The 72,089-nt window shown below is 43.5% G+C and overlaps 2 protein-coding genes across 2 annotated transcripts; one reads left to right on the forward strand and one right to left on the reverse strand.

Annotated features, from left to right (window-relative positions):
* Positions 1-41,651: 41,651 nt before the first annotated feature.
* Positions 41,652-42,952, forward strand: LOC125521528 (probable aquaporin TIP2-2). Its single transcript, XM_048686581.1, has 3 exons — positions 41,652-41,873; positions 41,971-42,218; positions 42,311-42,952. Exons 1-3 carry the CDS (start codon positions 41,744-41,746, stop codon positions 42,677-42,679), a joined length of 747 nt encoding a protein of 248 aa, XP_048542538.1. The 5' UTR covers positions 41,652-41,743; the 3' UTR covers positions 42,680-42,952.
* A 3,451-nt stretch (positions 42,953-46,403) lies between these two features.
* LOC125521708 (neurogenic locus notch homolog protein 1-like) lies at positions 46,404-47,818 on the reverse strand. Its single transcript, XM_048686766.1, has 4 exons — positions 47,454-47,818; positions 47,277-47,375; positions 47,045-47,176; positions 46,404-46,949 (listed from the first exon to the last, which is right to left on the reverse strand). Exons 1-4 carry the CDS (start codon positions 47,692-47,694, stop codon positions 46,744-46,746), a joined length of 678 nt encoding a protein of 225 aa, XP_048542723.1. The 5' UTR covers positions 47,695-47,818; the 3' UTR covers positions 46,404-46,743.
* Between the last annotated feature and the right edge of the window lie 24,271 nt (positions 47,819-72,089).

Here is a 72,089-nt window from a genome sequence, read left to right on the forward strand (position 1 = left end):
CCAACTTGTTGGCCACTTCTCCCATATGCTCCAAAACTCGGTATGGTCCTACAAATCTCGGGGCCAACTGTCTCTTAACTCTAAATTGTTTAACTCCTCGCAGAGGGAACACACGAAGACATGCTCTGTCTCAAATTTCATAGACTACCTCCTTGTGTTTTTGAGTTTACATAACTCTTCTGCCTGGACTGAGCTACCTTAGTCTATCTCGAATCAACTTAACATTCTCTTCTGACTCCTTGATCACATTTGGTCCAAACAACTGACGGTCTCCACTTCATCCCACATACTCTTGGGGCATCACACATATCGAGACAAAACTCGTATTCATTTTGTCCGAAATCCACTCAGTGGAGTATTCTTATCTTTTCCAGGGGTCAAGGGTTCTTACAGGGTACTACCACCCTTAAAATGCACAAATCTTCCATAGACCATATTTCTCTTATCCTCAAAATGGTCAAAATCCTTCTTCATAGAGTAACAACTCATAAAATCCATATCAGTACCAACGATGCTACTTTATTCATTCTCAAATGATTACAATCTCTCGCTTCTCCATTGCATGTCTCAACTCAACACCTCAATATAGAAGAAAAATGTTCTCACTTCTACTACTCCATTTCTTTTGTTGCAAACTCAACTATCTAGCACAAGTTTCCTTCTCCTTAGGGCATTCTCTGGCAAAGTGCCCTGCTCCATTACAACTAAAACATATTACTTCTGACAAGTATCGAGGTTTCCTTTTTGGGCAATTGTTTAGGTAGTGCCCTGACTCCTTGCACCTGTAACAGGTGATATGACTCAGGTTTTTCCTGGAATCCAATCTGCTTCTCTTCCTGGACCTTTCCATGCCAATCATGGCTTCTATTTCTTGTGGGTCATATTCTACTTCCTCTATCGGGAATTCTACTAGATCCCCATTCATACAATTCTGGGAGATGTGTCCTTCTTCTCCACATGAATAGCATGACTTGGTGTAGGGTTTACTCGGGTCTTCTTTAGATGTGTCCTCCATATCTTCCTTCATCACGGGTTCTTCTAAAATTTCCATAAGGGCTCCTTTCTTTACTTCTTTCTTCTGCTGGATGGTTCATTGTATCATGGGGTAAATGTGACACTGAGCAGGATAGTGGGTAGTCCCTTCACACAAGAAACAAGTAATCTACCTAGTTGGGCATTCTTCAACTGGGTGACTTCCTTCACAATTTGGGCATTCATTCTTGTGTTCTTTATGGGTGTGTCCTATTTCTCCACAAATCTTGCATGCACAAGGTTTCCTCATATCCTTTCCATAAGGCTTCAACTTCTGGGACACAAGGTGAGATCTTTGTAGGGTCAACTTAAATTCTTTCCAAGTGGTTACTCCTTGCCATCCATTGATGATTTGGTACATCCTCCACCAAGTAGCAGCACCTCTTTCAAAGCACTGAAGAGCATGCTGGGTCATATCTTTTTCGACTATAGGGTTGTTCTCCATATGATCCTCCATGTTCTGAATCCATCCGTCTGTCTCCAATTGACTCACCGGTCTAGAAAATATAAGCTCATCTTTATTCATCCTCTATAGGGTCCATGGGTTTGGGGTGAGATAAGAGAGGTAGAGAGGGATACACACAATACAAACAAAAGTTTTGAAAAGACAGATTTTATTTGTGGCTGTCGGGAAAAACATCAAACAATTGACAGCTCACAAACATCGCATCTAACGTAGGTATATAACAGGGGTTTGGTCTTCTAAAGGTCAATAAATCTTTAACGTCTCCAAACTTTTCCAACCGTGTTCTTGCCTCCAATGGCTTCTTCCGATCATGCTTGTCTTTCTCGAATCCTTTTGCCAGATCATTTCTGTTGTCGCAAAGTCTATCATGACGTCCTTTAATATTATGGAGTTGCATTCCAAACTTCTGGTTTCAACATCCTTCGCATGAACCATGGTCCTACTGTCCTTCAGTTCCTGACGAATCTCCGGTATCTCGAGGTTTTGCTCCTCCAGCTTGGCTACTTCAGCTTCTTGGACCTAAGTTCTTCACGAAATGCTTCCTTGTCAAAATACAGCTTCCTGCGGGTCCATCTTAAAATTCCTGATGTAATTCTCCAGATCCTGGTGATACACCAGCTAAGGTTAAAATTGCATCCTTTGCTGATAGATGCTCCATCAGCCTTCTTCCATCAAATCCATTCTGAAGAAATGCATCCTTAACTCAGCATGGTGACAATAGCATCAGCGGGCGATGACATCACGGATAACCGTGTTTCTGCTCTTGTCATTCCCATGAGCTATCATTCCATAGTTGATATCTCCTGCCTTAGGGTTTTCTTTGACAAAACTTCAAGTTCTCATGCTCCTTGTTTCAGTCTTTCTCCGATACACCTTGATCTCGGGTATTGACAACTTCCATAGTCTGCCAAGTTCCATAAGGGTAGCCTTCCTAGGTCATACAAATCTAGAAATTGTACAGGGCCTTCAAATTCTCCTAGTCTTTGGAGTCTTCAACCATTGCAGTTTCCATTATTATAATGTATGGCAAAATCCTCTTCATTCTGAATGGTCTCAGTTGTCCAATATCTTATACTTCTTGGAGTGGTCTCATCAGTCAAATCTTCGTGTGGTCAAAAGGGGAAAGGGGTATGGTCTCACTAAGGGAATTTTTGAATAAGCTCAGAAGAGAAGAGAGGTAAAAGATCTTTTTGAAAGGTAAAGTTTTAGAGAAAATCCTTTCTATGGGCTTTCCAGTTTCTAGGGTCACATCCTACAGTCAACATGTGCTCTGATACCATCTTGTAGCGACCCGACCCGAATGGATCAAGTCTCTATGCTTAAGTGTCATCCCTGGATCGGTATGCTGACACACAGTACTCGAGGATTTATAACAGAGGTAAATCACATGTATAAGTAACGCAAATACTATTACCTCGATCCAAATAGCGGAAGTAACAAGGTTGTGGATTCCCATCAAGTCAACGGCAAAGTTGAGTGTAGAAATCGTAACCCTAACGTATCACTTACTCGTGTAAGATTCCTGCAACATGAGACGTTGCAGCCACAAAGGGTTAGTACATTGAATGTACTGGCAAATTCACACTATAGAGAATGATGAACAATGGCTATCACTACATGCATATTTGGCTGGTGAGAAAGCTCTATGGTTATAAGGTTTTTGCGAAAAACCAATTTTTCCCTACTGCAAAGAAATAAATTTTATTTAACTATCATGGTGGTTGTTGAACATTGAGAATGGTCGACAGCATTCCCAATCCCAATTAAGTAACATCATTAAAACCCAACAATATTAATTAAAGTAACATGATGAGATCAACAGGATAATCCAAGTACTAGATACTCAAGATGTCCATAACCGGGGACACGGCTAATCATGATTAGTTTATACACTCTGCAGAGGTTTGCGCACTTTTCCCCACAAGACTCGATCTCCTCCGTTGGATTTCTCGCACTACATGGTGTTTGAGAAACGGATGACCGAGACATAGTCTTTCAGAAGCGTTTGCACCTTACGATGGGTAGACCGTACCACCTACAACCCCTACATGTGCTAGTCTACCACTGTAAGAGTTCACACGACTTAATCAACTATGCTAGAGCCCATAATAGCTTGTGGCTGCACACGGAAGTTTCTAGCATGAATAACCTAATGATCCCTTTGAGCCCGGGGTGGCGAACCATAGGATGATCACACGGTATATCCCCGGGATGTCCTAGGACAACACTGGTATTTCCCCAGGTGTCCGGGCAAGTCCATTGGTATATCCCCAGGGTGCCCCAACCAATCCACCCAGATGTGTATTAAAGTAGCCACCTTAAGTTAAACCTTAGTTAACCATAATCCCTCACATCTGTCATGAAATACTGTCAAAACCCAATCCACGTCTACGAGCATAGCATGGCAATGTAAGCATAACGTAATAGTAACTCCCAAGGGTTTGAAAATAAGTAGGTAATAGGTTCTACCTCGTCATCTACTTTCCAACCCACAAGTTAATGACATCCTAACCATGTAGTGTTTGAGGATTGGAACTAATGCATAAAAACTGGGTGACAAAAGGGATATGATCAAAGTGTGAACTTGCCTGCAATATTGATGAAGATGATTTGCACTCAAAACTCTTGATAGATCTACTCGTCTCACTCCGGTCAATCTATCGTAAGCAAGCAATAGTAACCACACATAAGCAATCACTCAAAAGATCAGAAAGAACGAAGAAGACGATTCGGAAAACTTCAAAACCAAGAAAATAACTCTTGCAACATAAAACAATTTCTAACAGTACCAAAATTATGTGAATTTGTCCTTGTTAGAATGTTTAGGTCAAGAGCTTCGATTTGCAAAAAGAATCAACTCAAACGGAGCTACGAAACTCAAGTTATGATCAAACGAAGTTTGAATTCAAATCTGATCTAATTCAATTTTTAAACTTTTCAAAAACATGTTTGAGTTGGATTACTGGATAGAGGGGATCATAACGAAGACGTGGGCGTTGGTTTCGTCTAATTCCGACTAACGAGCAAAAAGTTACGGTGTCTCGAAGATCAGGGGCTATTATGCAAATAAGTTATTCACAAACGGGTCCCTGGCCGAAATTAAAAAGAAAAGAAAAAACCCTATCTAATGAACGTTCGCTACAGAGGCATATTCGAAGAAAACCCTTCACTAAAGAGGCCTAACTGGTGAACGCTCGCAAAATAAACTAAACTAAATATAGAAAACCGTTCTAAAAGAAAAACCGATATATATATATATATAAAACCGAAGAAAAACCGGGGTAGGTTAACTCGGTTTATACCGGTTCAAGGAAAAAAAGTCCGGCGGCGGCGGCGGTTAACTCCGGCGGGCGGCGCGGCAAGACGGCGGCTCCGGCGAAGTGCAGCAGCGACTTGCGGCGCGCCGGGCGGCGCGGGGCAAGGCGACGGCGCAAGCGGCGGCAGCAGCAGTAGCTGCAGCGGCGGCGAGTGGTGGCGAGGGTGTTGGGCGGCGGCGGCTGACCACGGCGGCGGCGACTGCGGGAGGAGGCGGCGGCGCGAGGAGAGAGGGGCGCCGTGGAGGGGCCGGACTCCGGCGAGTCCCTGTCGGGCACGGCGGGAGCTAGGCGGTGGCGGTAGGGGCTGGCTCTGTCGGGCACGGCGGGAGCTAGGCGGTGGCGGCGCGGGCTGGCTGGGCCGTGGCCTGTTGGGCCGGCCCAGTTCGGCGGCGGAGGAGAATTTTTTTTTACATTTTAACAGACAAAGAAAAATGGTAAAACAATTTAAATAGGGATATCATATAGGCGTATAATATACCAAAATTTTCAGAAAAAGATTTTCTACGACTTGAACATTTTTCTAGAATTAAATAAAATACACACAAATTCTAATAAATCAAAGAGTGCTACTGGTCTATTAAAATCCAACAAAAATCATTTTTAAAATACCAAAATGATTTCAAATTAATTTTTCTCCAATTTTCTATTGTAGGGAATCATTTACCCTAATTTCCATATATTTTATTTTTGGGGAAAAATAATTTGAATAAAACTCAAATAACCCGAATTGAAAAATAATTTCAAATGGATTTTAGATTTGAGTTCTTTGAAACTCCCAACTCATATTTCATATAATTTGAAGAAGTCATTTTATCTTCTCTCGTAAAAATCATTGAGTTGCATAAAGTTTCAGAATTGGAGATATTCTCAAATGAAATTCAAATATTTTCAGCACCCCTTGTCATTTAATAAATGAAAGAAGTCATGTCATCTTCTCTTCAAGGTTTCGTGATGAAAAAGTATTTGAATTCACGGAGAGCATAAAGGCAAAAATGAAAGTTTGGGAAAGTTCTTTTATTCCCTCTCATTTAACTTTCAAAAAGTTTCGAATTTCACTCACTTTCAGTCAATCAATCAAACAGTCAATCAAATCTATCTATTTATTATAACATTCCAAAATTTAGAATTTTGGGATGTTACACTTTTGACCCTGAAGTCGAATTCATATTTCATTTGCATATTCATGTTTGCTATGGCGAGTTCTTTGAAACAATACCACTTTGGAATACCTTCTGAATTTCACCAAGTTTCAAGTGTTAAAACTTGGTAGGAACTTCCAACTCATGAACAAACTTGGTAGAAATGAATGATAAATTCACCAATTTTCAAGTACTACTAAAACTTGATAGGAATGGATGATAAATTCACCAAGTTTCAAAAACTAAAACTTAAATCTTACACCCTAAAACGTAAGACCATAAGCCCTAAACCCTAAACCCTAAAATCAAATAGAACTTGAAAAAACTTAATATTACGTCTAACAAGTTTTAATATTTAAAACTTAGGAAAAAAGTTACGCAATGTATTTGAAATTGGTCTTGTTCGAAAGTACCCATTGAAACGAATACGATATGCAAATGACACTTAATTGGACTTTCAGCTCAAAAGATGTAGTAGATTCAAATTTGAAGAGGAAATGAAAAGTATGGGAGTATCGGCGGGAGGAGCCACCAACAACTAAGAAAAGTTTGCATGCATGGACCCCCGGTACAACAATTAAAATCTAATAGCATAAACGAGTCCATCAATCTTGAACAAATGGGTGGCCCTATGTGTGTGTGCCCCTATGAATTTCCGAGTTTCCAACCACGACAATGGGAAGAACATGTAAAAATTTCTTAGGGTGGGGGGCAACTCGGCAATTTTTTTGTGCTATAGAATTAGCTTGAATCAAAGAAGCCCTAAAACGCGGGCAATGAATGATTTTATGCCAAGCCAAGAGCATGCCCATGAAAGAAAACACAATGTATTTTTTCCTTCAGAAAGTCAAGATACCCCATCCAAGCATCCTTATCATTTATGGCTACAGTAGTTGTACAGGGCACAAGAATATTTGCGCAAAATTTTAATTTCTATGAAGTATCAATATAGCAGTCAGTCGGATATCTACTACTATCTCATCCACTTTTATAGTTCCATCCCTGTCATAATACCACATGATCGCCAGTATTTCTGTCTCCAAAGGACTATCAGGAATTCAGGATAACACTGCTAACTGTTGCTGCACATTCACACAGTCGCGTATAGACACACACAAAATATTTTCTGGTCCCTAATCCCATCCTCTGGCTAGGCTGCTCTCTCATGGACCATCACCCTATTGCCTCCTTGGTTAGCATCGGCAAAGATTCCATCCTATCTGCTGCAGTCTTCACACATGTTGCTGTCTGCTGCCATTGCCATTGCGTCATGGTCATGTTGATGTGGTTCAGTTTCTTCAGATAATTTGCCTCCGTGAACCATGTGCGTTATCATTCCCATATTATCTCAGACGGTTGATAATGTGTTTTGCAAAAGAGTGCAGAGCACAGAGAAACACCCGTTCAAAACTCTGTTGTATAACTGAACTTGAAGGATATGGTGCTACCATCACCTTAATCAGCCGTGGCTCGGTGCTCACCCTGAAATTTGAACGAAGTCAGTTGAAATATTTTTGCAAATATATTCTACAGTATATTCATCAAAGATACAAATTAAGGCCTTCTTTGGTTTGGAGGAATTTTATAGGAATTCTAAAAGATAAGATTCTTATAGGATTTTTTCCTTTAGAGCCCTTTGATTCATAGGAATGGATTCCTATTCCTACATAGAATTGGTTCCTATCCTCTATATTTTATAGGAAAATAAAAATGAGCCTAGATTCAATGAAAAAATTCCTTTGGTGTCAACCAAATGACATCTTGCTTCCTATTTCTACTCATAAGATTTGAGACACATGTCATCTCATTTCCTACAAGATTCCTATTCCTACGATAATCCTATCCTATGAACCAAAAGAGGCTTAACTAGTACTCCATTTCAACTTGTTGATTTGACAGAGAAGTATTTTCATTGATTGTCCTAGCTGTCTGGTAGGAATCAAGTTGTTGGAATCATGCCATGTACCGGGTGTTGAGTGACAAACTACAGGATCCTATTTTCCCGCTCAATCGTAATCATCCACCGCCCCACATCCAAAGAAAGAGTTCCCTGCAGCCCAGTGGATGCACGAAAAGTGAACAATCTCGAAACAAAGAACAACAGCACGGGTTTGGCCTGCAGCTATTCTCATCGCTATAGGCGTGAATAATTCAAAAGAGAAGCTAAGCTAAGCTAAGCTAGCGACGGTAGCATTCCAAGATGCATGTGCACCTATGGTGAAATTTCCAGCTGTTCTCATGTCGACGGAATGGCGCAAACTACAGACATTGGCGTCCTCGGGCCTCCAGGATGCATGTTCAAGAAAACTGTAGTGATTGGCCTGTTCCCATGTCGACCGAATGGCTCAAATGACAGTTTCACACTCTCCGACGTTGGCATCAGTTCGTCCTCGACTGAAATCAAATGCGTTTCCTATCAATCAATGCAGCCACCCCTGGCTGGATCCATCTGTGCGATAACATTCTCTAAAATACGAGAGTGACATGTGATCAGCTAACAACTGATCGCCATTAATCAACCTAATCCCAGGCCAAAAACAATGTGCACTTTTTTTAAAAAAACCTCTCCCGTCTCCTCTTCTTGTCAGCTACAAGAAAGAAAGGAGGAATAAACCCAACGTACGATTCCTGGAGAGAAAAACTGAACCGAGCGTACCGCTGTCACGTTACGCATGCACGGCCCCTGTCCAATCACATCCCCTCCTGCCGCCCGCGGGCCCTGCCCACGATGGGGTCTCGTACCGTGGGCCCCCACGAATGATTGACGGGGGCGTGCTACAACTCTCCAGACGCTTCCGGGTATGGTCTCCGGACGGGACAGCCACAGCTGGCGTGCCGGCATTGGATAAGAACGGGGTGTGTGCGCCACGTCCGCTGTGCGCTGTTTCTGTCATCGTCCGGCTTATGGAAAACTTGGCATGCGACGCGACAGTAACAGTGGTGCAAAAGCACACCGAAAGTTAGCCAGAGATGGAGGAGGTTTGGCCGGCCAAGGCTCCCGAGTTTTCTTTTTCGCGAATGCTCGATGGTTCGGTCGCGTTACCTCGGTGAATCGATGATAGTTCAGTTGCGTCGCTTATCGATGATGTTGGACTTGATGAACATTTTTCGTCTGGAACTGCATATAAAATACAGTAGACCGTAAGAAACATTCCTACCATTTTATTTCAAGTCTTCCGGACTAAACAGTCTCCACAGGGGCAAAGAAATCCTAATACCTTGAGAGCACCACTAGGCATCGATCGACCAGCCCAAATTCTCGTCGGTCGCCCCACAGTCGTGTGATTTAGTTGTATGGAGCCGTTTGATTTGGCCTCGTGCCATCGTCTTCCCTTCCCCTCGTCTTCTATACTAGTCAACACAGTGCCCGCGGAGCACGCCGTCCCCACACCGACGTCTATGGCACCGCTCACTCGCGACGCCAAGGCCACACGTCGTCCCACACCGGTCGATGCCGGCTGCAACACCCCGTGCCCTTCTGTCGTCTCCAACATCTGCTGGTTGCAGGTCCCAACAAAAACCGCTATTGATTGTGGCAAAAATCCCAACGCCAGTCGTGGCAAAACACCACTTTAATCCCGGCGAAAAACAATCGCCGCCGCTGGTAGCAGCACCCATGTTTGTTGGTTCCAGCATCCACGACCATGGTTGCAGCCAAATTGGCGCCTACGCCACCGTCGCAACACGGCCGACGCTGGTGGTAGTTGCTGCTAAGGATGGCAATGGATCGAGTTTGGATCGGGTTGAACAATATCAAATCTATATTCATATTCATGAAGACTGTCTTTGTCCACCTACGAAAAAATCCACGGATGAAAAATTGTGTCCATGTTCAAACCCGATGGATATCCATACCCGTTGGATATCCACTGGGTCCTCTCAATACATATAAATAAGAAATAACACAGTGTTAACATGAGGTCCTCCATTCTTCACCTCGTGGCAGGTGAGGCTTCACTTATGATAAACATCAACTTGTGGCAAATCAACGTCCACTAACAACCTAATATAATTTAGTGTTTTTCTAAAAGATGAGAATGACGAGTCATTTAACAAGGAGATAAAAATAAGGGAAGGTACCATGTAGTATGTTACGACGGGGATTGAATGACAACTAATAGAAGTTACAGCGGGGATTATGTAATTTCGTTTGCATGTTTTAGATAACAAAGTGGAAAATTGCAGTGGGACATGTGACTGTAGGGTAGGGATAGCAGATTTTGGCCCATTAAATCATACTATCGGGTCGGGTTTGGGTATGCCCATGGGCACAAGATTAGATCCATACCCTATCCACGAGCAATCGGGTCGGGTTTGGACGCTGCCCATGGGCACAAAAGCATATCCAAATCCTGTCCATTCGGGTCGGATATCCATGGGTATCCATGTCCATGGGTAAAATTGCCATTCTTAGCTGCTGCTGTGGCCGGTTGAACTAGTGCTTCGGCCGCTTCTAGCACTAGGTTGCCTGGTTGCAACAAAAACCTCGCCGTAGTAGTAAATCTCCTCCCGAGTCTAGCTTTTGCCACCGCCGGCAAACTCCATCGCTGGTTCCAGCAAACTCCACCGTCGGTTCCAGTAAACTCCACCGCCAGTTCAACCATTCTCATAGCAACAATGTATTTTTTGAGAGGCGAGAATCCAAGTGTTGTGCAATCCTTCCTCAGAGTTAAGTAAGGATCACAATCGTTCACACCATCCACTATGCGCAAGAACACATGCTTGCACATTCGGTAGCGACTGCAAAAGAAGCCTTCATCAAAGATCGGGTTGGTTTCGTAGTAGCCGTCCTACAAATCAATATGACCCTTACCCTATTTCGATTCATAGTTATCCTGCCCAGTGCTGACACCAAAACTTTAGAACATGCTGCCCTTCCTTCTCCATTGCTTCGAGGATGCTAGTCATCATCACCGTCGTTCCATGATGACGGATCGAAGAACTTGTTGTAAATGAACACATCATTCGATACAACAAACTTATCATCTAACTCCATTGTGTGTACCTACAAAATAGCAACAACAATAGTTAAAAAGTTTTTCGGACATTTCTTCGAACATGTGGTGGGAGAGGTATATGGCAGTTGCGGCGTCCAGGGGAAGAACAGTGTTCGGGGCGATGTTGATGTCCATGGGTGATGCTCTGGGCGGGACAGGCGATGGTGTCCAACGACGGTGCTCGGGGCGGCGACATGATGGGAAGGACGCATGCGCGTGCACAGACACATGACAGATAAGAGGAGGAAGAGGGCAAGCCAAGGGCGGAGACGGGGATCGATTTGGTCCTTTTGCGACGAAACCAGCTTGTTCGGCCCGATGATGGACATGTTTGGACAACCCGATATTCACCTCACATTTAAGCTGAATTTGGACTGATCTGAACAGGAGGAGGTCATTTAGAGAGGCCTATTGGGACGGTATTTTTTGTCTGAACATTGTTCAAACTTCTCCATCCGAATAAATTGGGCGGACATGGGAGGCGCCTTGGAGATGCTCTAAGGCCAACTCCAACGTGGTGACCCACTTGTTTCCAGTTAGGACCGAGAGTATATTGACCAGAGGGGAGGCCAATGGGAGATTCAAAATTTCTTTCAAAACTTCGAATCTAGACAATTCATAGCAGTGGAATAGATTAAGTATACATAGTACTGAAGAGAAATATTCAGAGCACAACCGAAAGAAAACACAGAGAAACTAAGCGAATCTTCAGTGAAAGATATGATGACCTTCTTGGTATAGTAACACAAAATTTTCAGAATGACGATGGTAAAATAGAAAGATAGCAAGATAAGTAACATGGAAAAACTAACAGAAAGGGATACAACAGTAAGTGCTAACTACAAAAGAAAATACAAAATAATTGATAGCACACACAATAGAGACAACGAACGAAACTATGAACAGATATGCTACATATAGATGATCAGGAAATGCGTTCGGAACACTGAGCACGAAAGGTAAACTAGTGAGGATATTGCAGTACAATAGAATGAACCAGTGGTGCTCGATGACGACATGAGATTTGGTAAACTGGTTCACTCTTCTGCAAAAGAGTTACGTCTGGTTGGAGGGACTTGTGATTGAATGCGGGAGCAAACCTCTCTCCGTCATATTCTCCTTCAACCAGAAACTGATCAGACTTCGGTTGAATTCACTTGTGGTAGATGCTTATCGGTGATCTCCAAACTTTCTATAGACTTCTTCGTGAACCACAATTACTCTTGATTGCTGAAGGCTTTGCTTGGTGAAGACAATTACTCTTCGACACTCAAGCCAACACCTATCCGTCATAAGTGTGCAGCTCTTAAGAGTAATAGGTACAAGAACTCTAACTCAGATTTATTGCGATGCTCAACCATTGTCTAACTTTAGGCTCTTGATTTTTCCTCAGTGGATGTAAACTCAAATCTCTTAAGAGGGGTGTCAATCAATCTTCTCAGAATCTCAAGCGGAGGAGCCAACGATCAACGTTGGAGCTGGGTTGTTATTTATAGCCAAAGCCTTCCCTGCTGGGAAATTACCATTTAAGACACGAAGCCCAACCAATGGCCAACCGACATGTTTTCAACGGTTGGATTTTGAGCATAACGGTAAAATTTCTTGCGGAGCAAGTAATGCTAACTCAGTCTGAAAGATATCTCTTGCAGCACAGAAGAACATTATCTCTGGCTGACAAGTAATCATTCATAGCACAAAGAGATTTCTCTCAGTCTTTCATTGGTTTTGGCTAAGCATCACAGCGGACCTAAGCTTCGAGAACATATACCCCTCTTAATAATACGATGGTCCTATGTCTCAAATAAGAGAAAGAGGAACAATGATACAATGCTACGTCTTAGCTTCGTCTTCAATCTTCTCGACTGCAGTCATTCTTCTTCCGACACACCAAATAGAAATTGCTTTGTGGAGACAAAAATTTTAAGGGGTCAATTTCTTCTCACGATCTTTTCGGTGTCATCTCTTCTCGAAATGTATCCCTTCCTTCTCTGTAACGCAGATGATCTTCGATGAAGTTCTTCGTACTTCAAGATGGAATATAACATTCTTGTCGGATCTCCATGGACTATTTCTCTCAGTGTGCACTAGCAAACAAATCAGTCCATGAGTATTTTGGCAACAATCTCCAAAACACAAGGGGGCAAGCCATTGCACCAACATGTCCGTTTAGGTCCGCGCGGGCAAAAAACATAGCCAAACACGCTGACGCGAACGGGCACTTGTCCATTTTTCTCCGAAAGACCCATTTCGGGCCCAAATTTGGGTCGACTTTGCATCCACGCGGACACGCCGCGGACGCCCGCGACACCCTCCCCTTGTCCTCCCCTAGCCCACCCGTCTGCGACACAACCACGCCCTTCCCCCCAATTCTCTACCGAACCCTCCGGCGCTCTTGCCCTCCAGCTATGGCCGACCCCCAACCCGGTCGCCGCCGTCAATGAGACCGTAGGAGCCAAAGAAGGTCTGCACCCCAGAGGAGACGATGAATAGGGTTGCCCAGAGGAAGAAGGAGGTGGAGAAAAAAAGAAGTCACTGCCGATGCAGCCACTCAGGCCCAGGCCACCGCTGCAGAGAGTGAGGCCCTCATCGCCAAGGCCGCTCAACAGGGCCTCCTCCTGCTAGGGTAGTAAGAGCTGCCCCTTCTCGCCACTGCCGTCACGGCCAGCATGGGTTCATTGACGGCCCGCCCACACCAAGGCATCTGGAGTCGTCATGCTTGTCAACAACGCCGTCGGCGTATGGGTACCTTCCCGAACATGACCCTGCCGCGTCCCGCTTCTCCACTTCGCCTTGGGATGGCTCGCCAAAAATGGGAGACTTCATGCCAGTCATCCCTGTAGTGCACATTGGCTGACGTGTAGGGGATTAATAGGCTAATCGGCAAGTTAATCAATCATTCAATCAATTAATCAGCTGATGTTTTAATTAGTTTATTGACTACGCATTGAACCTAGGAGTAGGAATTAATCGACAAATTAACTGGTTAATCGGCTGAATTCTTGGACAGGGGACACACAAAAGAAGAAGCTCGTGATCGATGAGATCAATGCCTGGTCATGAGCAAACGAGATAAAGCTTGCCCTAATCATGAACGAAGTGTGGATCATGGCGAGCGACTTCGGTAAGATGTCCCCAAGAAGAAGGGTTTGGTTCCAGAAGAAGCAATAGGAGATGCTCGAGCTACATGCATGATCATGTTTGGCCGAGATGCATGAACTATGAGCAAGACACGATTATTTTGTATACGGCATGAATTCTAGCTTCATTTTGCAAGAGATGCAAAAACTACAACGGAGATGCGATTGTTTTATACGATGATAGAAAATATATTTGTTTTAAAAAAACCTATTCAAACAGACCAAATAGGACGGCCGGTTGGGCGCGGCGGACCCGCACCTACAGCCAACCCAAACGAACAAATTACACGTCCATTTGCATCGGCTCATAGGAGCTGAGTTAAGTACCATCAAGATCATATTTGATGCAGTATATTATTGCTAGTAAAATGCCTATACGTTGCTACAAACTTTTTGTATGTAACAATAGTTCAACATCAGGTATGTATAATATATACTTTACCCTCGTACTAATTATGCTTATGCATAATTGTCGACCTTTTTTAATATAAAAACCCTCTTTCTCACTCTGTCTCTCATCTCCAACACTCTTCTTTCTCTTTCTCCATCCATTTTCTTATTGTGTCCTCATCTTCTCCATCCTCTCAAATTCGCTCAATCAGTTATTTAAGTGTTCGATTATATACAAAATAATATTTTCCAATGTAATATTTTCAGGACTAAGAGCATCTCTAATAGACCGTCCATATGTAAAAATAACCAACTTTTGAATCTTCTCAGGCAAAAAATATCTCTCCAACAGATGGTTCATATGCAATTTTTTTTTACATTTCCGGCTCCACAAGATGTAAAATACAACACCTCGCGGTGCAAATTTACATCTCCGGAGGCAGGAAATGTAAAAATCGCGGCCGCGCACCAACGCCCAACCGCCCTTCAGTTCATTTCCCCCTTTTTTCCTCCCGCCCGCCCGCCGGCGTCCCGCCGCAGCTCCCCAACACCGCCCCACCGCAGATCCAGCCCCGTCCCTACCCCCGCCGCCGATTCCACCCGCCTGGACCGCCGCTCGCCGTCGTATGGGTGGATCGGGCCGTCGCCGCACCACACCACCCCGGCCCCGTCCGCCTCCTCTCCGGTCGCCTCTGCCCCATCCCGGACTCGTCGGCCTTAGCCCCGCCCTGGCCCCACCCGCCTTCGCCCTGCTCCGGCCTCCGCCCGCCCCCGCCTGCACCGCTCACAGCCGCTGCCCGCCCTTGCCGGCACTGCACGCCGCCGCCCCGCTCCGTCCGCCTCCACCCCACACCGCACGCCGCTGCCCGCTCCTCGCTTGGCCGCCACCCCGACTCGCTCCGACCGCCGCTGCCGCCACCCGATGACGCCGAAGAAGACGCCGAAGGGCAAGTCAGTTTTCTTCGACGTGAGGGTGAAGCCCTCCGGGAACTTCGAAGTGGAGTTCTCCGACGCCGGGCGGCGTTGGTGGCTCGGCACGTATCCCACCACCGACGAGGTTGCGCGTGCCTACAACATGGTGGTGTGGCGTGTCAGACGGCCGAAGACGGAACTCAACTTCCCGGCAATCGAGAACTGGGTGGTGGCGGAGTGGCTCATGCTGTAGGGCATACAAATGGAGCAGATGCCGAAGAAGAAGAAGAAGAAGAAGAGACCGGCGGTTGTCATCACTCCCGGTGAGAGCGACGAGGCGGTGATGGCTCGGTTTCCACAGGAGCATCCCGAGTATGCCCAGGCCGAGCAGGAGTTCTACTGGAAGCATGATGCCGAGGAGAAGGAGGAGGAGGAGGTGAAGAAGGAGGACGAGGCCGGCCCATCGATGGTGATCCCCATCCTCCATCATCGTCGGAGGAGGACGAGGAGTCCTGGGGGCTCTCGGATGACTCCGAAGAGTCGTACTGGATGCCCTCAGACAACGAATAGTTCTGCTAGTTTAAATTTATGTCATCTATGTTTGAATTTGATGTTTGAACTATGTTGAGATGAAGTAGTAGTTGGTCGTTTTCAGAATTTTACATCTTCGTTTTGGACCATCTGTTGGAGTTGCTCTTTTACATCTCCGTTTTGGACCATCTGTTGGAGTAAAGCCTTTTTCGGAGATGTTAAAAGCACTTTTTGGTGATGTAAATTCTTACATCACCGGTTTGGATCACCAAAATATACATCATCTATTGGAGATGCTCTAAGCATTATATTTGCCACCACAACAAAAGGAATTTCATGGAAATTGTTTTGGGTGATTCGCTCTGTTCTTAAAAGTTTTCAGGGGTCATGAGAAATATTTTGTGGAGCACTATAACACACTCCACACATGTGGTGGCATAATTTTTCATTTTCTGATAAGAAAACGTATAATTTTTTTATCTATTTGTGTGAAGCATTGTAAGCAGGATAGTTAGGTTTGTGTGGATATCATGATACGCACCGGAATATCTGCAAGTTTAAAATATTTCATGGCAATAATCTATGTACTCTCTTTATAATTCATTTTTCACTATCATAAACCAAGTCATTATGAACACTACTTGCCTTGGTCCATCAAGTATTCTCTTAGCCCATTGAATAACCTTAGCAAGAATTTTTTTACACAGAGCGAAATGCTAATATTTATACATCAAATACATCCAAGCTTAACCAGCCTTTAGATTTTTCCTACATTAAAACCAATTAACTCTTCTATGAGGTAGTTATTTCACCACATGCAAATTTCTTCTGATTACCTCCATCCCCTTATAGCAGCACCCCTCATAAGCACTCCTACTTCCTATGAAGTTGAATCTTCATCAAATGTTAATGTCTTATTTTCTTCCTTGACGTCTTATAGTATTTATTTTCATGGATATAGGGTGCTTTGCTTCCACTGTGGTGATATCCTGCTATGTCATTTGTAAAAACATGTCTACTTTGTAGTATCCAATGTATCATGCACTTGTGTCTTCTCGCCGTATAGTCTCAACTGCAGATAAGGCTTCAAAAACAACAGTTACGTGTAAGATCTGGGCTATTTACTTAAGTGACATTGATGGTAGCTATCTGCAGTTTTTCTTCAGTCAACAGCTCCGACTAGCGTACCCGCTGATAATTCTATCTTGGTTGTAGGCAAGTAGGCTGGTATGTTCATCTATTATCAGGAACTCCTCTTCACATCTGAATTTTGGTGGAACAACAATTCTACTGAGACCTTGGCATTAAAAGCAACGCGGCAAAGACCGGCAAACAAATTTTGTCAGATAATAGAAATTTAGAATCATTGAGGGACATAATACCACTCTGCTATCAAATATAGCATAATTGCATCACAAAATATTTGAGCTAGCATGTCTTCTTTTCCCAGTCAAATATATGCATTTCTTTTCTCAAAGCTAGTCTTTGCTATAAAAATAACTTTATAAATTTTCTTTGCAATTTGAATATGGTTAGCTCTTCTGCCGCTTTTACGGATTATGATGGTTCTATTCTATCTATCTAGCTATGAGATACTGTTGGACTGAAAAGGTCAAGAGTCTTGATGTTGCATAACAACACAGTATGATTAATTGTCAGTCTCACCTAGAAATCTAGCTTCTGTAGGATACAGTAATTCTGATACCCAGAGACTAAAAAGTGGTGCCTGAATAATACTATGAAAATGATGGCCTAAATAAAAATTTTCTCATAAGATTGCATGCGTAGCAGATTCCTGACAAGAAATAAATTACACTAAAAGGATGAACAAATCCAACATTATGGGGAGAGAGTACAACAGTCATGAAGAGTGGAGTATATTATACCTAATATGTGCTGCCAAAGGTAACACCTTCAAGATGAATTGTCAAACTGATATCCAAGGTTGTATTATTGACGTGAAGTACCAATACATGGGAGCAATGAACATGGCGATAGTGGTCGATGACTGCACAAAGGCGACCGCCGTTCAAATAAATAACACACCTGTTACAGAAATCCCGCATCACCATCTAGAGGAGAATCATTTGGAGGGAACATACAGTGGAGGGCCGAAGGGGATGGAGAGGGCCGGTCGTCGCCCGTCGCTAGCTGCCCTCGTTGCCGCACACGGAGGCCTGCCTTCTCACCAGATCGGGTCGGAGCGGCATCCCGAGAGAGAAGATGCACACGGTGTCCGCCCCCTTGATCTACCTCTCCCGGCACGGCCCATCCCGATGAGATGTGGCCGTGATGGATCTGGCCGCCACCCGCTGACTTCCTCGACTCGATCTGGGGCCTTCCCGCTTTAAGAAAATAAGGTGAGTGGAGGGCGGCGTCGGTGGGGAAGAGGGCGGCTTTGGGTGGGGGAGAGGGAATAGGGCGGCTGTGCACAGGCGTCCGAGGGGGCCTCGTTCGCCTGATGAAATTTCTTTGTTATGATTTACACATTAATTTTCTTAAAATCGGTTATTTGTTTCCTAATTAATGTGATTGAGTGATTTTTCTTAAAATCAATTATTTGTTTTCTAATTAATGTGATTGAGCGATTTAAGGTAATGTTAATTAATTTAGATTTGATCTTTAGAGATTGATCATGATTGATTCTACATTACTAAATAATTTGTGCCAACATGGAAAATTCTGATATGTTCAGATTCCTTTCATTGTGTGAGATGGTGACGCGAAAATAAACCGATGAAGTGGGGGAGGGGACGAAAAAAATCTACGAAAAAACCAGCGAAAGTGGGAGGTGGGACGAAAAAAAAATCTGGAACGGAAACTACCAACTGCTCCATTAGGAGTAGAGATTGAGCGATTTAAGGTAATGTTAATTAATTTAGATTTGATCTTTAGAGATTGATCGTGATTGATTCTACATTACTAAATAATTTGCGCCGGCATGAAAAATTCTGATATATTCAGATTTCTTTCATTGTGCGAGAGGGTGACGCAAAAATAAACCGGTGAAATGAGGGAGGGGACCAAAAAAACCTACAAAAAACCAATGAAAGTGGGGGGTAGGACGAAAAAACCCCGGAATGGAGACTATCAACTGCTCCATTCGAAGTAGAGATCGTCAGTCTCATCTACAAATCTAGCTTGTGTAGAATACAGTAATTCTGATACCCAGAGACCAAAAAGTGGTGCCTGAATAATACTATGAAAAGGATGGCCTAAATAAAATTTTGCTCATAAGATTGCATGCGTAGCAGATTGCTGACAGGAAATAAATTGCACCAAAAGGATGAACAAATCTGACTTTATGGGAAAAGAGTACAATAGTCATGAAGAGTGGAGTATATTATACCTAATATGTGCTGCCAAAGGTAACACCTTCAAGATGAATTATCAAACTGATACTCAAGGTTGTATTATTGACGTGAAGTACCAATACATGGGAGCAATGAACATGGCGACAGTGGTCGATGGCTGCACAAAGGCGACCGTCGTTCAAATGAATAACACACCTGTTACAGAGACCCTGCTGATGACCCACAAGTATAGGGGATCTATTATAGTCCTTTCGATAAGTAAGAGTGTCGAACCCAACAAGGAGCAGAAGGAAATGATAAGCGGTTTCCAGCAAGGTATTCTCTGCAAGTACTGAAATAAGTGGTAACAGATAGTTTTGTGATAGGATAATTTGTAACGAGCAACAAGTAACAAAAGTAAATAAAGTGCAGCAAGGTGGCCCAATCCTTTTTGTAGCAAAGGACAAGTCTGGACAAACTCTTATATAGGGAAAAGCGCTCCCGAGGACACATGGGAATATCGTCAAGCTAGTTTTCATCACGTTCATATGATTCACGTTCGGTACTTTGATAATTTGGTATGTGGGTGGCCCGATGCTTGGGTACTGCCCTTATTTGGACAAGCATCCCACTTATGATTAACCTCTATTGCAAGCATTCACAACTACAACAAAAATATTAAGGTAAACCTAACCATAGCATGAAACATATGGATCCAAATCAGCCCCTTACGAAGCAACGCATAAACTAGGGTTTAAGCTTCTGTCACTCTAGCAACCCATCATCTACTTATTACTCCCCAATGCCTTCCTCTAGGCCCAAACAATGGTGAAGTGTCATGTAGTCGACGTTCACATAACACCACTAGAGGAGAGACAACATACATCTCATCAAAATATCGAACGAATACCAAATTCACATGACTACTAATAGCAAGACTTCTCCCATGTCCTCAGGAACAAAAGTAACTACTCACAAAGCATAAACATGTTCATAATCAAAGGGGTATTAATATGCATGTAGGATCTGAACATATGATCTTCCACCAATTAAACCAACTAGCATCAACTACAAGGAGTAATTAACACTACTAGCAACCTACTAGCACCAATCCCGGACTTGGAGACAAGAATTGGGTACAAGAGATGAACTAGGGTTTTGAGAGGAGATGGTGTTGATGAAGATGTTGATGGAGATTGCCCTCTCCCGATGAGAGGAGCGTTGGTGATGATGATGGCGATGATTTCCCCCTCAGGGAGGGAAGTTTCCCCGGCAGAACAGCTCCGCCAGAGCCCTAGATTGGTTCCACCAAGGTTCCGCCTCGTGGCGGCGGAGTTTCGTCCGAGAAGATGGCTTGTTATTTTTTCCCCATCGAAAGACTTCATGTAGTAGAAGATGGCCACCGGAGGGCCACCAGGGGGGCCACGAGGTAGGGGGCGTGCCCATGGGGTAGGGCGCGCCCCCCACCCTTGTGGGCAGGGTGTGGCCCCCCTAGTGAAGTTCTTGCTCTCAGTATTTTTTATATATTTGGAAAACGTCTTCCGTGGAGTTTCAGGACTTTTGGAGCTATGCAGAATAGGTCTCTAATATTTGCTCCTTTTCCAGCCCAGAATCCCAGCTGCCGGCATTCTCCCTCTTTATGTAAACCTTGTAAAATAAGAGAGAACATGCATAAGTATTGTGACATAATGTGTAATAACAGCTCATAATGCAATAAATATCGATATAAAAGCATGATGCAAAATGGACGTATCAACTCCCCCAAGCTTAGACCTCGCTTGTCCTCAAGCGAAAAGCCAAAATCGAAAAATATGTCCACATGTTTAGAGATAGAGGTGTCGATAAAAATAAAATACGAACATGAGGGCATCATGATCATTCTTAGAACATCAACTTATATATAATTCTTGTCATATGATTTCTTATGCTAGAGTAATAATTAAATCACAATTTCAAGTATGAATCGTAAACTTCATTGAAAACTAACAAACTATAATCTCAGTCATTGGAGCAATTGCAATTTATCATAACATAGGAAAGAGTCAACATATAAGAGCTTTTTAGCAAGTCCACATACTCAACTATCATGTAGTCTTTCACAATTGCTGACACTCATGCAATACTTATGGGTATGGAGTTTTAATCGGACACAGAGGAAGATAGGGGCTTATAGTTTTGCCTCCCAACGTTTTACCTCAAGGGTAGTGTCAACAATAATAGTTCATGAAAAACTCACATCCAATTAGCCATATATACCAGGATCTTTTCCAACATACTGTGCTTGCCAAAGGATAAAGTGTTAAAAGGAAGGGTGAAGATCACCATGACTCTTATGCAATGTAGGAGATAAAAGTAAAAGATAAGCCCTTCGCAGAGGGAAGCAGAGGTTGTCATGCGCTTTTATAGTTGGATGCACAAAATCTTAATGCGAAAGAACATCACTTTATATTGCCACCTGTAATATGGACCTTTATTATGCAGTCTGTCGCTTTTATTTCTTCCATATCACACGATCGTATAAAGCTTATTTCTCCCACACTAATAAGTCATACATATTTAGAGAGCAATTTTTAGTGCTTGCACCGATGACAACTTAGTTGGAGGATCTTACTCAATCCATAGGTAGATATGGTGAACTCTCATGGCAAAACTGGTTTAAGGGTATTTGGAAGCACAATTAGTATCTCTACTTGGTGCGATGAATTTGTCTAGCATGAGGGGGACAGGCAAGCTCAACATGTTGGAGGATCCAGGACAATATAATTTATCTCAGATGTAAGAAAACATAACCCATTACGTTGTCTTCCTTGTCCAACGTCAACTCTTTAGCATGTCATATTTTAATGAGTGCTCACAATCATAAAAGACGTCCAAGATAGTATATCTATATGTGAAGACCTCTCTTTCTTTATTACTTCCTATTAATTGCAACGATGACCAAAACTATGTTTGTCAACTCTCAACAACTTTTATTCATCATACTTTTTCTATGTGAGCTCATTACTCTCCATAAGATCCATATGATCTCTTTGTTTCTTTTTATTTCTTTCTCTTTTCTTTTATTGACTTAGGATCATGGCAGATAATCAAGCCCTTGACTCAACACTAATCTTTATTATATAGCTCACGGACTCGATTACATAGAAGGATAGTAAAGCAAAACTCACAACTAGATCATACTAAGAACTTTTATTCTACTAGATCAAGATATTACCAAAAAGGATCAAACTAAGAAAAACGGTAAGGATAAAAGTGATGGTGATACGATACCAGGGCACTCCCCCAAGCTTGGCAGTTGCCAAGGGGGGTGCCCATACAAGATGCTCAATTCTTCTTTGTTGGTGGAGACGGTGGTGATTTTGTTGATGGCGTAGGTTTCTTCCTTAATTTACGCTTGAGGACAGAATTTTGGTCCCTTAGGTCCTCGATCTCCTGCTCCAGGCTCAGTATCTTTTTGCATAGTTCCTGTTTGTTTTCCTACAAGAGGCGAAAAGGGATAAACTCGATCTTAGGTTTCTTCACTCTATCACGGAGGCTTGTCTTTTTGAACTCCACATGCATGTTCCCAGGTTGAGGTAGTGGGACTTCATCTTCATCTGAGCTTGTCTCCTCCTTTCCCTTAGGTTCATAGTCCTCTTCTTCTTCCGTAGTCCAACCACAATGCTCCACATCCCCATAGACTTTAGGATCTGCAAGGTAATCAGCTATATAGCTCTCTCCTTCCGAATCCTGGGACGACATGTTGCTCAAATCTGCAGCAGGACAGCTCGAAGCAAAGAAAGGAGATTTTTGCATGATACGGAGAGTCAAAAACTTCGGGAGATTACATAATGAATTTTTACCAACCAAAATACGTGTCGTGTACGAAAACGGAGTCCGGAGAGCACACGAGGTGCCCACGAGGTAGGGGGCGTGCCCAGTAGGGTAGGGCGCGCCCTCCACCCTCGTGGAGCCCTCGTGTCCTTCCCGGACTGCTACTTACTTTTCTATTTTTCTAAATATTCCAAAACGGAGAAATATTGCCTTAAAAACTGTTTTGGAGTCGGTTTACTTACCGTATCACATACCTATTCCTTTTCGGAGTCTAAAACGTTTCGGAAAGTGTCCCTTATGCATTCCTCTGGGGTTACGGTTTCAATAACATTGATTTCAACATTTATGGGATTACCTGAGATATAATGTTTGATTCTTTGACCGTTCACCACCTTCGGATTTGTGCCTTCGAAGTTGTTGATTTTTATGGCACCAGAACGATAGACCTCCTCGATAACGTAAGGACCTTCCCATTTAGAGAGAAGTTTTCCTGCAAAAAATCTTAAACAAGAGTTGTATAGCAATACATAATCACCTACATTAAACTCACGCTTTTGTATTATTTTGTCATGCCATTTTTTAACTTTTTCTTTAAACAACTTGACATTTTCATAGGCTTGGGTTCTCCATTCATCAAGTGAGCCAATATCAAATAACCTCTTCTCACCGGCAAGTTTGAAATCATAATTGAGTTCTTTAATATCCCAATATGCCTTATGTTCTAGTTCTAGAGGTAAGTGACATGCTTTTCCATAAACCATTTTATACGGAGACATACCCATAGGATTTTTATATGCAGTTCTATAGGCCCATAATGCATCATCAAGTTTCTTGGACCAATTCTTTCTAGATCTATTAACAGTCTTTTGCAAAATTAATTTAAGTTCTCTATTACTCAATTCTACTTGACCACTAGACTGTGGGTGGTAAGGAGATGCAATTCTATGATTAACATCATATTTAGAAAGCATTTTACGGAAAAAGCACCATGAATAAAATGTGAACCACCATCAGTCATTAAATATCTAGGGACTCTGAATCTTGGAAAAATAACTTCTTTAAGCATTTTAATAGAAGTGTTATGATCAGCACTACTAGTTGGAATAGCTTCTACCCACTTAGTAACGTAATCAACATCAACTAAAATATGTGTATATCCATTAGAGGAAGGAAAGGGTCCCATATAGTCAAAGCCCCAAACATCAAATGGTTCAATAACGAGTGAATAATTCATATGCATTTCTTGATGTCTACTAATATTACCAATTCTTTGACATTCATCACAAGATAAGACGAACTTACGGGCATCCTTGAAGAGAGTAGGCCAATAAAAACCAGATTGCAATACCTTATGTGCAGTTCTATCTCCAGCATGGTGTCCTCCATAAGCTTCGGAGTGACACTTGGGTAGGATCTGTTCCTATTCATGCACAGGTACACAACGTCTAATGACACCATCTACTCCTTCTTTATAAAGATGTGGGTCATCCCAAAAGTAATGCCTCAAATCATAGAAGAACTTTTTCTTTTGCTGGTATGTGAAACTAGGTGGTATAAACTTAGCAACAATGTAATTAGCATAATCAGCATATGATACGTCTCCAACGTATCTATAATTTTTGATTGCTCCATGGTATATTATCTACTGTTTTGGACTATATTGGGCTTTATTTTCCACTATTATATTATTTTTGGGACTAACCTATTAACCGGAGGCCCAGCCCAGAATTGCTGTTTTTTTGCCTATTTCAGTGTTTCGAAGAAACGGAATATCAAACAGAGTCCAAACGGAATAAAATCTTCGGGAACGTGATTTTCTCACCGAACGTGATCCAGGAGACTTGGACCCTGCTCCAAGGAAGAAAAGAGGCGGTCACGAGGGTGGGGGGCGCCCCCCTAGGGCGCGCCCCCTGGCTCGTGGGCCCCTCATTGCTCCTCCGGCGTAGTTCTTCCTCCTATATATACACACGTACCCCCAAACGATCATAACAGGAGCCAAAAACCTAATTCCACTGCCACAACATTCTGTATCCATGAGATCCCATCTTGGGGCCTGTTCCAGAGCTCCGCCGGAAGAGGGCCGTCATCACGGAGGGCTTCTACATCATCCTAGCCTCTCCGATGAAGTGTGAGTAGTTTACCTCAGACCTTTGGGTCCATAGTTAGTAGCTAGATGGCTTCTTCTCTCTCTTTGAATCTCAATACAAAGTTCTCCCCCTCTCTTGTGGAGATCTATTCGATGTAATCTTCTTTTTGCGGTGTGTTTGTTGAGACCGATGAATTGTGGGTTTATGATCAAGTCTATCTATGAATAATATTTGAATCTTCTCTGAATTCTTTTATGTATGATTGGTTATCTTTGCAAGTCTCTTCGAATTATCCGTTTGGTTTGGCCAACTAGATTGGTAGTTCTTGCCATGGGAGAAGTGCTTAGCTTTGGGTTCGATCTTGCGGTGTCCTTACCCAGTGACAGAAGGGGCAGCAAGGCACGTATTGCATCGTTGCCATCGAGGATAACAAGATGGGGTTTATTTCATATTGCATGAATTTATCTCTCTACATCAAGTCATCTTGCTTAAGGTGTTACTCTATTTTTAACTTAATACTCTAGATGCATGCTGGATAGCGGTCGATGAGTGGAGTAATAGTAGTAGATGCAGAATCGTTTCGATCTACTTGTCACGGACGTGATGCCTATATACATGATCATGCCTAGATATTCTCATAACTATGCTCAATTCTGTTAATTGCTCAACAGTAATTTGTTCACCCACCGTAGAATACTTATGCTCTTGAGAGAAGCCACTAGTGAAACCTATGGCCCCCGGGTCTGTTCTCATCATATCAATCTCCATCACTTTAATCTTGCTTTTCTTTTTTTACTTTGCGTTTACTTTTTACTTTGCATCTTTATACCAAAAATATTGTATCTATCAGATCTCACTCTCGTAAGCGACCGTGAAGGGATTGACAACCCCTAATCGCGTTGGTTGTGAGTAGCTATCGCTTTGTGCAGGTACGAGGGACTTGAGCGTGGCCTCCTACTGGATTGATACCTTGGTTCTCAAAAACTGAGGGAAATACTTACACTACTCTGCTGCATCATCCCTTCATCTTCAGGAATAACCAACGCAAGCTCAAGACGTAGCAAGAAGGATTTCTGGCGCTGTTGCCGGGGAGTCTACCCAAAAGTCAACATACCAAGTACCCATCACAATCCCTATCTCTCGCATTACATTATTTGCCATTTGCCTCTCGTTTTCCTCTCCCCCCAATTCACCCTTGCCGTTTTATTCGCCCTCTCTCTCTATCCTCCCTCTCTATTTGCCTCTTTTGCCCGTTTGCTCTTGTTTGCTTGTGTGCTAGTTTGCTTGCTTGTCGTTATGTCTGAAATTGGGGAAGTTATCGCCAATATGGGCGATAACAATATCATGGAAAATTCTGATGCTCCTGCTAAAGAACCTACCATCTTTCATACAAAAAAATTCCGTGTTGGTAGTGGTAATATTATTGGAAAAGGAGTTATTCAAGATTTCTTTACTTGTGCATGTGCTTTACCTTCTATGGGTAGTTCTATCCTTCACAGAACTAGTAGTCTTGCGGACGCTATTGCCATGCTTTTAGTTGAACTTGAAAGACAATTCATGCACATGCATCCTTCCATACAAAGGATTTTTCTGGATTTTTCTAATATTGAGCATTCTTCTGTTAAGCGTGCCGCTACTATCTTTTTGGCTCATGAGTTCAGATTCATAATAAGAGAAGCCAAAGAAATCTTTGCCCATTATAGGGTGGATGCTTGCCGTCCTCCCATAGAGTCTATCCTCTTTGATCAAGAAGAAATAATGCGTTTTCAATCTCTAGATTATGTTGCTTTCAATGAAAATCTTAGAAGAAGGGTTCCTACCAATGTTTTAGTTGATAGAATTTCTGAACTTAATGATGATTTGGCTATTCGAAATAATGAGCTAGGATATTCTTTTAAATATAGGCTTACAAAGTTCTGTCAAAAGAATGCTTATAATGATGAATTGGTTGTGCATTATGAAGGACCAAAGGAGGAACCTATACCTCCCAAGGTTGATCTTGGGGACTTTTGTCCCGTTAAATTTAGTCCTTTTGATTACTTTTGCTTTCCTCAAAGAAAACTTGCTGCCGAACGTAGAGAATATGAAATGAGTTTTCATAATCTATCTTACTATTATGGCAATACCTAGATCTATCCTCGCTTTTATGCCTAGCTAGGGGCGTTAAACGATAGCGCTTGTTGGGAGGCAACCCAATTTTATTTTTATTCCTTGCTTTTTTCTCCTGCTTAGTAATAAATAAATTATTTAGCCTATGTTTTGGTTGTGTTTTTTGTGTTTAATTAGTGTTTGTGCCAAGTAGAACCGTTGGGAAGACTTGGGGAAAGTCTTGTTGAACTTGCTGTAAAAAACAGAAACTTTACCGCTCACGAGAACTGCTGTCATTTTTATTTGAAGAGTGATATTTAGTTAATTATTTTTGCAGATGATTAATATATAAATTCCTCATGTCCAGCAATTTATTTTAGAATTTTTGGGGTTCCAGATCTTGCGCTAGCTACAGATTACTACAGACTGTTCTGTTTTTGACAGATTCTGTTTTTCGTGTGTTGTTTGCTTATTTTGATGAATCTATGGCTAGTAAAATATTTTATAATCCATATGGAAGTTGGAATACAGTAGGTTTAAGACCAATATAAATAAATAATGAGTTCATTACAGTACCTTGAAGTGGTCTTTTGTTTTCTTTCGCTAACGGAGCTCACGAGTTTTCTATTTTGAGTTTTGTGTTGTGAAGTTTTCAAGTTTTGGGTGAATTCTTTTGATGGATCATGGAACAAGGAGTGGCAAGAGCCTAATCTTGGGGATGCCCATGGAGCCCCCAAGATAATCAAGGACACCAAAAAGTCAAAGCTTGGGGATGCCCCGGAAGGCATCCCCTCTTTCGTCCACTTCCATCGGTAATTTACTTGGAGCTATATTTTTATTCACCAACATGATATGTGTTTTGCTTGGAGCGTCTTGTATTATTTGTGTATTTGTGTCTTAGTATTCCACAATCATCCTTGCTGTACACACCTTTTGAGAGAGCCATACATGAACTAAAATTTGATAGAATTCTCTATGTGCTTCACTTATATCTTTTGAGCTATGTAGTTTTGCTCTATGTGCTTCACTTATATCTTTTGAGCTAAGTAGTTTTGCTCTATGTGCTTCACTTATATCTTTTGAGCTAAGTAGTTTTGCTCTATGTGCTTCACTTATATCTTTTGAGCGTTATAATTTTGCTCTATGTGCTTCACTTAGATCTTTTAGAGCACGGTGGTGGATTTGTTTTAAAGAAACTATTGATCTCTCATGCTTCACTTAAATTATTTTGAGTCTCTTAATAGCATGGTAATTTTCTTAATAATAATATGCTTGGTATCAAGATTTGAGAAACTTTCTTTTGAGTGTGTTGAATATTAAGAAAAGATTGAAGCATGATAATTGTTTTGAGATATGGAGGTGATAATATTAAAGTCATGCTAGTTGAGTAGTTGTGAATTTAAAGAATACTTGTGTTGAAGTTTGTGATTCCCGTAGCATGCACGTATGGTGAACCGTTATGTGACGAAGTCGGAGCATGATTTATTTATTGATTGTCTTCCTTATGAGTGGCGGTCGGGGACGAGCGATGGTCTTTTCCTACCAATCTATCCCCCTAGGAGCATGCGCGTAATACTTTGCTTTGATAACTTCTAGATTTTTGCAATAAGTATATGAGTTCTTTATGACTAAAGTTGAGTCCATGGATTATACGCACTCTCACCCTTCCACCTTTGCTAGCCTCTCTAATACCGCGCACCTTTCGCCGGTATCATACACCTACCATATACCTTCCTCAAAACAGCCACCATACCTACCTATTATGGCATTTCCATAGCCATTCCGAGATATATTGCCATGCAACTTTCCACCACCTAGTTCATCATGACACATTCATCATTGTCATATTGCTTAGCATGATCATGTAGTTGACATAGTATTTGTGGCAAAGCCACCGTTCATAATTTCTTCATACTTGTCACTCTTGATTCATTGCATATCCCGGTACACCGCCGGAGGCATCCATATAGAGTCACACTTTGTTTTAGAATCGAGTTGTAAATAAATAGAAGTGTGATGATCATCATTCAATAGAGCATTGTCCCAATAAAAAAAGAAAGGCCAAAGAAAAAAAAAGAAGGCCCAAAAAAAGAAAATAAATAAAAAGGGGCAATGCTACTATCTTTTTTTTCCACACTTGTGCTTCAAAGTAGCACCATGATATAGCGAGTCTCATATATTGTGCTTCAAAGTAGCACCATGTTCTTCATATAGAGAGTCTCATATGTTGTCACTTTCATATACTAGTGGGAATTTTACATTATAGAACTTGGCTTGTATATTCCAATGATGGGCTTCCTCAAAATTGCCCTAGGTCTTCGTAAGCAAGCAAGTTGGATGCACACCCACTAGTTTCTTTTGTTGAGTTTTCATACATTTATAGCTCTAGTGCATCCGTTGCATGGCAATCCCTACTCACTCACATTGATATCTATTGATGGTCATCTCCATAGCCGGTTGATACGCCTAGTTGATGTGAGACTATCTTCTCCTTTTTGTCTTCTCCACAACCACCATTCTATTCCACCTATAGTGCTATATCCATGGCTCACGCTCATGTATTGCGTGAAGATTGAAAAAGTTAGAGTATGAAACAATTGCTTGGCTTGTCATCGGGGTTGTGCATGATTTAAATACTTTGTGTGGTGAAGATGGAGCATAGCCAGACTATATGATTTTGTAGGGATAACTTTCTTTGCCCATGTTATTTTGAGAAGACATAATTGCTTTGTTAGTATGCTTGAAGTATTATTATTTTTATGTCAATATAAACCTTTGTCTTGAATCTTTCTAATCTGAATATTCATACCACAATTAAGAAGATTTGCATTGAAATTATGCCAAGTAGCACTCCGCATCAAAAATTCTCTTTTTATCATTTACCTACTCGAGGACGAGCATGAATTAAGCTTGGGGATGCCTGATACGTCTCGAACGTATCTATAATTTTTGATTGCTCCATGCTATATTATCTACTGTTTTGGACTATATTGGGCTTTATTTTCCACTTTTATATTATTTTTGGGACTAACCTATTAACCGGAGGCCCAGCCCAGAATTGCTGTTTTTTTGCCTATTTCAGTGTTTCGAAGAAACGGAGTCCAAACGGAATAAAATCTTCGGGAATGTGATTTTCTCACCGAACGTGATCCAGGAGACTTGGACCCTGCTCCAAGGAACAAAAGAGGCGGTCACGAGGGAGGGGGACGCCCCCCCTAGGGCGCGCCCCCTGCCTCGTGGGCCCCTCGTTGCTCCTCCGGCGTACTTCTTCCTCCTATATATACACACGTACCCCCAAACAATCAGAACAGGAGCCAAAAACCTAATTCCACAGCCGCAACTTTCTGTATCCACGAGATCCCATCCTGGGGCCTGTTCCGGAGCTCCGCCAGAAGAGGGCCGTCATCACGGAGGGCTTCTACATCATCCTAGCCTCTCCAATGAAGTGTGAGTAGTTTACCTCAGACCTTCGGGTCCATAGTTAGTAGCTAGATGGCTTCTTCTCTCTCTTTGAATCTCAATACAAAGTTCTCCCCCTCTCTTGTGGAGATCTATTCGATGTAATCTTCTTTTTGCGGTGTGTTTGTTGAGACCGATGAATTTTGGGTTTATGATCAAGTCTATCTATGAATAATACTTGAATCTTCTCTGAATTCTTTTATGTATGATTGGTTATCTTTGCAAGTCTCTTCGAATTATCCGTTTGGTTTGGCCAACTAGATTGGTAGTTCTTGCCATGGGAGAAGTGCTTAGCTTTGGGTTCGATCTAGCGGTGTCCTTACCCAGTGACAGAAGGGGCAGCAAGGCACGTATTGCATCGTTGCCATCGAGGATAACAAGATGGGGTTTATTTCATATTGCATGAATTTATCTCTCTACATCATGTCATCTTGCTTAAGGCGTTACTCTGTTTTTAACTTAATACTCTAGATGCATGTTGGATAGCGGTCGATGAGTGTTGTAATAGTAGTAGATGCAGAATCGTTTCGATCTACTTGTCACGGACGTGATGCCTATATACATGATCATGCCTAGATATTCTCATAACTATGCTCAATTCTATCAATTGCTCAACAGTAATTCGTTCACCCACCGTAGAATACTTATGCTCTTGAGAGAAGCCACTAGTGAAACCTATGGCCCCCGGGTCTATTCTCATCATATCAATCTCCATCACTTTAATATTGCTTTGCTTTCTTACATTGCTTTTACTTTTTACTTTGCATCTTTATACCAAAAATACCAAAAATATTATATCTATCAGATCTCACTCTCGTAAGTGACCGTGAAGGGATTGACAACCCCTAATCGCGTTGGTTGCGAGTAGCTATCGCTTTGTGCAGGTACGAGGGACTTGAGCGTGGCCTCCTACTAGATTGATACCTTGGTTCTCAAAAACTGTGGGAAATACTTACGCTACTCTGCTGCATCATCCCTTCCTCTTCGGGGAAAACCAATGCAAGCTCAAGACGTAGCAGCATACCATGGAGTAGTATGAGAAGCATTTATGAAATTTAATTGCTCATCCAAAAAGCTATCATCAATAGGAAGTGGGTCATCAAGCACATTTTCTAACCTAGACAAGTTGTCTGCAACGGGGTTCTCAGCTCCTTTTCTATCAACAATATGTAAATCACATTCTTGCAGCAAGAGAACTCATCTAATAAGTCTAGGTTTAGCATCTTTCTTTTCCATGAGATATTTAATAGCAGCGTGATCAGTGTGAATAGTTACTTTAGAATCAACAATATAAGGTCTGAACTTATCACAAACAAATACAACTGCTAAGAATTTGTTTCAGTGGTAGCATAATTTCTTTGAGCATTGTCTAGGGTTTTGCTAGCATATTGAATAACATTTAATTTCTTATCAACTCTTTGTCCTAGAACAACATCTACAGCATAATCACTAGCATCACACATAATTTCAAAGGGTAGATTCCAATCAGGTGGCTGAACAATAGGTGCAGAGATCAATGCTTTCTTAAGTATTTCAAATGCTTCTACACAATCATCATAAAAAACAAATGGTATATATTTTTGTAATAAATTAGTCAGAGGCCGAGAAATTTTTGAGAAGTCCTTAATGAACCTCCTATAAAATCCGGCATGACCAAGGAAACTTCTTATACCTTTGATGTCCTTGGGACATGGCATCTTTTCAATAGCATCAACCTTGGCTTTATCAACTTCAATACCTCTTTCAGAAACTTTGTGCCCCAAGATAATACCTTCATTAACCATAAAGTGGCACTTTTCCCAATTCAAGACAAGATTAGTTTCTTCGCATCCCTGCAAAACTCGATCAAGGTTGCTTAAGCAATCATCAAAAGAAGATCCATAGACGGAGAAATCGTCCATGAAAACCTCTCAAATCTTTTCACAAAAGTCAAAGAATATAGCCATCATGCATCTTTGAAAGGTAGCAGGTGCATTACATAAACCAAAAGGCATACGTCTATAAGCAAAAGTACCAAAAGGGCATGTAAAAGTAGTCTTTGATTGATCTTTGGCTGACACAGGTATTTGAGAGAAAGCAGAATAACCATCTAGAAAGCAAAAATGTGTATGTTTGGATAATCTTTCTAGCATTTGATCGATAAAAGGTAAGGGGTGATCCTTTTTAGTTGCCTTATTTAATTTGCGGAAATCAATTACCATCCTATAACATGTAATAATTCTTTGAGGAATCAATTCATCTTTATCATTAGGAACGACAATAATACCTCCCTTCTTAGGGACACAATGGACAAAACTTACCCACTGACTATCAGCAACGGGATAGATTATACCTGCCTCAAGGAGCTTTAGTATTTCCTTTCTTACCACTTCTTTCATTTTAGGATTCAGCCGGCGTTGATGATCATGAACTGGTTTAGCATCTTCTTCCAAATTAATTTTATGTTGACATAGAGTGGGGCTAATGCCCTTAAGATCATCAAGAGTATACCCAATAGCAACAAGTTGCTTCTTCAGAGTTTTCAATAATCTCTCTTCCTCATGCTCTGAAAGGTTAGCACTAATAATAACAGGATATATCTTTTTCTCATCAAGATAAGCATATTTAAGAGTATCAGGTAACAGTTTAAGCTCAAACACTGGATCACCCTTGGGTGGAGGAGGATCCCCTAAGATTTCAACAGGTAAATTGTTTTTTCAGAATAGGTTCCTGTTTAAAGAATACTTCATCTATTTCCCTTCATTCATTCATAAACATATCATTTTCATGGTCTAGCAAATAATGTTCTAAAGGATCACTAGGAGGCACGACAATAGAAGCAAGACCAATAATTTCATCCTTACTAGGTAATTCTTCTTCACGGTGTTGTCTACTAAATTTAGAGAAATTAAATTCATGAGTCATATCATCTAAATCGATAGTAACAACATCTCTTTTGCAATCTATGGTAGCATTAATAGTGTTCAAGAAGGGTCTACCAAATATAATGGGACAAAAGCTATCTTGTGGGGAACCAAGAACAAGAAAATCAGCAGGATATCTAGTTTTCCCACACAAGACTTCAACATCTCTAACAATTCCCATTGGTGAAATAGTATCTCTATTGGCAAGTTTAATTGCGACATCAATATCTTCCATCTCAGCAGGTGCAATATCATGCATAACTTCTTTGTATAAGGAATAAGGTATTGCACTAGCACTAGCACCCATATCACATAAGCCATGATAACAATGATCTCCTATTTTAACAGAAATAACAGGCATGCCTACCACATGTCTAGGTTTATCTTTAGCACAGGGTTTAGCAATTCTAGCAGTTTCATCACAGAAATAAATAACATGCCCATCAATATTATCAGATAAGAGATCTTTAACAGTAGCAATATTAGGTTCAACTTTAACTTGCTCAGGAGGTGTATATGTTTTAATATTGCTTTTATGAACCACAGTTGAAGCTTTAGCATGATCCTTTATTCTAACAGGGAAAGGTGGTTTCTCAACATAAGAAGTAGGAACAATAGGATCATTATAAGTGACAATATTTTCTTCAACTTTAATAGGTGCGGCTACTTTTACTTCTACGGGAGGATGATATTTAAACCACTTCTCCTTGGGGAGATCAACATAAGTAGCAAAAGATTCACAAAAAGAAGCTACTATCTTAGAGTCAAGTCCATATTTAGTTCTAAATTTACGGAAAATATCGGTATCCATAAAAGATTTAACACAATCAAAACTAGGTGTCATACCTGACTCCTTACCTATGTCGAGGTCTCAATCTTCAGAGTTGCGTTTAATTCTTTCTAATGAATCCCATTTGAATTCAATAGTCTTCATCATAAAAGAGCCAGCACAAGAAGTATCAAGCATGGTGTGATTGTTATCAGAAAGCCAAGCATAGAAATTTTGAATAATCATTTTTCTCGAGAGCTCATGATTGGGGCATGAATATAACATTGATTTAAGCCTCCCCCAAGCTTGAGCGATGCTTTCTCCTTCGCGAGGCCAAAAATTATATATGTAATTGCGATCACGATGAACAAGATGCATAGGATAAAACTTCTGATGAAACTCCAATTTCAATCATTTGTAATTCCAAGACCCCATATCATCACATAGCCTATACCATGTCGATGCATCTCCCTTTAAAGATAAAGGTAAGACCTTCTTCTTAACAACATCTCCGGGTACACCCGCAAGCTTAAATAGTCCACAAACTTCATCCACATATATTAGATGCTCATCAGGATGTTTTGTTCCATCTCCTAAAAAGGGATTAGCTAGCAGCTTTTCTATCATACCCGAAGGAATTTCAAAGCATCCATTTTCATTTTCAGTAGGTTCAGTAGGTTGAGGAGCAACTCTTTGCTCTACTGGTCGGGGTGAAGATACCCCGAACAAGCCCCTCAGAGGATTACTTTCCATAATAACAAGTGACAGTAAATTTCAGCACACTATATAAGTTTTTCCTTACCAAATTCCACCTAACAAAGGCGCTTCACTCCCCGACAACGGCGCCAGAAAAGAGTCTTGATTACCCACAAGTATAGGGGATCTATCGTAGTCCTTTCGATAAGTAAGAGTGTCGAACCCAACGAGGAGCAGAAGGAAATGATAAGCGGTTTCCAGCAAGGTATTCTCTGCAAGTACTGAAATAAGTGGTAACAGATATTTTTGTGATAGGATAATTTGTAACGAGCAACAAGTAACAAAAGTAAATAAAGTGCAGCAAGGTGGCCTAATCCTTTTTGTAGAAAAGGACAAGCCTGGACAAACTCTTATATAGGGAAAAGCGCTCCCAAGGACACATGGGAATATCGTCAAGCTAGTTTTCATCATGTTCATATGATTCGCGTTCGGTACTTTGATAATTTGGTATGTGGGTGGACCGGTGCTTGGGTATTGCCCTTATTTGGACAAGCATCCCACTTATGATTAACCTCTATTGCAAGCATCCGCAACTACAACAAAAGTATTAAGGTAAACCTAACCATAGCATGAAACATATGGATCCAAATCAGCCCCTTACGAAGCAACGCATAAACTAGGGTTTAAACTTCTGTCACTCTAGCAACCCATCATCTACTTATTACTCCCAAATGCATTCCTCTAGGCCCAAACAATGGTGAAGTGTCATGTAGTCGATGTTCACATAACACCACTAGAGGAGAGACAACATACATCTCATCAAAATATCGAACGAATACCAAATTCACATGACTACTAATAGCAAGACTTCTCCCATGTCCTCAGGAACAAAAGTAACTACTCACAAAGCATAAACATGTTCATAATCAGAGGGGTATTAATATGCATATAGGATCTGAACATATGATCTTCCACCAATTAAACCAACTAGCATCAACTATAAGGAGTAATTAACACTACTAGCAACCTACTAGCACCAATCCCGGACTTGGAGACAAGAATTGGATATAAGAGATGAACTAGGGTTTTGAGAGGAGATGGTGCTGATGAAGATGTTGATGGAGATTGCCCTCTCCTGATGAGAGGAGCGTTGGTGATGACGATGGCGGTGATTTCCCCCTCCGGGAGGGAAGTTTCCCCGGCAGAACAGCTCCGCTAGAGCCCTATATTGGTTTCGCCAAGGTTCCGCCTCGTGGCAGCGGAGTTTCGTCCGAGAAGATGGCTTGTTATTTTTTCCCATCGAAAGACTTCATATAGCAGAAGATGGCCACCGGAGGGCCACCAGGGGGCCCACGAGGTAGGGGGGCGCGCCAAGGGGGGTAGGGCACGCCCCCCACCCTCGTGGGCAGGGTGTGCCCCCCCTGGTGAAGTTCTTGCTCTCAGTAATTTTTTATATATTTGGAAAACGTCTTCCGTGGAGTTTCAGGACTTTTGGAGCTATGCAGAATAGGTCTCTAATATTTGATCCTTTTCCAGCCTAGAATCCCAGCTGCCGACATTCTCCCTCTTTATGTAAACCTTGTAAAATAAGAGAGAATAGGCATAAGTATTGTGACATAATGTGTAATAATAGCCCGTAATGCAATAAATATCGATATAAAAGCATGATGAAAAATGGACGTATCACCTGCATCGCCATCTAGAGGAGAATCATTTGAAGGAAACATAGTGTGGAGGGCCGGAGGGGAGGGAGAGGGCTGGCCATCACCCGTCACCAGCTGCCATTATTGCCACCCACGGAGGTCTTCCTTCTCACCGGATCGGGTCGGAGCGGCGTCCCGTGAGAGAAGATGCACACAGTGTCCACCCCGTCGATTTACCTCTCTCGGCGCGGTCCATCTCGACGAGATGTGGCCGTGATGGATCTGGCCGCCGCCCCGCTGACTTCCTTGACTCGACCTGGGGCCTCCCCGCTTTAAGAAAAGAAGGTGAGTGGAGGCGGCACTGGTGGGGAAGAGTGAAACGCCCTCGATGTGGCTATATTTCCCACGTGTCGAAGCACGACTTAGAGGCATAACCGCATTGCAAGCAATGTCGCAAGTGAGGTAATCTTTACACAACCCATGTAAAACATAAGGGAAAGAGATACATAGTTGGCTTACAATCGCCACTTCACACAAATACATGAATAAAGCATTACATCAACCAAATACAATCAAGGTCCGACTACGGAACCAAAAAAAAAGAACCCCAAATGCGACAAAGGTCCCCGATCGACCCCAACTGGGCTCCACTACTGATCAACTAGAACGAAACAACACAAAGGACAAGATCTTCATCGAGCTCCTCCGTGAGCTTAGTTGCGTCATCTGCACGGTTCAACGGCACCTGCAAGCTGGTTTTGGAAGTATCTGTGAGCCACGGGGACTCAGCAATCTCGCACCCTCGCGATCAAGACTATTTAAGCTTATGGGTAAGGTAAAGGTATGAGGTGGAGCTGCAGCAAGCGACTAGCATATATGGTGGCTAACATACGCAAATGAGAGCGAGAAGAGAAGGCAAAGTATGGTCGATAAAAGTATGATCAAGAAGTGATCCTAAAACAACCCACGTCAAGCATAACTCCAACACCGTGTTCACTTCCCGGACTCCGCCGGAAAGAGACCATCACAGTTACACACACGGTTGATGCATTTTAATTAAGGTCAACTTCAGGTTTTCTACAACCGGACGTTAACAAATTTCCATCTGCCCATAACCGCGGGCACGGCTTTCGAAAGTTCAAATCCCTGCAGGGGTGTCCCAACTTAGCCCATGACAAGCTCTCATGGTCAACGAAGGAATAGACCTCCTCCCGAGACATTCCGATCAGACTCGGTATCCCAGTTCTACAAGACATCCTCGACAATGGTAAAACAAGTCCAGCAAGACCATCCGATGCGCCGACATCCCGATAGGAGCTGCACATATCTCGTTCTCAGGGCAACACCGGATAAGCAATCCATACAACTAAAACCAGCCCTCGAGTTTCCCCGAGGTGGCGCTGCAAGGGGCTCTTGTTTGGACCAACGCTTAGACAAGCACTGGCCCGGGGGGGTGGGGTTTAAGATAAAGATGACCCTTGGGCTGGCCTAACCCAAGGGAAAAAGAGGCTAGGTGGCAAATGATAAAACCAAGGTTGGGCCTTGCTGGAGGAGTTTTATTCAAAGCGAACTGTCAAGGGGTTCCCATTATAACCCAACCGCGTAAGGAACGCAAAATCCGGGAACATAACACCGATATGACGGAAACTAGGGCGGCAAGAGTGGAACAAAACACCAGGCATAAGGCCGAGCCTTCCACCCTTTACCAAGTATATAGATGCATTAGTTAAATAAGATATATTGTGATATCCCAAAAAAATTCATGTTCCAACAAGGAACAACATCTCCATGTTCCAACAAGGAACAAACTTGGGTTAGGACAAGGTGGGTTAGGGGCTTGGTTCAACAATATGGAAGGCATGATAAGCAAGTGGTAGGTATCGCAGCATAGGCATAGCAAAAGAGCGAGCATCTAAGCAAGCAAAGATAGAAGTGATTTCAAGGGTATGATCATCTTGCCTGAAATCCCGCAAGGAAGAAGAACGAGTCCATGAAGAAGACAAACGGATGAAGTCGAACGGATCCTCACAAACACGACGTTACCGGAACCAACCCGGAGAAGCAAACACCGGAAAGAAGCACACAACAAAGTAAACAACCAACACATGAACATGGGATGATATGCGGGATGCGGTATGCGATGCATATGCATGATTTGCAAGGGAATGAATGAACCTAGCCTCAACTTGGAAAACCAAGTGTGCCACTGGAAAGATGAGATGAAATGGCTTGAAAACGATATAAAGATCACCGGAAACGGAGTTACGGTTTGGAAATGGCGAGCAATTCAAATATGGCACCGGTCTGCGATATACAGCAAGTAGCCATCTAAATGCAACAAGATGAACATGCTACAGCACTCAAACATGGCAACAAAATACATGGCAGGGATCCATTCATGATGCTTAACAAAAGTCTAGCACTGAGCTACGGCCAATTCATACATTAACAGGTTCAAACAAGCATGGCAAAAATGCATATGGTAAACAGATTTCAGACTTAGTGAAATTAACACTTGTCTGGAATTTTAGATTAGATAGCACTCTTCTAACAGCATTTCGGGCATCAAGATGAACTCAAAAGAAAATGATGCAATGAGATGAAATGATGTACTCTCTGAGTCGAACATTTTGATATGCTATATGCATGAATCGGAGCTACGGATGCAAAGTTACGGCACGGTGAACATGGGCATATGAATCTGGGAATTTCGGGGACTTAGTGAAAATATACCCTCCGCAAAAAGTCAACGGGACGAGGAGAAGCGGGACGGCGAGATCCGGATCGGGAGATGCGCGTTTGGATCGGTGGACCCGTGGATCTCGTCCAACCGGCCGGATCCGGCGACGGGACGGCGACCGGCGATGGAGGAGGCGGCGCGGGAGCTCGCCGGCTATGGCGATGGCGAGGTCGGTGGCGGTGGCCGGAGCCAAAGCGGCGAGGCAGGGGCGCTCCGGCGAGGCACGGGGCGGCGACCTCGGCGCGGGAGGCGGCGCATGGACCGAGCGGCGGCGAACGGCGAGCTGGGTGGCCGGGGAAGCTCAGGCGGCGGAGCGGCGGGATTCCGACCGCCGGAGGTGGGCGCGGGCGGCGTGGAAGGCGAACGCCGGCGAGGAGGCGGGCGGCGGCGCGTCGAACCCACGGGCGGCGGGGACGCTAGGCGGCGGCGCGGCGCGATTGGGCCGCGGGGGCCCTCCTCGGGCCCAGGCGGGCCGCGGCGCGGGAGGTGGCCGGCGGGCCACGTGGTGCGCCAGGAGAGGCTGGAAGCGGCGGCGTGGGGACGAGCGGACATGTCCGTCCGACGAGGATGTGTCCGGCGGCACGGAGGGAGTTGGATCTAGGGTTTGGGGTAGGAAAAATCCGAAAATTTCGGGGAAGACACATATTTATAGGTAGAGGGAGCTAGGAGAGTCCAAATGAGGTGCGGTTTTCGGCCACGCGATCGTGATCGAACGACCAAGATGATGGAGGAGGTTTAGGTGGGTTTTGGGTCACTTTGGAAGGGTGTTGGGCTGCAACACACACGAGGCCTTTTCGGTCCCTCGGTTAACCGTTGGAGCATCAAACGAAGTTCAAATGGTACGAAACTTGACAGGCGGTCTACCGGTAGTAAACCAAGGCCGCATGACAAGTCTCGGTCCAATCCGGAAATGTTTAATCCCCACACATGAAAGAAAGGTAGAAATGACCATCGGAGGAGAACGGAGCGCCGGAATGCAAAACGGACAACGGGAAAAATGCTCGGATGCATGAGACGAACATGTATGCAAATGAAATGCACATGATGACATAATATGCAATGCATGACACGCAAGCAATGACAAGACAACAACAGCAAATAACTGGAGGACACCTGGCACATCGGTCTCGGGGCGTTACAAAGAGGGCGACTTTGGGTAGGGGAAAGGGAACAAGGCGGCTATGCACGGGCGTTCGAGAGGGCCTCGTTCGCCTGATGAGATTTCTTTGCTATGATTTACACATTAATTTTCTTAAAATTGGTTATTTATTTCCTAATTAAGGTGATTGAGCGATTTTTCTTAAAATCAATTATTTATTTTTTAATTAATGTGATTGAGCGATTTAAGGTAATGTTGATTAATTTAGATTTGATCTTTAGAGATTGATCGTGATTGATTCTACATTACTAAATAATCTGCGCCAGCATGGAAAATTCTGATATGTTCAGATTTCTTTCATTGTGTGAGAGGGTGACGCGAAAATAAACCGATGAAGTGGGGGAGGGGATGAAAAAAAATCTACGAAAAAAACGTATAAAAAATCAGCAAAAGTGAGGTGGGACAAAAAAACCCAGAACGGAGACTACCAACTACTCCATTAGGAGTACAGATGATTGAGTGATTTAAGGTAATGTTAATTAATTTAGATTTGATCTTTAGAGATTGATCGTGATTGATTCTACATTACTAAATAATTTGCGCCAGTATGGAAAATTCTGATATGTTCAGATTTCTTTCATTGTGTGAGAGGGTGACGCGAAAATAAACTGGTGAAGTGGAGGTGGGGACGAAAAAAATCTACAAAAAAAATCAGCAAAAGTGGAAGGTGGGACGAAAAAACCCAGAACAGAGACTACCAACTGTTCAATTAGAAGTAGAGATTATTATTGAGCGATTTAAGATAATGTTAATTAATTTAGATTTGATCATTAGAGATTGATCGTGATTGATTTTACATTACTAAATAATTTACGCCAGCATAGAAAATTTTGATATGTTCAGATTTATTTTATTGTATGGGATGATGACGCGAAAATAAACCAATGAAGTGAGGGAGTAAACGATTCTTTTTACAAAAAACAACTTACGAAAACCAGCAAAAATGAGAGGTGGGACAAAAGACCCTAGAACGAAGACTACCAACTATTACATTAGGAATAGAGATACACGAACCTAACACCAAAAATAGGCCTACATTTTTTCTTATTTCAAACTGAAGAGCCGCTCAGCCCATTATAAGAGCACACTGGCCGAGTCTCTGATCCGTATTCTTAGCGACAACATTCCGTCTCATCCTCCCCAGCTCGGTTTTTGGGCCATTCTAAGCCACCATGCCTGCCTCCATCGCCTTCGGTCGGTTCGATGACTCCTTCAGCTTGGCCTCTTTCAAGGCCTACATCGCCGAGTTCATCTCCACCCTCATCTTCGTCTTCGCCGGCGTCGGCTCTGCCATCGCCTACTGTGAGTTCTGTTACAATTACGGCACATGCATGCTCTGCTCGTATGGCTAAAGTGGAAGACGACGAGTGCGTGCTAACGAAAAGTTAAAAAATTGCAGCCAAGGTGAGCGGCGGCGCGCCGCTTGACCCATCCGGGCTGATCGCCGTGGCGATCTGCCACGGGTTCGGGCTGTTCGTCGCGGTCGCCGTCGGCGCCAACATCTCCGGCGGCCATGTGAACCCTGCCGTCACCTTCGGCCTCGCCCTCGGCGGCCAGATCACCATCCTCACCGGCATCTTCTACTGGGTTGCCCAGCTCCTCGGCGCCATCGTCGGCGCCTTCCTCGTCCAGTTCTGCACCGGCGTGGTACGTATCCCCAGCCCATGTACATGTGTGCGCTTTCCGGCCGGTGGAGCACGAAAACGAACGACGCTGATACGGACTGTTTTCTTTCTCAGGCGACCCCTACACACGGGCTTTCCGGCGTGGGCGCCTTCGAGGGCGTCGTGATGGAGATCATCGTCACCTTCGGGCTCGTCTACACCGTGTACGCCACCGCCGCCGACCCCAAGAAGGGGTCCCTCGGCACCATCGCTCCCATCGCCATCGGCTTCATCGTCGGCGCCAACATCCTCGTCGCCGGCCCCTTCTCTGGCGGGTCCATGAACCCTGCACGCTCCTTCGGCCCCGCCGTTGCCAGCGGCGACTTCACCAACATCTGGATCTACTGGGCCGGCCCGCTCATCGGCGGTGGCCTCGCCGGCGTCGTCTACCGGTACCTGTACATGTGCGACGACCACACCGCCGTCGCCGGCAACGACTACTAAGCCAGCCATGGGAAGATCATTCGGTCTTTGGTTTCCATAATGTCTTCGGCAACATAAGAAGTGCGTACGTGGTGGTCACTCTCAGGATTGTCTGGATGATGTGAGGAACGTCATGTTGTTTGGTTCCGATCGAAAGCCCGCGAGGCTGTGGCACTTGGATGATGCATGTTTCTGTATCTGTACTGTGATGGATGTTGTGAAGTTGTTGGGATTTCAAGATTCTTCAGTTGAGTTTCCTTATGCGATTCAATAAGAACATCATTGTTTAGTGCATTCCCATGCCCACTGGCCAAACTTCTGTGGTGTACATGTGTCGTTTAACATACCTCCACTTTCGTTTCTATCAAATTTGTTTGGTACTCCTTTCGGTTCTTTTTATTCCGCATATAAGATTTGTCTAAAGTCAAACTTAGTAAAAATTTAACCAGCTTTATAGAAATAAATATCAACATCCAGTATACGAAACCAACATCATTAGATGCGCCATGAAGTTAAATTTCATATTGTATAACTTTAGTATCGTTGATGTTGATGTTTTTTCAAACAAATATGGTTAGACTTTACAAACTTTGACTTCTAACAAAACATAGTAAAAACGAGCGGAGGGAGTATTTGGTAGGTGATTCATGACTGAGGGCATCGTGGATTGTACCTACGTATGAGGTAGAAGTCGGTAGAGCACAATACAACGGCACAAATCCGTGTGGGAGTTTGTGCATTACTTTGAGCTATATAGAATAGTCAGAACGATTGTGTGTTTAACAAAATAAAAAAATCAAAAAAAATTTACGCAATATGCAAACCGTCTAGATGGATCCATACTCGGTCATCATTATACGATGCATAAGCGGAGAGCTTATGGCTTTTGGGTGCAATCAATGAGGAACAGTAGCACGAGATACGCACTACAACCGGTTTAGATGGCGGTCTAGTAATAGGATACTTGTAGACATTTTGTCCTATTTGTGATGGTTGAGGCCATTTATTTTCTATCCTTTTTTTTACGGAGCTGCTCTGAGACTTTGATACTTGGTTCGTTTTAATAAATAAATAATTGTGTGTATCGCTCAATGTAGAGGCCGATGGTAATCCTCCTTTTCGGAGAAAATAAAACCCAGACCTCAATTTGATCCTTCTCTGTTTGTGTTATGTGTTACTGTATTTGTCATCACCCGTATATTAATTAGATTTACATCTCTTTTTTTACCACGTTACTGCATCTTGGATGTTTTTTTCATCATCTTTCATAATGAATTCTTCAGATGGATTAGAAATCAAAATAATTAGTTCATTCCTAGCTCTTCACAGTCATTCATCATCGAGATGAGAACAACTAGCGCAGTGCGGTGTCACATTATCCAGCAATACAATTGACGACACACAGTTTCAATAACACGAATCCGCACGGAGGAAGGGTGAATTCTTGGGTTTCAAGATAGAGAGGGAGATGACACACACGCCCGCGAGAGGAAAAGCGGTGGTTCTTCATTTCCCTGAATGAAGTCGAAGGCACCGAGAGAAAATAGTTGTTCCCCAGTGGGCCACCGACTGAATTGGCCTTGGATGTTCATGGGCTTTAGTCGAAGATCACCGGCCTGCACCACATTTCATATTTGTCGTGTGGTAAATGCACACCCCCGATAGATAGATGGGCCCGCCTATTGAGTGAGCGAGCCACTGGTTTTGGGAATTTTTAAAAGGTTCCTGACCGGTGTTGGGAACCTTATAGAAGGTTCCTGAACCAGTTTTATTCTTTCTTTCTTTTTTGAACTGGTATTTCAAGTTTTCTTTCGGTTTTTTGTTCATCATGTTTCTTTTTTATAAAAAGTATCATAAATTTCAAAAATATCTAATATATTCAAAAAATGGTTTGGAATTTGAAAACCCCGATAATTTTCAAAAAATTGCTCACGTTTTCAACACTATTTGGGGTTTGATTCATTTAAAGAATGTTTGCGTCTTCAGAAATAAAAACAATTTAAAAAATGTTCAGAATTTTCAAAATTCGTTGGTACTTTTTTCAAAATAAAATTGCATTTTCAAAAATTATTCATAATTTCAAAATATTTAATGTTTAAAAAAGGATTAGCATTTTCAAAATAGTCCACGCCGTCTATTTTTATTTTTTCGTGTTCTTTGGAAAGATAAAAAAATCAATTGCTACAGTAGACACCGAGAGCCGCTACTATGCTAATGGGCCGGCCTGCACTCCCGCTTGTTGATCTAAGCTTTGATCAGGCGGGCCCTTCATGTTAGTTGTTGTGGGATTCGTGACCCACTTCCTCCTCTAAGAATCCTATATTTCTATATCAAAAAGAGTAATCCCCATTACTTGTAATTTATCTCAGCATATGCGTGCTTACACATCATGAAAATTATTGTAGTAGTTAGATTTACTAGCTTGATCCACTAGCATCCGTCCGATCTACACATGATAATCCTCTATCATGCAACATACATTAGTGCATAAATGGGTTCTAAATCACATTGCATTTGATTGTGACATGCCCTACAACCCACTACATAATTTTTCTAACCATGCCAGATCGGCAAGTCATGCATGTAGGTTATAAGTAACATTTTTTTTGCATTATTACATATGCATGCAACACTCCCATGCCATATCATGAGTTCATTCATGCAGGTCATCGGTTAATTTTTTGTATTAAGTTTTATGCTCTCAAGGATACTGTATATGTGTTGGGCACAAGGAGCATACCCATGCAGCTGATCCTTCACTTTTTTTTAAAAAAAATAGACATGCTTTTAGCGGAATCTATTTTTTTCTCATGTATACATCATTTAGTTATATGTTCATAATTTTTTCAATATTTTAAAGTGTGATTCAATAATACTATCACACTTTATTTAAATTAGTTTTAGTTACTTATGTAGCACCTAATTATTTTGAATAGGATTATCGCATCAACGTGCGAGATATCATCTTGTTTGCTTGTTCCTGAGCGAACTATTGTGGGTAACCGTTGCTTCATGTGATGAAAAAATTCTATCAACAGAAAGTGGGTTTTGGCCCCACGCCGTATTCATCACAACCAAGAGCCTAGGCGATATGCACATTTTACCCCACACTTCATTAAGATAAATACTCTACTTTCATACATATTTGATCACCACTCCATCGTTTATACTTTGAGTTCGTATTAATTTGCAAATAATTATTGAAGCGGCCGTTGGAGTGGCATGCGCCCACCATTCGGCCTCCCCGATTCAATGACCTCCTTGCCACGATCGGCCTCACGAGCCAACGACCCCCATCTTGTGCTTGTCTCAGGGTGGCACACCCATGGCAGGGCAAGGAAGCCACCGACCCTCCTGGTTCTGACCATCACACGCCCTGCCGGCAGCCACCCAACAGTACAAAGGGATGACCCCACGACCCGTGTTTGCGCATCAAGGTTTGCCCGGGGTCTAGAGGGAAAGGAGAGATGACAAGGGAGGAGCCCCGCCCCCGCCCCCGCTCCCGCATACCTCGCCTGAAGCTTTGCCTGGCGGCGGTGAAGGGATGGAGAGAAGCCTGGGGCAAGGCTAGCAGAGCGATCGGGATCGCCTCTCGTATCGCCCTAGGAAGGCGATCATGGGGGCGAAGTGTTTTTTCCCCGTCGAGTTGTTTGTGTGTCCAACTGTAGACCATCTGTATAGCGCACTATGATACATTCTATATAGTCCACTTATATGTAGTAGTTTTTTTTGTTTTGAAGAAAAGTTTGAAACTCTCGGCATCTACACCATTATAGATTACATATAGTCTCATTCAAATTATGATACACACACGTAACCATTTTATCAATTATTAAGTAAAGTACATAACAAAGTCAACCACGGAGTACGACTGTACGAGGCGTGCAGATATATCTCATCACCTTTAGTCCTAATCATCGGGTCTAATGGACATCAAGTAGTAACAATTCTGTTGACGCGCTATTCTGCCATGTTGGATTTTATTTCTGCAACCACCGACACCAAATGTATACTCTGATCCTATAGGGAAATTGGGACCGTATGGTTCCCAACCACTCAAACGCCACACCCTTGGTTTAAAATCACTAATTCACAAAACAGTTTGGACTCTGGACCCAGAAGAAGGAAATCACTATCAGGAGCCCCAGCAGCCAGTGCGCCGGTGGTGCTAAACCGCCTGCAGCGCCGCCCTTCTGGACGGTGAAGGAGACGGGTGCTGGCGGTGACGTGCTCGGGTCGGAGCCGTTGAGTATGCCGATCCCGAGGTCGGAGCAGCCTGATCCCAGAGAACCTGCACGGTGGAAACACCAAACCGCCGGCGAGGCAGCGTTAGCCTAGTCAAGTAGTCATACTACCTCGGTCACGACAGGTTGCCGAGTCACTCACACTGGCGGTAGCAGGGGTAGGCGTCGTCGTCGAGGAGGTTCCTGAAGCCGTCGGGGCAGGCGCACCTGTGCGCGAACGCCGAGGACTCCACCTTCTGGCAGGTGCCGCCCCCGCAGTACTGCATCAAGCAGGCTGCGCCATTGGAAGGTACTAGGATTCAGTGACGAATGCTTGAATGAGTAAACTGTAAACAGAAACTCTTTTGCGATCATCTGAGGATGTGATTGATTACGGTCGTAGACTGAGAGGTTTGTCAGCGGTGGCGCTGCTGGCGGCGGCGGTGCCGGAGCCGGAGGAGACGACCCGTCCTGGCACGAGTAGTTGATGGTGCCTGCCCAGACAAATTACGGTGGTCGATTCTTATTGATCCGCCCATCATCAAGAAACCTGGCGGGCAGGGTGTACGTACAGTTTGGCATGACGCAGGGGAGGAAGGGGAAGTCCACGTCGCCGAGATGGTACCGGCGCCAGCCAGGATTGCAGCGGCACGCGAACCCGAACATGTAGTCGCCGGACTCGCCGCAGCTCCCCATGCCGCACTTCACCTTGCCGCACAGATTCCCAGCTGCACGGGCTCCTCGAGGCAGCTGCACTAGCAGCAGGGCGAGCAGGCACGCCAGCGCGAGGGCCGGCCTGTTGGTACGCCCCATTTCGCCGTCCCGGACCGGCCGGATCGAGCTGTACGTGCGTGTGATTTCTTCTTGTGCACGGATCGAGTTTGGTGTACGAGGACGACGAGGGAGACGAACTTATGTATGGAAGCTCATTTAACTAGTACTAGTAAGTCATAGCCGCCGGACGGGCCATTAATTTGGCATGCACTCGCGTGGAGGAACGGAAGCAGTCAGATTTGACGTGAGATTGATCGACGACCTCGGCCTGCCCAGGAAGGTCGCTGGTCCAGGCTCGTCATCTCTTCCAGAACATAGACTATTTGCAGGCCGGAACGGCGAGACCTGAGGTTATTTTCTTCAGTTGATCGAGAAGGGCTGAACTTTCCTTGATAGCGAGTGGACGCATCCGTTGGTCGAGAAGAGATGAACTTTCTTACTCTACTCTAATTTCATCGTGAATGGACGGCGCCTCGGTTCACTCTTAATGGTTGGTGCTGTGCACGCAGAAAGAGTAATGCTACACATACTAAAGGATACAGGCTTTTACACAAAGGTGAGTTTTGATTGAAGATTAAGGGGGAGAAGGGCTCATCCCCCATGAAAATTAGGGGGAAGAGGTTAGTTAGTCTGAAAAGATTCTAGTCAACGTGTAAGAGCATGTAAATCTTTGTATGTTTAGCATGATTGATGCAGAAATAATGCTCTTTAATCTACAAATTTGCAGATTCATTAAGATTTTTTTGAACACTTTCTCTTTTTTTGAACACACCAGTATACCTGTTTGGCCTGCATTCATGTACACTGGTTCGGGCTTGCTGAGTATCATGATTAGTTAAAAAAATACTAAGATAATGCACAATTTATTTTACCTTGTCTTGTACTTATACATGGGCCTACGAGGCTCAAATATTAAAAATCGATGCCATCAATCTCCCTCTATTCTTTCTGCATGGTGTCAGCCTAACCCTGATTCACAACCCTAGCCGCCATCGTCGCTTCCGCACCACGCCACCCCTGGGGCGGTCGATCTCCATGATCGTCACCGGGAGCTGCGCCGCCCGTACTTAGGGTTTATTCGCCGGTCGTCTTGACCGACTGCCCTAGAAAGTTTTTTTTCGGTCCTTGATCCTGATTTTTCTCTCACGCCAGTCATCTTGAACAATGCTTCTTTTTTTGTTTTTCCAATCAAGATAGGTCTGCGTCGCCCACCGCTGCCGTCGACCCTCAGGCAATTCTACTTCGGATTCGGGGTCGATTCCACCGGCCTCTTCTTCGACATGGCGGTCTAGCGCGATACGCAAAGGCCGTCATCCGCACGTCCATCTGCCGTCGCTCTAGCCCGTACGTCATCGCTATGATTGGATCGGGTTCCTCCGTGAACCTTCACCCCGCTCGGCTGCAGCAGGCTGCTGGGCCCTAGCGCCGGCACGCACGTGATGTGTCGGCTGGTTACGTTTGTGTTGCGCCGCTCCGTGCCCCACTCGGGCATGGGCCATGCGCACGCACCAGTAGTTCGCATGTCCGTTCAGGCGCCACCTCCGTGGCTCAGGTCTGTCGTCACCAAGCGGCGTCCTCAACCGCGCGCCCGATAGGATTGATCACCCGTCCTCCTGCAATCCGCCCCATCCACGCCACGCGACCGTCCTGGCCAGTCGCTTGCGCGCACCTCCGTGGGTCCTGTGAAGATCGTTCCCGAGTCCGCGCGCCCCTCCACCGATCGAGCAATGGGCTGCTATTGCATTGCTCCGTCGAGCGTAGCGCCGCCACCCTGCGGGTGCACGATCCGCACACTGATGTTGCGTCGTCCCTTCGGGCTGTAGCGTCGTGGTTCATGCTGCCGCCCCGAGGCTATCCCGCAGTTTCCTAATTCTTGTAGGCCTCTTAATGGGCCATCTTTTTTAACTAAACGGGCCACTCTTGGGTTGTGCCATGTGTCGACGTTTCATAGGAGCATATCTTCTGTTGGATGGGCAGCATCTGTCACAAGAGCTACCGTGTGGCTTCATTGGCGAATGAGAATCCGACACATGCAAAATCCTCATTCGCCAATGAAGCCACACGGTAGCTGTGTTAGGGTCTCATAAGTTGGATTGGGAATGGGTCTAGCACTCATATTTGGAACCAGAATTGGTTGCCAAGGGATGCGCTCATGAGACCATCATTATCTTTAGTGCTAGATCCGCCAACCTTTGTAACCAAACTTATCAATCCACTCACCGCAAGTTGGGACCAAATATTGGTGTAACCAGATTTTCTTGCCTCGGATGCTAAGGTCATATTCAACATTCCTATCTGCACATGTGTACAACAAAATTTCTGATCGTGGAAATTTGAGCGTAATGATAGGGATGGCAGTTTTGCCCATGGGTATGGGTGCATGTGGGTACCCCACCCGAAAAAAGTGGGCATGGGCAAGATTTTCCAAGATTTTGTGCCCACGGGTATGAAATATATGGGTAGAGTATGGGTATGAAATTGTGTCCATGGGTAACCCAATGGATACCCAGAAAAAACTATTGAATGGAAAACAACTCCTATGACATGTGGGTGAACGTCCAACTCATATGGTTTAACCCTGGATCCCGTACTCGATAAACCAGTCAGAGGTCATAGCCCCCCTAGTCACCAGCTCGCCACTCCTCCTACGACATATATGACTCCTCATATGATGAAATATTGACTCATCAACATCACACTCTTGTCCAACTCCCGAACCAGTGACCCCCAGCTCTCACCGCCGCTTCCCACTGCACTGGGCTTCCACCAACCACTGCTCGCACTCCCTTGTCATCTCTAAGAAGCCACCCATCGTAGGAGGTCGCTTAGGTGCTAGAATGGTCACCCACGACCGCATGAATATTAGACCCATTTCTTGAATGTTTTAATTGTAAATGTTATATTGCACCCATTGAATGCCGATTGGGTATAGGATACCCGATGGGTATGGGCATGGGTATCAATTTGTGCCCATGGGTATTGAAGTGGGTGGGTATAAAAAGTTTCTATGGGTATGGGTTTGGGAAAATGAGGGTTGTACCCACCCATACCCTACCCATTTCCATCTGGCTTCCAGTTAGGTCCGCATATCGCATGTTAGTGGTGACAAAATGGTGAAGAGAAACTTGGCTAGAAGACTGCCTTGGATCTTCAAATTTAGCCATCGAGCAATCTAGGTGGTGCAAACTATGGAAGGTTGAAGTGCCTGTAAAACTTTGGATGTTCTTATGGCGCCTTGCTCAAGTTTCTCTCCCATCTGAGGATGTCTGCCATCACAGATGGACGAGCGCAAGCAACTTCTGTTCGTTGTGTGGCGCTGTGGATTTATGGGCAATTCCCTGAGTGCACTGAAGGAAATATGCCCTAGAGGCAATAATAAAGTTATTATTTATTTCCTTATTATCATGATAAATGTTTATTATTCATGCTAGAATTGTATTAACCGGAAACATAATACATGTGTGAATACATAGACAAACAAAGTGTCACTAGTATGCCTCTACTTGACTAGCTCGTTAATCAAAGATGGTTATGTTTCCTGACCATGAACAATGAGTTGTTATTTGATTAACGAGGTCACATCATTAGTTGAATGATCTGATTGACATGACCCATTCCATTAGCTTAGCACCCGATCGTTTAGTATGTTGCTATTGCTTTCTTCATGACTTATACATGTTCCTATGACTATGAGATTATGCAACTCCCGTTTACCGGAGGAACACTTTGGGTGCTACCAAACGTCACAACGTAACTGGGTGATTATAAAGGAGCATTACAGGTGTCTCCTGTTGGGTTGGCGTATTTCGAGATTAGGATTTGTCACTCCGATTGTCGGAGAGGTATCTCTGGGCCCTCTCGGTAATACACATCACATAAGCCTTGCAAGCATTACAACTAATATGTTAGTTGTGAAATGATGTATTACGGAACGAGTAAAGAGACTTGCCGGTAACGAGATTGAACTAGGTATTGGATACCGACGATCGAATCTCGGGCAAGTAACATACCGATGACAAAGGGAACAACGTATGTTGTTATGCGGTCTGACCGATAAAGATCTTCGTAGAATATGTAGGAGCCAATATGGGCATCCAGGTCCCGCTATTGGTTATTGACCGGAGACATGTCTCGGTCATGTCTACATTGTTCTCGAACCCGTAGGGTCCGCACGCTTAAGGTTACGATGACAGTTACATTATGAGTTTATGCATTTTGATGTACCGAAGGTTGTTCGGAGTCCCAGATGTGATCACGGACATGACGAGGAGTCTCGAAATGGTCGAGACGTAAAGATTGATATATTGGAAGCCTATGTTTGGAAATCGGAAGTGTTCCGGGTGAAATCGGGATTTTACCGGGTTACCGGGAGGTTACCGGAACCCCCCGGGAGCCATATGGGCCTTCATGGGCCTTAGTGGAAAGGAGAAAGGGGCAGCCCTAGGTGGCTGCACCACTTCCCCCTCCCCTAGTCCTATTAGGACTAGGAGAAGGTGGCCGGCCCCCCTCTCCCTCTTTCCCCCCCTTGGGAATCCTAGTTGGAATAGGATTGGGGGGGAGTCCTACTCCCGGAAGGAGTAGGACTCCTCCTGCGCCCTCTCCCTTGGCCGGCGCCCCCCTCCCCCCTTGGCTCCTTTATATACTGAGGTAGAGGCACCCTAGAACACACAAGTTGATCCACGTGATCTATTCCTTAGCCGTGTGCGGTGCCCCCTGCCACCATATACCTTAATAATACTGTAGCAGAGTTTAGGCGAAGCCCTGCTGCTGTAGTTCATCAAGATCATCACCACGCCGTCGTGCTGACGAAACTCTGCCCCGACACTTTGCTGGATCGGAGTCCGGGGATCGTCATCGAGCTGAACGTGTGCTCGAACTCGGAGGTGCCGTAGTGTCGGTGCTTGATCGGTTGGATCGTGAAGACGTACAACTACTTCCTCTACGTCGTGTCATCGCTTCCGCAGTCGGTCTGCGTTGGGTACGTAGACAACACTCTCCCCCTCGTTGCTATGCATCACATGATATTGCGTGTGCGTAGGAAAATTTTGAAATTACTACGAAACCCAACAGTGGCATCCGAGCCTAGGTTATTTATGTTGATGTTATATGCACGAGTAGAACACAAGTGAGTTGTGGACGATACAAGTCATACTGCCTACCAGCATGTCATACTTTGGTTCGGCGGTATTGTTGGACGAGACGACCCGGACCAACCTTACGCGTACGCTTACGCGAGACCGGTTCCCTCGACGTGCTTTGCACAGAGATGGCTTGCGGGCGACTGTCTCTCCAACTTTAGTTGAACCAAGTATGGCTACGCCCGGTCCTTGCGAAGGTTAAAACGGAGTCTATTTGACAAACTATCGTTGTGGTTTTGATGCGTAGGTGAGATTGGTTCTTACTTAAGCCCATAGCAGCCACGTAAAACTTACAACAACAAAGTAGAGGACGTCTAACTTGTTTTTGCAGGGCATGTTGTGATGTGATATGGTCAAGGCATGATGCTGAATTTTATTGTATGAGATGATCATGTTTTGTAACCGAGTTATCGGCAACTGGCAGGAGCCATATGGTTGTCGCTTTATTGTATGCAATGCAATCGCGATGTAATGCTTTACTTTATTACTAAACGGTAGTGATAGTCGTGGAAGCATAAGATTGGCGAGACGACAACGATGCTACGATGGAGATCAAGGTGTCGCGCCGGTGACGATGGTGATCATGACGGTGCTTTGGAGATGGAGATCACAAGCACAAGATGATGATGGCCATATCATATCACTTATATTGATTGCATGTGATGTTTATCTTTTTATGCATCTTATCTTGCTTTGATTGATGGTAGCATTATAAGATGATCTCTCACTAAAATTATCAAGAAGTGTTCTCCCTGAGTATGCACCGTTGCCAAAGTTCGTCGTGCCCAGACACCACGTGATGACCGGGTGTGATAAGCTCTACGTCCATCTACAACGGGTGCAAGCCAGTTTTGCACACGCAGAATACTCAGGTTAAACTTGACGAGCCTAGCATATGCAGATATGGCCTCAGAACACGGAGACCGAAAGGTCGAGCGTGAATCATATAGTAGATATGATCAACATAAACGATGTTCACCATTGAAAACTACTCCATCTCACGTGATGATCGGTTATGGTTTAGTCGATTTGGATCACGTAATCACTTAGAAGATTAGAGGGATGTCTATCTAAGTGGGAGTTCTTAAGTAATATGATTAATTGAACTTAAATTTATCATGAACTTAGTACCTGATAGTATCTTGCTTGTTTATGTTGATTGTAGATAGATGGCTCGTGCTGTTGTTCCGTTGAATTTTAATGCGTTCCTTGAGAAAGCAAAGTTGAAAGATGATGGTAGCAATTACACGGACTGGGTCCGTAACTTGAGGATTATCCTCATTGCTGCACAGAAGAATTACGTCCTGGAAGCACCGCTGGGTGCCAGGCCTGCTGCTGGAGCAACACCAGATGTTATGAACGTCTGGCAGAGCAAAGCTGATGACTACTCGATAGTTCAGTGTGCCATGCTTTACGGCTTAGAATCGGGACTTCAACGATGTTTTGAACGTCATGGAGCATATGAGATGTTCCAGGAGTTGAAGTTAATATTTCAAGCAAATGCCCGAATTGAGAGATATGAAGTCTCCAATAAGTTCTATAGCTGCAATATGGAGGAGAACAGTTCTGTTAGTGAGCATATACTCAAAATGTCTGGGTATAATAATCACTTGATTCAATTGGGAGTTAATCTTCCGGATGATTGCGTCATTGACAGAATTCTCCAATCACTGCCACCAAGCTACAAGAGCTTCGTGATGAACTATAATATGCAAGGGATGAACAAGACTATTCCCGAGCTCTTCGCAATGCTGAAAGCTGCGGAGGTAGAAATCAAAAAGGAGCATCAAGTGTTGATGGTTAACAAAACCACTAGTTTCAAGAAAAAGGGCAAAGGGAAGAAAAAGGGGAACTTCAAGAAGAATGGCAAACAAGTTGCTGCTCAGGAGAAGAAACCCAAGTCTGGACCTAAGCCTGAAACTGAGTGCTTCTACTGCAAGCAGACTGGTCACTGGAAGCAGAACTGCCCCAAGTATTTGGCGGATAAGAAGGATGGCAAGGTGAACAAAGGTATATGTGATATACATGTTATTGATGTGTACCTTACTAGAGCTCGCAGTAGCACCTGGGTATTTGATACTGGTTCTGTTGCTAATATTTGCAACTCGAAACAGGGACTACGGAATAAGCGGGCACTGGCAAAGGACGAGGTGACGATGCGCGTGGGAAACGGTTCCAAAGTCGATGTGATCGCGGTCGGCACGCTACCTCTACATCTACCTTCGGGATTAATATTAGACCTAAATAATTGTTATTTGGTGCCAGCGTTGAGCATGAACATTATATCTGGATCTTGTTTAATGCGAGACGGTTATTCATTTAAATCAGAGAATAATGGTTGTTCTATTTATATGAGTAATATCTTTTATGGTCATGCACCCTTGAAGAGTGGTCTATTCTTATTGAATCTCGATAGTAGTTAATACACATATTCATAATGTTGAAGCCAAAAGATGCAGAGTTGATAATGAAAGTGCAACTTATTTGTGGCACTGTCGTTTAGGTCATATCGGTATAAAGCGCATGAAGAAACTCCATACTGATGGACTTTTGGAACCACTTGATTATGAATCACTTGGTACTTGCGAACCGTGCCTCATGGGCAAGATGACTAAAACACCGTTCTCCGGTACTATGGAGAGAGCAACAGATTTGTTGGAAATCATACATACCGATGTATGTGGTCCGATGAATATTGAGGCTCGTGGCGGATATCGTTATTTTCTCACCTTCACAGATGATTTAAGCAGATATGGGTATATCTACTTAATGAAACATAAGTCTGAAACATTTGAAAAGTTCAAAGAATTTCAGAGTGAAGTTGAAAATCATCGTAACAAGAAAATAAAGTTTCTACGATCTGATCGTGGAGGAGAATATTTGAGTTACGAGTTTGGTGTACATTTGAAAAACTGTGGAATAGTTTCGCAACTCACGCCACCCGGAACACCACAGCGTAATGGTGTGTCCGAACGTCGTAATCGTACTTTACTGGATATGGTGCGATCTATGATGTCTCTTACTGATTTACCGCTATCGTTTTGGGGTTATGCTCTAGAGACGGCCGCATTCACGTTAAATAGGGCACCATCAAAATCCGTTGAGACGACGCCTTATGAACTGTGGTTTGGCAAGAAACCAAAGTTGTCGTTTCTTAAAGTTTGGGGCTGCGATGCTTATGTGAAAAAGCTTCAACCTGATAAGCTCGAACCCAAATCGGAGAAATGTGTCTTCATAGGATACCCAAAGGAGACTGTTGGGTACACCTTCTATCACAGATCCGAAGGCAAGACATTCGTTGCTAAGAATGGATCCTTTCTAGAGAAGGAGTTTCTCTCGAAAGAAGTGAGTGGGAGGAAAGTAGAACTTGACGAGGTAACTGTACCTGCTCCCTTACTGGAAAGTAGTTCATCACAGAAAACTGTTTCAGTGACACCTACACCAGTTAGTGAGGAAGCCAATGATAATGATCATGAAACTTCAGATCAAGATACTACTGAACCTCGTAGATCAACCAGAGTAAGATCCGCACCAGAGTGGTACGGTAATCCTGTTCTGGAAGTCATGCTACTAGATCATGATGAACCTACGAACTATGAAGAAGCGATGGTGAGCCCAGATTCCGCAAAGTGGCTTGAAGCCATGAAATCTGAGATGGGATCCATGTATGAGAACAAAGTATGGACTTTGGTTGACTTGCCCGATGATCGGCAAGCAATTGAGAATAAATGGATCTTTAAGAAGAAGACTGACGCTGATGGTAATGTTACTGTCTACAAAGCTCGACTTGTCGCAAAAGGTTTTCGCAAGTTCAAGGGATTGACTACGATGAGACCTTCTCACCCGTAGCGATGCTTAAGTCTGTCCGAATCATGTTAGCAATTGCCGCATTTTATGATTATGAAATTTGGCAGATGGATGTCAAAAACTGCATTCCTGAATGGATTTCTGGAAGAAGAGTTGTATATGATGCAACCGGAAGGTTTTGTCGATCCAAAGGGAGCTAACAAAGTGTGCAAGCTCCAGCGATCCATTTATGGACTGGTGCAAGCCTCTCGGAGTTGGAATAAACGCTTTGATAGTGTGATCAAAGCATTTGGTTTTATACAGACTTTCGGAGAAGCCTGTATTTACAAGAAAGTGAGTGGGAGCTCTGTAGCATTTCTGATATTATATGTGGATGACATATTACTGATTGGAAATGATATAGAATTTCTGGATAGCATAAAGGGATACTTGAATAAGAGTTTTTCAATGAAAGACCTCGGTGAAGCTGCTTACATATTAGGCATAAAGATCTATAGAGATAGATCAAGACGCTTAATTGGACTTTCACAAAGCACATACCTTGACAAGATTTTGAAGAAGTTCAAAATGGATCAAGCAAAGAAAGGGTTCTTGCCTGTGTTACAAGGTGTGAAGTTGAGTCAGACTCAATGCCCGACCACTGCAGAAGATAGAGAGAAAATGAAAGATGTTCCCTATGCTTCAGCCATAGGCTCTATCATGTATGCAATGCTGTGTACCAGACCTGATGTGTGCCTTGCTATAAGTTTAGCAGGGAGGTACCAAAGTAATCCAGGAGTGGATCACTGGACAGCGGTCAAGAACATCCTGAAATACCTGAAAAGGACTAAGGATATGTTTCTCGTATATGGAGGTGACAAAGAGCTCACCGTAAAAGGTTACGTTGATGCAAGCTTTGACACTGATCCGGACGATTCTAAATCGCAAACCGGATACGTGTTTACATTAAACGGTGGAGCTGTCAGTTGGTGCAGTTCTAAACAAAGCGTCGTAGCGGGATCTACATGTGAAGCGGAGTACATAGCTGCTTCGGAAGCAGCGAACGAAGGAGTCTGGATGAAGGAGTTCATATCCGATCTAGGTGTCATACCTAATGCATCGGGTCCAATGAAAATCTTTTGTGACAATACTGGTGCAATTGCCTTGGCAAAGGAATCCAGATTTCACAAAAGGACCAAACACATCAAGAGACGCTTCAACTCCATCCGGGATCTAGTCCAGGTGGGAGACATAGAGATTTGCAAGATACATACGGATCTGAATGTTGCAGACCCGTTGACTAAGCCTCTTCCACGAGCAAAACATGATCAGCACCAAGGCTCCATGGGTGTTAGATTCATTACAGTGTAATCTAGATTATTGACTCTAGTGCAAGTGGGAGACTGAAGGAAATATGCCCTAGAGGCAATAATAAAGTTATTATTTATTTCCTTATAATCATGATAAATGTTTATTATTCATGCTAGAATTGTATTAACCGGAAACATAATACATGTGTGAATACATAGACAAACAAAGTGTCACTAGTATGCCTCTACTTGACTAGATCGTTAATCAAAGATGGTTATGTTTCCTGACCATGAACAATAAGTTGTTATTTGATTAACGAGGTCACATCATTAGTTGAATGATCTGATTGACATGACCCATTCCATTAGCTTAGCACCCGATCGTTTAGTATGTTGCTACTGCTTTCTTCATGACTTATACATGTTCCTATGACTATGAGATTATGCAACTCCCGTTTACCGGAGGAACACTTTGGGTACTACCAAACGTCACAACATAACTGGGTGATTATAAAGGAGTACTACAGGTGTCTCCAAAGGTAGATGTTGGGTTGGCATATTTCGAGATTAGGATTTGTCACTCCGATTGTCGGAGAGGTATCTCTGGGCCCTCTCGGTAATACACATCACATAAGCCTTGCAAGCATTACAACTAATATGTTAGTTGTGAGATGATGTATTACGGAACGAGTAAAGAGACTTGCCGGTAACGAGATTGAACTAGGTATTGGATACCGACGATCGAATCTCGGGCAAGTAACATACCGATGACAAAGGGAACAACGTATGTTGTTATGCGGTCTGACCGATAAAGATCTTCGTAGAATATGTAGGAGCCAATATGGGCATCCAGGTCCCGCTATTGGTTATTGACCGGAGACATGTCTCGGTCATGTCTACATTGTTCTCGAACCCGTAGGGTCCGCACGCTTAAGGTTACGATGACAGTTATATTATGAGTTTATGCATTTTGATGTACCGAAGGTTGTTCGGAGTCCCGGATGTGATCACGGACATGACGAGGAGTCTCGAAATGGTCGAGACGTAAAGATTGATATATTGGAAGCCTATGTTTGGATATCGGAAGTGTTCCGGGTGAAATCGGGATTTTACCGGGTTACCGGGAGGTTACCGGAACCCCCCGGGAGCCATATGGGCCTTCATGGGCCTTAGTGGAAAGGAGAAAGGGGCAGCCCTAGGTGGCTGCACCACTTCCCCCTCCCCTAGTCCTATTAGGACTAGGAGAAGGTGGCCGGCCCCCCTCTCCCTCTTTCCCCCCCTTGGGAATCCTAGTTGGAATAGGATTGGGGGGGAGTCCTACTCCCGGAAGGAGTAGGACTCCTCCTGCGCCCTCTCCCTTGGCCGGCGCCCCCCTCCCCCCTTGGCTCCTTTATATACTGAGGTAGAGGCACCCTAGAACACACAAGTTGATCCACGTGATCTATTCCTTAGCCGTGTGCGGTGCCCCCTGCCACCATATACCTTAATAATACTGTAGCAGAGTTTAGGCGAAGCCCTGCTGCTGTAGTTCATCAAGATCATCACCACGCCGTCGTGCTGACGAAACTCTGCCCCGACACTTTGCTGGATCGGAGTCCGGGGATCGTCATCGAGCTGAACATGTGCTTGAACTCGGAGGTGCCGTAGTTTCTGTGCTTGATCGGTTGGATCGTGAAGACGTACGACTACTTCCTCTACGTCGTGTCATCGCTTCCGCAGTCGGTCTGCGTTGGGTACGTAGACAACACTCTCCCCCTCGTTGCTATGCATCACATGATCTTGCGTGTGCGTAGGAAAATTTTGAAATTACTACGAAACCCAACATGCACCATGTTCCATTGCGTTTGGACTCTTGTTGATGGGGACCTGCTTGATCATATTATAGCTACAACTGAGCTGAATCCGGAGACATGACTGTTTGTTATCTTCAACTCATTATCGCCTAGTGGTGACATTATGGGTTATATGGACAGCAAGGAGAAAGGCAATTCATGATGACATTTTTCAAAGTCCTTTCCAAACTCATGAATTAGTGATTAGGTATATCAACTAGTTGGATGATTTGAACAATCTCAAAGCTCCTAGGACAACTAGTTCTACTGTCTCGCCTACTCCGGTTAGTATATGGAAGTTTCCTCCCTTGGATGTGGAAATATTAATGTGGCTGGTTGTGTTTCCAGCTCGGAATCTACTGGCATTGTCGTGGCCTTTTGTCGTGAACTTGTGATGACCAGGAAGCATACTTGGGTCCATTGGCAGAGTTTGAACCAAATCCATGGGGGCGGGTTGGGGAGGCAAACACAATTTTTTTTATGTTTTTAGTGAATAAATAGGCCTAATACTAAGGTATATAGTGTAAGTGCATCTAGTGCCACCCCTAGTTGATTTTGGAGTACTGACGACAAACTTGGTTGAGGGACTAATGTGTTTGTGAGATTCATAGGAGAACACAGGTAGAAGTCCCTATTGATTCGATTTACCCATCGAAGATGACCCCTAATAATGTATGAAGACATTGAAGACAAACTGGTACGCGTCGGTGCTATACAAACGGGTTTTAACCCCTTTTTGTGACGGCGTTCAGAACCGTCGCCAAGTAAGTGACGGTGATAGGGGGACTGTCGGTGTCAAAACCGGAGGATCTCGGGTAGGGGGTCCCGAACTGTGCGTCTAAGGCGGATGGTAACAGGAGGCAGGGGACACGATGTTTTACCCAGATTCGGGCCCTCTTGATGGAGGTAAAACCCTACGTCCTGCTTGATTTATTCTTGATGATATGAGTATTACAAGAGTTGATCTACCACGAGATCGGAGAGGCTAAACCCTAGAAGCTAGCCTATGGTATGATTGTATGTTGTCCTACGGACTAAAACCCTCCGGTTTATATAGACACTGGAGGGGGCTAGGGTTACACAAGGTCGGTTACAAAGGAGGAGATATACATATCCGTATTGCCTAGCTTGCCTTCCACGCCAAGTAGAGTCCCATCCGGACACGAGACGAAGTCTTCAATCTTGTATCTTCATAGTCCAACAGTCCGGCCAAAGGACATAGTCCGGCTGTCCGGAGACCCCCTAATCTAGGACTCCCTCAATAGTGCCTGAACCAGGCTTCAATGACGATGAGTCCGGCGCGTAGTGTTGTCTTCGGCATTGCAAGGCGGGTTCCTCCTCCGAATACACCACAGAAGAGTTTGAATACGAGGATAGTGTCCGACCCCGAAAAATAAGTTCCACATACGATCGTAGAGAGAATAATATTTCCACAAATCTAATCTGCTGACACGTTTTGGCAGCATGACATCACGCCATGGCCCGGTAATTATTCGAACTGTTTTTCCTTAACCAGCCCCACACATAACGCAAGGCGGTTTCTTGACACGTCTTGTCAAAGCAGAGATCGTGTTCCCCTTATTACGGGATTCTCATCAATACGGACGTGGGTAACCCAACCGCACCTAGGACTCCTAGATTTTAGGCAAGTCCCAAACGGCCACGAGGAGGACGCTTGATATTCACCCTCTTTATAAAGGGACAAAGCTTTTACTTTTTTCCTCCCGTGCTTAATCGAATCCTTTCCCCGCCTCGAGTTCTAACACCCAAAGCCTAGGTCAGGTGCTTCAGACCTTCAATCATGTCCAGATCCAGCTTCCAGGCCCGGTGGATGCCCTCCTCCGTCACGGAAGAGGATATCAAGAAGTTGAGGGAGGCCAGATACCCGACCGCCGAAGTTTTGCATCGGCTGCCTGCCTGAGGGCAGGTCGGCCCTACTCCCGAACCCAACGAAGACGTCGTGTTCATCTCCCACTTCCTCCGAGGACTTGGCCTCACTCTGGATCCCTTCGTTAGGGGTTTGATGTTCTATTACGGGCTAGATTTCCACGATCTAGCCCCGGATTCCTTTCTCCACATCTCGGCATTTATTGTCGTATGTGAGGCCTTCCTCCGCATTACCCCTCACTTCGGCCTGTGGCTCAAGACCTTTGATGTGAAGCCGAAGACAGTCGAGGGGCAGCATGCAGCGTGTGTGGAGGTGCATTAATAAGCAAGATCGCTGGAGCTCCATGTCCAAAGGGTTCCTTTCCAGAGGTGTCCGGATTATGGCAACGGGAGTGGTTCTACATCACCGCTCCCAGAAGTGCCGAGTGGGTAGCTTCCCCCACCTTTCGCTCGGGCCCTCCACCACAACTAATGTCATGGATCAGCAGGGGGCTGAGCTGGGGTCCAACCAAGGATGTGCCCATACTGCAGAGCCGCATCCGAGATCTCTTCGAGGGATATTTTAGTTTGGTTATGGTAGTGCAAGTCATGCTGGTTCATCGAGTCCAGCCTTGCAAATGTCGGCCCCTTCGTATGTGGGAATTCAACCCGAAAGGACCGAACACTATTCAGAACTTCCTCAGCCTGACGCACGAGGAGTTGTACAAATCGTTCTTCGGACCCCAAGCAGAGTGTCCGGACACTACCAGGACGTGGGCCTGAGCAGCAACCGCACCGCGGCCATGGTAAGTAATCCCACGGCCGAACACACCGTCTTTTTATTTATCATGACATCATTCTGAAGAGTCGCTCTTTGACCAGGACTGGATAGCAAAGGCGAAGATGATCCGGTGTTCGGCCCCCCTTCCTGAAGGCTTGGACAATCCGGTGCTGGAAAAGATGCTCGAGCCAGCACCCTGCCCGATGCCCTCAAAGGAAGATGAAGGGGGAATAAAGAGGGCGAAAGCGGGCCTCCACCGCTACCTATTCCAACCAAGGGAATGAGCGCCTCCGTGAGGGAGGATAACCAAGGGGAAGAATCTGACGTTCCCTCGCCCCGGGGGAGGAAGAGGACTACCTCTGAAGATCCGAAAACCAAAGTTTCTGAACGGGAGAAGAAAACTTCACCAGAGGGTCCTGCCTTGGAGGGTGCTCTTGCCGCACAAAGTCCGCGTGGGGATCAGCCCTCTAACAAGCTGTAAGTAATCAAAAAGTACTTAGTAGTGAAGACATACTACCTTACCTTTAAGGAAAATGACCGAAGCATTTATCTTGCTGTTCGGATCTTAGCCCTTCTCAGCAGAGCTCGTCTTCGGGGGATCTTCTTCCGGAGATGATGGAGAGCGAAACGCCTCCCCTGGATTCCCCGGCTCAAGAAGCGGGCAACCTTGAAGTGTCGTCGCGGAGGGTCACTCCGGATCCGGTGAGGCCAGAAGATAATCCTATGGTCGCCCGAAGTCCCCAGTATCCGGCTCTTGAAGAGAGCAACCAAAAGAATCCGGCACCGTATGGTATGCGGTCGGACGCACTGAGGGATCTGCTAGAGCGAGCCACTATCTCAGAAGAGCACCGTACATTGATGGGTACGGTGATTGAAAGGATTTTGTCCACCGAAAGCGGGTTGCATGAAGCCTTTTATGAGTCTACTGACGGGCTTTGAGGTACGTGAAATGATATACATTTGTGATAGTACCGCACATTTTTAGGTGTGCCCTGTGTAGATAGTAGCCCCTGAGACTCTGGTTGTCATCGAGAACGGCGGTGAACAGAGGATCATATTCCCAGGTAATAACCAGACCGCCTTTATGTGCAGGTGTCTGAAGCTCCGCTGGCTAGCCGGACTGATGGGCTTGCCGAACTAAAGCGGCGACTGGATGCGGCGGATGCCGAGATCGAGCTTGTTAACAAGCGGCTTGACGAGGCACAAGGTAGGTGATGTTTATAGTGAATGTCACATAGTAAGAGCAGCGTGATGCTAGTATCTTTAATATGTTGTGACTGCAGATGGAGCTGCCACCGTGGAGGCCCTGCGGGCGGAGCTTGCCCGAGTCAAGGAGCAAGCAAGGAGTAGTAATGCGGTCGCTTTGAAGGCGGCCGAAGATTTGAGAGCCGAGAAGGCCACACATTGCGAGAGCAAAGAGAAAATGGCCAAAATGGTTGTGAAGTTAAAAGACACTGCCGACCGCTGCCAGTTTCTTGAAGAAAAAAACCGGGCGAAGGCTACGGACCTCGAAAAGGCCATAATGGCGACCAAAGACACCCGCTCTGCAATGAGAGCAAAGAAGGAGGAACTGCGTGAAGCCAGGGACATTGTGGCTGGGAAGCCCTTTATGCTGTGGAGGAAGTTCGGAGATCCGCGGTATGCCCCTCTGGATCGGCTGTGGAGTTCGGCCGACGCATATCTGGACTTGGCGGCTGATACGTCTCCAATGTATCTATAATTTTTGATTGCTCCATGCTATATTATCTACTGTTTTGGACTATATTGGGCTTTATTTTCCACTTTTATATTATTTTTGGGACTAACCTATTAACCGGAGGCCCAGCCCAGTATTGCTGTTTTTTGCCTATTTCAGTGTTTCGAAGAAATGGAATATCAAACGGAGTCCAAACGGAATGAAACCTTCGGGAACGTGATTTTCTCACCGAACGTGATCCAGGAGACTTGGACCCTACGCCAAGGCATCAGAGAGGCGGTCACGAGGGTGGGGGGCGCCCCCCCTAGGGCGCGCCCCCCTGCCTCGTGGGCCCCTGGATGCTCCACCGACGTACTTCTTCCTCCTATATATACATACATACCCCCAAACGACCAGGGATGGAGCCAAAAACCTAATTCCACCGCCGCAACTTTCTGTATCCACGAGATCCCATCTTGGGGCCTGTTCCGGAGCTCCGCCAGAAGAGGGTCGTCATCACGGAGGGCTTCTACATCATCATAGCCTCTCCGATGAAGTGTGAGTAGTTTACCTCAGACCTTCGGTTCCATAGTTAGTAGCTAGATTGCTTCTTCTCTCTTTTTGGATCTCAATACAAAGTTCTCCCCCTCTCTTGTGGAGATCTATTCGATGTAATCTTCTTTTTGCGGTGTGTTTGTTGAGACCGATGAATTGTGGGTTTATGATCAAGCCTATCTATGAATAATATTTGAATCTTCTCTGAATTCTTTTATGTACGATTGGTTATCTTTGCAAGTCTCTTCGAATTATCCGTTTGGTTTGGCCAACTAGATTGGTAGTTCTTGCCATGGGAGAAGTGCTTAGCTTTGGGTTCGATCTTGCGGTGTCCTTTCCCAGTGACAGAAGGGGCAGCAAGGCACGTATTGCATCATTGCCATCGAGGATAACAAGATGGGGTTTATTTCATATGGCATGAATTTATCTCTCTACATCATGTCATCTTGCTTAAGGCGTTACTCTGTTTTTAACTTAATACTCTAGATGCATGCTGGATAGCGGTCGATGAGTGGAGTAATAGTAGTAGATGCAGAATCGTTTCGGTCTACTTGTCACGGATATGATGCCTATATACATGATCATGCCTAGATATTCTCATAACTATGCTCAGTTCTGTCAATTGCTCAACAGTAATTTGTTCACCCACCGTAGAATACTTATGCTCTTGAGAGAAGCCACTAGTGAAACCTTTGGCCCCCGGGTCTATTCTCATCATATTAATCTCCATCACTTTAATCTTGCTTTGCTTTTTTACTTGGCCTTTACTTTTTACTTTGCATCTTTATACCAAAAATACCAAAAATATTATATCTATCAGATCTCACTCTCGTAAGTGACCGTGAAGGGATTGACAACCCCTAATCGCGTTGGTTGCGAGTAGCTATCATTTTGTGCAGGTACGAGGGACTTGAGCATGGCCTCCTACTGGATTGATACCTTGGTTCTCAAAAACTGAGGGAAATACTTACGCTACTCTGCTGCATCATCCCTTCCTCTTTGGGGAAAACCAACGCAGGCTCAAGACGTAGCAAGAAGGATTTTTGGCGCTATTGCCAGGGAGTCTACGCAAAAAGTCAACATACCAAGTACCCATCACAATCCCTATCTCTCGCATTACATTATTTGCCATTTGCCTCTCGTTTTCCTCTCCCCCACTTCACCCTTGCCATTTTATTCGCCCTCTCTCTCTCTCTATCCTCCCTCTCTATTTGCCTCTTTTGCCCGTTTGCTCTTGTTTGCTTGTGTGCTAGTTTGCTTGCTTGTCGCGATGGCTCAAGATAATACTAAATTGTGTGACTTCACCAATACCAATAATAATGATTTCCTTAGCACTCCGATTGCTCCTCTTACCGATGCTGAATCTTGTGAAATTAATACTGCTTTGTTGAATCTTGTTATGAAAGATCAATTTGCCGGCCTTCCTAGTGAAGATGCCGCTACTCATCTGAATAGCTTCGTTGATTTATGTGATATGCAAAAGAAAAAAGATGTCGATAATGATGTCGTTAAATTGAAGCTATTTCCTTTTTTGCTTAGAGATCATGCTAAAGCATGGTTTTCGTCTTTTCCTAAAAATAGTATTGATTCTTGGAACAAGTGCAAAGATGCTTTTATCTCTAAGTATTTCCCTCCCGCTAAGATCATCTCTCTTAGAAACGATATTATGAACTTTAAGCAACTTGATCATGAACATGTTGCACAAGCTTGGGAGAGAATGAAATTAATGATACGTAATTGCCCTACTCATGGTTTGAATTTGTGGATGATTATACACAATGTTTATGCCGGATTGAATTTTGCTTCTAGAAAACTTTTGGATTCGGCCGCGGGAGGCACTTTTATGGAAATCACTTTAGGAGATGCTACTAAACTCTTAGATAATATTATGGTTAATTATTCTCAATGGCATACTGAAAGATCTTCTAATAAAAAAGTGCATGCGATAGAAGAAATCAATGTTTTGAGTGGAAAGATGGATGAACTTATGAAATTATTTGCTACTAAGAGTGTTTCTTCTGATCCTAATGATATGCCTTTGTCTACTTTGATTGAGAATAACAATGAATCTATGGATGTGAATTTTGTTGGTAGGAATAATTTTGGTAACAACGCTTATAGAGGGAATTTTAATCCTAGGCCATATCCTAGTAATCCTTCTAATAATTATGGGAATTCCTACAACAACTCTTATGGAAATTATAATAAGATGCCCTCTGAATTTGAGAATAGTATTAAAGAGTTTATGAATTCACAAAAGAATTTTAATGCTTTGCTTGAAGAGAAATTGCTTAAAGTTGATGATTTGGCTAGAAACGTTGATAGAATTTCTCTTGAGATTGATTCTTTAAAGCTTAGATCTATTCCTCCTAAGCATGATATCAATGAGTCTCTCAAAGCCATGAGAATTTCCATTGATGAGTGCAAGGAAAGAACCGCTAGGATGCGTGCTTCCAAAGATGCCTTTATTAAAGCGTGTTCTTCCAATACCTATGAAAATCAAGACGAAGATCTAAAAGTTATTGATGTGTCCCCTATTAAATCTTTGTTTTGCAATATGAATCTTGATGAAACTGAATATGATCTTCCTTTACCTAGAAGGCGTTCTAAAAATTCGGAGTATTTAGATCTTTATGATGAAATTGATGAAAGTGGGATTGAAAGAAATAAAAATCTAGATGTTGCTAAACCCACTATATTGTATTTCAAGGAATTTAATTATGAAAGTTGCTCTTTAATTGATTGTATTTCCTTGTTGCAATCCGTGCTAAATTCTCCACATGCTTATAGTCAACATAAAGCCTTCACCGAACATATTGTTGATGCCTTGATGCAATCTTATGAAGAAAAACTTGAGTTGAAAGTTTCTATCTCTAGAAAACTCTATGATGAGTGGGAACCAACTATTAAAATTAAAATTAAATATCATGAGTTTTATGCTTTGTGTGATTTGGGTGCTAGTGTCTCTACTATTCCCAAGACTTTGTGTGATTTGCTAGATTTCCGTAATTTTGATGATTGCTCTCTAAACTTGCATCTTGCGGATTCCACTATTAAGAAACCTATGGGAAAGATTAATGATGTTATTATTGTTGCAAATCGAAATTATGTGCCCATAGATTTCATTGTTCTTGATATAGATTGCAATCCTTCTTGCCCTATTATTCTTGGTAGACCTTTCCTTAGTACGGTTGGTGCGATTATTGATATGAAGGAAGGGAATATTAGATTTCAATTTCCGTTGAAAAAGGGCATGGAACACTTTCAAAGAAAGAAAATAAAATTACCATATGAAACTATCATGAGAGCCACTTATGGATTGCCTACCAAAGATGGCAATACCTAGATCTATCCTCGCTTTTATGCCTAGCTAGGGGCGTTAAACGATAGCGCTTGCTGGGAGGCAACCCAATTTTATTTTTATTCCTTGATTTTTGCTCCTGCTTAGTAATAAATAAATTATTTAGCCTCTGTTTTGGTTGTGTTTTTGTTTTTAATTAGTGTTTGTGCCAAGTAGAACCGTTGGGAAGACTTGGGGAAAGTCTTATTGAACTTGCTGTAAAAAACAGAAACTTTAGCGCTCACGAGAACTGCTGTAATTTTTATTTGGAGAGTGATATTTAGTTAATTATTTTTGCAGATGATTAATATATAAATTACTCACGTCCAGAAATTTATTTTAGAATTTTTGGGGTTCCAGATCTTGCGCTAGCTACAGATTACTACAGACTGTTCTGTTTTTGACAGATTCTGTTTTTCGTGTGTTGTTTGCTTATTTTGATGAATATATGGTTAGTAAAATAGTTTATAATCCATAGAGAAGTTGGAATACAGTAGGTTTAACACCAATATAAATAAAGAATGAGTTCATTACAGTACCTTGAAGTGGTATTTTGTTTTCTTTCGCTAACGGAGCTCACGAGTTTTCTACTTTAAGTTTTGTGTTGTGAAGTTTTCAAGTTTTGGGTGAATTCTTTTGATGGATTATGGAACAAGGAGTGGCAAGAGCCTAAGCTTGGGTATGCCCATGGCACCCCCAAGATAATCCAAGGACACCAAAAAGTCAAAGCTTGGGGATGCCCCGGAAGGCATCCCCTCTTTCGTCCACTTTCATCGGTAATTTACTTGGAGCTATATTTTTATTCACCAACATGATATGTGTTTTGCTTGGAGCGTTTTGTATTATTTGTGTCTTTGTGTCTTAGTATGCTACAATCATCCTTGCTGTACACACCTTTTGAGAGAGCCATACATGAATTAAAATTTGATAGAATACTCTATGTGCTTCACTTATATCTATTGAGCTAAGTAGTTTTGCTCTATGTACTTCACTTATATCTTTTGAGCTAAGTAGTTTTGCTCTATGTGCTTCAGTTATATCTTTTGAGCATTATAATTTTTCTCTATGTGCTTCACTTAGATCTTTTAGAGCACGGTGGTGGAATTTGTTTTAAACAAACTATAGATCTCTCATGCTTCACTTAAATTATTTTGAGAGTCTCTGAATAGCATGGTAATTTGCTTAATAATAATATGCTTGGTATTCAAGATTTGTGAAACTTTCTTTTGAGTGTGTTGAATACTAAGAAAAGATTGAAACATGATAATTGTTTTGAGATATGGAGGTGATAATATTAAAGTCATGCTAGTTGAGTAGTTGTGAATTTAAAGAATACTTGTGTTAAAGTTTGTGATTCCCGTAGCATGCACGTATGGTGAACCGTTATGTGATGAAGTCGGAGCATGATTTATTTATTGATTGTCTTCCTTATGAGTGGCGGTCGGGGACGAGCGATGGTCTTTTCCTACCAATCTATCCCCCTAGGAGCATGCGCGTAATACTTTGCTTTGGTAACTTCTAGATTTTTGCAATAAGTATATGAGTTCTTTATGACTAATGTTGAGTCCATGGATTATACGCATTCTCACCCTTCCACCTTTGCTAGCCTCTCTAATACCGCGCACTTTTCGCCGGTATCATACACCCACCATATACCTTCCTCAAAACAGCCACCATACCTACCTATTATGGCATTTCCATAGCCATTCTGAGATATATTGCCATGCAACTTTCCACCATTCCGTTTATCATGACACATTCATCATTGTCATATTGCATATCCTGGTACACCGCCGGAAGCATTCATATAAAGTCATATTTTGTTCTAAGTATTGAGTTGTAAGAAAAATAAAAGTGTGATGATCATCATTATTAGAGCATTGTCCCAAGTGACGAAAGAATGATGGAGACTATGATTCCCCCATAAGTCGGGATGAGACTCCGGATGAAAAATTAAAAAAATAAAAGAGGCCAAAGAAGCCCAAATAAAAAGAGGCCATAAAAAAGGCCCAAAAAATATATATAAACAAAAAAATGAGAGAAAAATAGAGAAGGGACAATGTTACTATCTTTTTACCACACTTGTGCTTCAAAGTAGCACCATGATCTTCTTAGTAGAGAGTCTCTCATGTTATCACTTTCATATACTAGTGGGAATTTTATATTATAGAACTTGGCTTGTATATTCCAATGACGGGCTTCCTCAAATTGCCCTAGGTCTTCATGAGCAAGCAAGTTGGATGCACACCCACTTAGTTTCTTTTTGAGCTTTCATATACTTATAGCTCCAGTGCATCCGTTGCATGGCAATCCCTACTCACTCACATTGATATCTATTGATGGGCATCTCCATAGCCCGTTGATACGCCTAGTTGATGTGAGACTATATTCTCCTTTTTGTCTTCTCCACAACCACCATTCTATTCCACCTATAGTGCTATATCCATGGCTCACGCTCATGCATTGCGTGAAGATTGAAAAAGTTTTGAAAAATTTAGAGTATGAAACAATTGCTTGGCTTGTCATCGGGGTTGTGCATGATTTAAATACTTTGTGTGGTGAAGATAGAGCATAGCCAGACTATATGATTTTGTAGGGATAACTTTCTTTGGCCATGTTATTTTGAGAAGACATAATTGCTTTGTTGGTATGCTTGAAGTATTATTATTTTTATGTCAATATAAACTTTTGTCTTGAATCTTTCGAATCTGAATATTCATATCACAATTAAGAAGATTTGCATTGAAATTATGCCAAGTAGCACTCCGCATCAAAAATTCTCTTTTTATCATTTACCTACTCGAGGACGGGCAGGAATTAAGCTTGGGGATGCCTGATACGTCTCCAACGTATCTATAATTTTTGATTGCTCCATGCTATATTATCTACTATTTTGGAATATATTGGGCTTTATTTTCCACTTTTATATTATTTTTGGGACTAACCTATTAACCGAAGGCCCAGCCCAGAATTGCTGTTTTTTGCCTATTTCAGTGTTTCGAAGAAACGAAATATCAAACGGAGTCCAAACGGAATGAAACCTTCGGGAACGTAATTTTCTCACCGAACGTGATCCAGGAGACTTGGACCCTATGCCAAGGCATCAGAGAGGCGGTCACGAGGGTGGGGGCGCGCCCTAGCCTCGTGGGCCCCTCGATGCTCCACCGACGTACTTCTTCCTCCTATATATACATACGTACCCCCAAACGACCAGGGACGGAGCCAAAAACCTAATTCCACCGCCGCAACTTTCTGTATCCACGAGATCCCATCTTGGGGCCTGTTCCGGAGCTCCGCCGGAAGAGGGCCGTCATCACGGAGGGCTTCTACATCATCATAGCCTCTCCGATGAAGTGTGAGTAGTTTACCTCAGACTTCGGGTCCATAGTTAGTAGCTAGATGGCTTCTTCTCTCTTTTTGGATCTCAATACAAAGTTCTCCCCCTCTCTTGTGGAGATCTATTCGATGTAATCTTCTTTTTGCGGTGTGTTTGTTGAGATCGATGAATTGTGGGTTTATGATCAAGTCTATCTATGAATAATATTTGAATCTTCTCTGAATTCTTTTATGTATGATTGGTTATCTTTGCAAGTCTCTTCGAATTATCCGTTTGGTTTGGCCAACTAGATTGGTAGTTCTTGCCATGGGAGAAGTGCTTAGCTTTGGGTTCGATCTTGCGGTGTCCTTTCCCAGTGACAGAAGGGGCAGCAAGGCACGTATTGCATCGTTGCCATCGAGGATAACAATATGGGGTTTATTTCATATTGCATGAATTTATCTCTCTACATCATGTCATCTTGCTTAAGGCGTTACTCTGTTTTTAACTTAATACTCTAGATGCATGCTGGATAGCGGTCGATGAGTGGAGTAATAGTAGTAGATGCAGAATCGTTTCGGTCTACTTGTCACGGACGTGATGCCTATATACATGATCATGCCTAGATATTCTCATAACTATGCTCAATTCATGTCAATTGCTCAACAGTAATTTGTTCACCCCGTAGAATACTTATGCTCTGAGAGAGCCACTAGTGAAACCTATGGCCCCCGGGTCTTTTCTCATCATATCAATCTCCATCACTTTAATCTTGCTTTGCTTTTTACTTTGCCTTTTACTTTTTCAACTTTGCATCTCTATACCAAAAATACCA

This window comes from Triticum urartu, chromosome 7, assembly GCF_003073215.2.
Source record: "Triticum urartu cultivar G1812 chromosome 7, Tu2.1, whole genome shotgun sequence".
NCBI lineage: Eukaryota > Viridiplantae > Streptophyta > Magnoliopsida > Poales > Poaceae > Triticum > Triticum urartu.

Excerpts from the sequence above, each read along its gene's own strand:
- LOC125521708 (XM_048686766.1), bottom strand. The coding sequence starts at position 47,694 with ATGGGGCGTACCAACAGGCCGGCCCTCGCGCTGGCGTGCCTGCTCGCC. Across the intron at positions 47,376-47,453 it reads CCCCTGCGTCATGCCAAACT|GCACCATCAACTACTCGTGC; the intron begins GTACGTACACCC and ends TTGTCTGGGCAG. Across the intron at positions 46,950-47,044 it reads CTACCCCTGCTACCGCCAGT|GTTCTCTGGGATCAGGCTGC; the intron begins GTGAGTGACTCG and ends TCCACCGTGCAG.
- LOC125521528 (XM_048686581.1), top strand. The coding sequence starts at position 41,744 with ATGCCTGCCTCCATCGCCTTCGGTCGGTTCGATGACTCCTTCAGCTTG. Across the intron at positions 41,874-41,970 it reads CGGCTCTGCCATCGCCTACT|CCAAGGTGAGCGGCGGCGCG; the intron begins GTGAGTTCTGTT and ends AAAAAATTGCAG. Across the intron at positions 42,219-42,310 it reads TCCAGTTCTGCACCGGCGTG|GCGACCCCTACACACGGGCT; the intron begins GTACGTATCCCC and ends TTTCTTTCTCAG.